The sequence below is a fragment of the Hyperoodon ampullatus genome (genome assembly GCF_949752795.1).
Source record: "Hyperoodon ampullatus genome assembly, chromosome: 15".
NCBI lineage: Eukaryota > Metazoa > Chordata > Mammalia > Artiodactyla > Ziphiidae > Hyperoodon > Hyperoodon ampullatus.
In genome coordinates this window covers 74112-143552 of record NC_136928.1, presented here as the reverse complement: position 1 = coordinate 143552, position 69441 = coordinate 74112, and positions in this window count along the sequence as shown.

The window sequence follows — 69441 nt, the reverse complement described above, 5'->3', positions numbered from 1 at the left end:
TACTTATCAGGACTAGGGCACGGCGGTGGGTAAGGTGTAGTGCTGCTGGTTGGTTTCCGTTCCGGGCTAGGGTTCGGGTTAGGGAACGGCAAGCTGTAGGGCACAGGTGAGGGTACGGACACGGGCTGGGGTCAGGGCACGTGCGGACGCACGGGTCAGTGTCAGCGTACGCATCAAGGTTAGGTCACCGCGGAGGGTAAGGTGTAGGGTTGCTGGTGGGTTTCCGTTCCGGGCTAGGGTTCGGGTTATGGAACGGCAAGGTTTAGGGCACAGGTGAGGTTACGGACACGGGCTGGTGTCAGGGCACGTGCGGACGCACGGGTCAGTGTCAGCGTACGCATCAGGATTAGGGCACGCCGGAGGGTAAGGTGTAGAGCTGCTGGTGGGTTTCCGTTCTGGGCTAGGGTTCGGGTTAGGGAACGGCAAGCTGTAGGGCACAGGTGAGGGTACGGAAACGGGCTGGGGTCAGGGTACGTGCGGAAGCACTGGTCAGTGTCAGTGTACGCATCAGGATTGGGGTACGGCGGAGGGTAAGGTGTAGGGCTGCTGGTGGGTTTCCGTTCCGGGCTAGGGTTCGGGTTAGGGAACGGCAAGGATTAGGGCACACGTGAGGGTACGGACACGGGCTGGGGTCAGGGCACGTGCGGACGCACGGGTCAGTGTCAGCATTCGCATCAGGATTAGGGCACGGCGGAGGGTAAGTTGTAGGGCTGCTGGTTGGTTTCCGTTCTTGGCTAGGGTTCGGGTTAGGGAACGGCAAGGTTTAGGGCACAGGTGAGGGCACGGACACGGGCTGGGGTCAGGGTACGTGCGGACGCACGGTTCAGTGTCAGTGTACGCATCAGGACTAGGGCACGGCGGAGGGTAAGGTGTAGGGCTGCTGCTGGGTTTCCGTTCCGGGCTAGGGTTCGGGTTAGGGAACGGCAAGCTGTAGGGCACAGGTGAGGGTACGGAAACGGGCTGGGGTCAGGGTACGTGCGGACACACGGTTCAGTGTCAGTGTACGCATCAGGATTAGGGCACGGCGGAGGGTAAGGTGTAGGGCTGCTGGTGGGTTTCCGTTCCGGGCTAGGGTTCGGGTTAGGGAACGGCAAGGCTTAGGGCACAGGTGAGGGTACGGATACGGGCTGGGGTCAGGGCACGTGCAGACGCACGTGTCAGTGTCAGCGTACGCATCAGGATTAGGTCACGGCGGAGGGTAAGTTTTAGGGCTGCTGGTGGGTTTCCTTTCCAGGCTAGGGTTCGGGTTAGGTAACGGCAAGCTGTAGGGCACAGGTGAGGGTACGGAAACGGGCTGGGGTCAGGGTACGTGCGGACGCAAGGGTCAGTGTCAGCGTACGCATCAGGATTAGGACACGGCGGAGGGTAAGGTGTAGGGCTGCTGGTGGGTTTCCGTTCCGGGCTAGGCTTCGGGTTAGGGAACAGCAAGGTTTAGGGCACACGTGAGGGTACGGATACGGGCTGGGGTCAGGGCACGTGCGGACGCACGTGTCATTGTCAGCGTACGCATCAGGATTAGGGCACGGCGGAGGGTAAGGTGTAGGTCTGCTGGTGGTTTTCCGTTCCGGGCTAGGGTTCGGGTTAGGGAACGGCAAGCTGTAGGGCACAGGTGAGGGTACGGAAACGGGCTGGGGTCAGGGTACGTGCGGACGCATGGTTGACTGTCAGTGTACGCATCAGGATTAGGGCACGGCGGAGGGTAAGGTGTAGGGCTGCTGGTGGGTTTCCGTTCCGGGCTAGGGTTCGGGTTAGGGAACAGCAAGCTGTAGGGCACAGGTGAGGGTACGGAAACGGGCTGGGTTCAGGGTACGTGCGGACGCACGGTTCAGTGTCAGTGTACGCATCAGGATTAGGGCACGGCGGAGAGTAAGGTGTAGGGCTGCTGATGGGTTTCCGTTCCGGGCTAGGGTTTGGGTTAGGGAACGGCAAGGTTTAGGGCACACGCGAGGGTACGGACACGGGCTGGGGTAAGGGCACGTGCGGACGCACGGGTCAGTGTCAGCGTACGCATCAGGATTAGGGCACGGCGGAGGGTAAGGTGTAGGGCTGCTGGTGGGTTTCCGTTCCGGGCTAGGGTTCGGGTTAGGGAACGGCAAGGTTTAGGGCACACGTGAGGGTACGGACACGGGCTGGGGTCAGGGCACGTGCGGACGCACTGATCAGTGTCAGCGTACGCATCAGGATTAGGTCACAGCGGAGGGTAAGGTTTAGGGCTGCTGGTGGGTTTTTGTTCCGGGCTAGGGTTCGGGCTAGGGAACGGCAAGCTGTAGGGCACAGGTGAGGGTACGGAAACGGGCTGGGGTCAGGGTACGTGCGGACGCATGGGTCAGTGTCAGCGTACGCATCAGGATAAGGGCATGGCGGAGGGTAAGGTGTGGGGCTGCTTGTGGGTTTCTGTTCCGGGTTAGGGTTCGGGTTAGGGAACGGCAAGGTCTAGGGCACACGTGAGGGTACAGACACGGGATGGGGTCAGGGCACGTGCGGACGCACGGGTCAGTGTCAGCGTACGCATCAGGATTAGGGCACGGCGGAGGGTAAGGTGTAGGGCTGCTGGTGGGTTTCCGTTCCGGGCTAGGGTTCGGGTTAGGGAACGGCAAGCTGTAGGGCACAGGTGAGGGTACGGACACGGGCTGGGGTCAGGGTATGTGCGGACGCACGGTTCATTGTCCGTGTACGCATCAGGATTAGGGCATGACGGAGGGTAAGGTGTAGGGCTGCTGGTGGGTTTCCGTTCCGAACTAGGGTTCGGGTTAAGGGACGGCAAGGTTTAGGGCACAGGTGAGGGCACGGGCACGGGCTGGGGTCAGGGCACGTGCGGACCCACGGGTCAGTTTCAGCGTATGCATCAGGATTAGGTAACGGCGGAGGGTAAGGTGTAGAGCTGTTGGTGGGTTTCCGTTCCGGGCTAGGGTTCGGATTAGGGAATGGCAAGCTGTAGGGCACAGGTGAGGGTACGGAAACGGGCTGGGGTCAGGGTACGTGCGGACGCATGGTTCAGTGTCAGTGTACGCATCATGATTAGGGCACGGCGGAGGGTAAGGTGTAGGGCTGCTGGTGGGTTTCCGTTCCGGGCTTGGGTTCGGGTTAGGGAACGGCAAGCTGTAGGGCACAGGTGAGGGTACGGAAACGGGCTGGGGTCAGGGTACGTGCGGACGCACGGTTCAGTGTCAGTGTACGCATCAGGATTAGGGCACGCCGGAGAGTAAGGTGTAGGGCTGCTGGTGGGTTTCCGTTCCGGGCTAGGGTTTGGGTTAGGGAACGGCAAGGTTTAGGGCACACGCGAGGGTACGGACACGGGCTGGGGTAAGGGCACGTGCGGACGCACGGGTCAGTGTCAACGTACGCATCAGGATTAGGGCACGGCGGAGGGTAAGGTGTAGGGCTGCTGGTGGGTTTCCGTTCCGGGCTAGGGTTCGGGTTAGGGAACGGCAAGGTTTAGGGCACACGTGAGTGTACGGACACGGGCTGGGGTCAGGGCACGTGCGGACGCACTGATCAGTGTCAGCGTACGCATCAGGATTAGGTCACGGCGGAGGGTAAGGTTTAGGGCTGCTGGTGGGTTTTTGTTCCGGGCTAGGGTTCGGGCTAGGGAACGGCAAGCTGTAGGGCACAGGTGAGGGTACGGAAACGGGCTGGGGTCAGGGTACGTGCGGACGCATGGTTCAGTGTCAGTGTACGCATCAGGACTAGGGCACGGCGGAGAGTAAGGTGTACGGCTGCTGCTGGGTTTCCGTTCCGGGCTAGGGTTCGGGTTAGGGAACGGCAAGCTGTAGGGCACAGGAGAGGGTATGGAAACGGGCTGGGGTCAGTGTAAGTGCGGATGCACGGTTCAGTGTCAGTGTACTCATCAGGATTAGGGCACGGCGGAGGGTAAGGTGTAGGGCTGCTGGTGGGTTTCCGTTCCGGGCTAGGGTTCGGGTTAGGGAACGGCAAGCTGTAGGGCACAGGTGAGGGTACGGAAACGGGCTGGCGTCAGGGTATGTGCGGACGCATGGTTCAGTGTCAGTGTACGCATCAGGATTAGGGCACGGCGGAGCGTAAGGTGTAGGGCTGCTGGTGGGTTTCCGTTCCGGGCTAGGGTTCTTGTTAGGGAATGGCAAGCTGTAGGGCACAGGTGAGGGTACGGAAATGGGCAGGTGTCAGGGTACGTGCGGACGCACGGTTCAGTGTCCGTGTAGGCATCAGGATTAGGGCACGGCGGAGGGTAAGGTGTAGGGCTGCTGGTGGGTTTCCGTTCCGGGCTAGGGATCGGGTTAGGGAATGGCAAGGTTTAGGGCACACGTGAGGTTACGGACACGGGCTGGGGTCAGGGCACGTGCGGACGCACAGGTCAGTGTCAGCGTACGCATCAGGATTAGGGCACGGCGGAGGGTAAGGTGTAGGGCTGCTGGTGGGTTTCCGTTCCGGGCTAGGGTTCGGGTTAGGGAACGGCAAGGTTTAGGGCACAGGTGAGGGCACGGATACGGGCTGGGGTCAGGGCACGTGCGGACGCACGGGTCAGTGTCAGCGTACGCATCAGGATTAGGTCACGGCGGAGGGTAAGGTGTAGGGCTGTTGGTGGGTTTCCGTTCCGGGCTAGGTTTCGGGTTAGGGAACGGCAAGCTGTAGGGCACAGGTGAGGGTACGGAAACGGGCTGGGGTCAGGGTACGTGCGGACGCACGGGTCAGTTACAGCGTACGCATCAGGATAAGGGCACGGCGGAGTGTAAGGTGTAGGGCTATTGGTGGGTTTCCATTCCGGGCTAGGGTTCGGGTTAGGGAACGGCAAGGTTTAGGGCACACGTGAGGGTACAGACACGCGCTGGTGTCAGGGCACGTGCGGACGCACGGGTCAGTGTCAGCGTACGCATCAGGATTAGGGCACGGCGGAGGGTAAGGTGTAGGGCTTCTGGTGGGTTTCCATTCCGAACTAGGGTTCGGGTTAGGGAACGGCAAGGTTTAGGGCACAGATGAGGGCACGGGCACGGGCTGGGGTCAGGGCACGTGCGGACGCACGGGTCAGTTTCAGCGTATGCATCAGGATTAGGTAACGGCGGAGGGTAAGGTGTAGGGCTGCTGGTGGGTTTCCGTTCCGCGCTAGGGTTCGGGTTAGGGAACGGCAAGCTGTAGGGCACAGGTGAGGGTACGGAAACGGGCTGGGGTCAGGGTACGTGCGGACGCATGGGTCCGTTTCATCGTACGCATCAGGATTAGGGCACGGCGGAGGGTAAGGTGTAGGGCTGCTGGTGGGTTTCCGTTCTGGGCTAGGGTTCTGGTTAGGGAACGGCAAGCTGTAGGGCACAGGTGAGGGTACGGAAACGGGCTGGTGTCAGGGTACGTGTGGACACACGGTTCAGTGTCAGTGTACGCATCAGGACTAGGGCACGGCGTAGGGTAAGGTGTAGGGCTGCTGGTGGGTTTCCGTTCTGGGCTAGGGTTCGGGTTAGGGAACGGCAAGCTGTAGGGCTCAGGTGAGGGTACGGAAACGGGCTGGGGTCAGGGTACGTGCGGACGCACGGTTCAGTGTCCGTGTACGCATCAGGATTAGGGCACGGCGGAGGGTAAGGTGTAGGGCTGCTGCTGGGTTTCCGTTCCGGGCTAGGGTTCGGGTTAGGGAACGGCAAGCTGTAGGGCTCAGGTGAGGGTACGGAAACGGGCTGGGGTCAGGGTACGTGCGGACGCACGGTTCAGTGTCCGTGTACGCATCAGGATTAGGGCACGGCGGAGGGTAAGGTGTAGGGCTTCTGGTGGGTTTCCATTCCGAACTAGGGTTCGGGTTAGGGAACGGCAAGGTTTAGGGCACAGATGAGGGCACGGGCACGGGCTGGGGTCAGGGCACGTGCGGACGCACGGGTCAGTTTCAGCGTATGCATCAGGATTAGGTAACGGCGGAGGGTAAGGTGTAGGGCTGTTGGTGGGTTTCCGTTCCGCGCTAGGGTTCGGGTTAGGGAACGGCAAGCTGTAGGGCACAGGTGAGGGTACGGAAACGGGCTGGGGTCAGGGTACGTGCGGACGCATGGGTCCGTTTCATCGTACGCATCAGGATTAGGGCACGGCGGAGGGTAAGGTGTAGGGCTGCTGGTGGGTTTCCGTTCTGGGCTAGGGTTCTGGTTAGGGAACGGCAAGCTGTAGGGCACAGGTGAGGGTACGGAAACGGGCTGGTGTCAGGGTACGTGTGGACACACGGTTCAGTGTCAGTGTACGCATCAGGACTAGGGCACGGCGTAGGGTAAGGTGTAGGGCTGCTGGTGGGTTTCCGTTCTGGGCTAGGGTTCGGGTTAGGGAACGGCAAGCTGTAGGGCACAGGTGAGGGTACGGAAACGGGCTGGGGTCAGGGTACGTGCGGACGCACGGTTCACTGTCAGTGTACGCATCAGGACTAGGGCACGGCGGAGGGTAAGGTGTAGGGCTGCTGCTGGGTTTCCGTTCTGGGCTAGGGTTCGGGTTAGGGAACGGAAAGCTGTAGGGCACAGGTGAGGTTACGGAAACGGGCTGGGGTCAGGGTACGTGCGGACACACGGTTCAGTGTCAGTGTACGCATCAGGATTAGGGCACGGTGGAGGGTAAGGTGTAGGGCTGCTGGTGGGTTTCCGTTCCGGGCTAGCGTTCGGGTTAGGGAATGGCAAGGTTTAGGGCACAGGTGAGGGTACGGATACGGCCTGGGGTCAGGGCACGTGCGGACGCACGGGTCAGTGTCAGCGTACGCATCAGGATTAGGTCACGGCGGAGCGTAAGATTTAGGGCTGCTGGTGGGTTTCCGTTCCGGGCTAGGGTTCGGGTTAGGGAACGGCAAGCTGTAGGGCACAGGTGAGGGTACGGAAACGGGCTGGGGTCAGGGTACGTGCGGACGCACGGTTCAGTGTCAGTGTACACATCAGGGTTAGGGCACGGCGGAGGGTAAGGTGTAGGGCTGCTGGTGGGTTTCCGTTCCGGGCTAGGGTTCAGGTTAGGGAACGGCAAGCTGTAGGGCACAGGTGAGGGTACGGAAACGGGCTGGGGTCAGGGTACGTGCGGACGCACTGTTCAGTGTCAGTGTACGCATCAGGATTAGGGCACGGCGGAGGGTAAGGTGTAGGGCTGCTGGTGGGTTTCCGTTCCGGGCTAGGGTTCGGGTTAGGGAACGGCAAGCTGTAGGGCACATGTGAGGGTACGGAAACGGGCTGGGGTCAGGGTACGTGCGGACGCACGGTTCAGTGTCAGTGTACGCATCAGGACTAGGGCACGGCGGAGGGTAAGGTGTAGGGCTGCTGCTGTGTTTCCGTTCCGGGCCAGGGTTCGGGTTGGGAACGGCAAGCTGTAGGGCACAGGTGAGGGTACGGAAACGGGCTGGGGTCAGGGTACGTGCGGACGCACGGTTCAGTGTCAGTGTACGCATCAGGATTACGGCACGGCGGAGAGTAAGGTGTAGGGCTGCTGGTGGGTTTCTGTTCCGGGCTAGGGTTTCGGTTAGGGAATGGCAAGGTTTAGGGCACACGCGAGGGTACGGACACGGGCTGGGGTAAGGGCACGTGCGGACGCACGGGTCAGTGTCAACGTACGCATCAGGATTAGGGCACGGCGGAGGGTAAGGTGTAGGGCTGCTGGTGGGTTTCCGTTCCGGGCTAGGGTTCGGGTTAGGGAACGGCAAGGTTTAGGGCACACGTGAGTGTACGGACACGGGCTGGGGTCAGGGCACGTGCGGACGCACTGATCAGTGTCAGCGTACGCATCAGGATTAGGTCACGGCGGAGGGTAAGGTTTAGGGCTGCTGGTGGGTTTTTGTTCCGGGCTAGGGTTCGGGCTAGGGAACGGCAAGCTGTAGGGCACAGGTGAGGGTACGGAAACGGGCTGGGGTCAGGGTACGTGCGGACGCATGGTTCAGTGTCAGTGTACGCATCAGGACTAGGGCACGGCGGAGAGTAAGGTGTACGGCTGCTGCTGGGTTTCCGTTCCGGGCTAGGGTTCGGGTTAGGGAACGGCAAGCTGTAGGGCACAGGAGAGGGTATGGAAACGGGCTGGGGTCAGTGTAAGTGCGGATGCACGGTTCAGTGTCAGTGTACTCATCAGGATTAGGGCACGGCGGAGGGTAAGGTGTAGGGCTGCTGGTGGGTTTCCGTTCCGGGCTAGGGTTCGGGTTAGGGAACGGCAAGCTGTAGGGCACAGGTGAGGGTACGGAAACGGGCTGGCGTCAGGGTATGTGCGGACGCATGGTTCAGTGTCAGTGTACGCATCAGGATTAGGGCACGGCGGAGCGTAAGGTGTAGGGCTGCTGGTGGGTTTCCGTTCCGGGCTAGGGTTCTTGTTAGGGAATGGCAAGCTGTAGGGCACAGGTGAGGGTACGGAAATGGGCAGGTGTCAGGGTACGTGCGGACGCACGGTTCAGTGTCCGTGTAGGCATCAGGATTAGGGCACGGCGGAGGGTAAGGTGTAGGGCTGCTGGTGGGTTTCCGTTCCGGGCTAGGGATCGGGTTAGGGAATGGCAAGGTTTAGGGCACACGTGAGGTTACGGACACGGGCTGGGGTCAGGGCACGTGCGGACGCACAGGTCAGTGTCAGCGTACGCATCAGGATTAGGGCACGGCGGAGGGTAAGGTGTAGGGCTGCTGGTGGGTTTCCGTTCCGGGCTAGGGTTCGGGTTAGGGAACGGCAAGGTTTAGGGCACAGGTGAGGGCACGGATACGGGCTGGGGTCAGGGCACGTGCGGACGCACGGGTCAGTGTCAGCGTACGCATCAGGATTAGGTCACGGCGGAGGGTAAGGTGTAGGGCTGTTGGTGGGTTTCCGTTCCGGGCTAGGTTTCGGGTTAGGGAACGGCAAGCTGTAGGGCACAGGTGAGGGTACGGAAACGGGCTGGGGTCAGGGTACGTGCGGACGCACGGGTCAGTTACAGCGTACGCATCAGGATAAGGGCACGGCGGAGTGTAAGGTGTAGGGCTATTGGTGGGTTTCCATTCCGGGCTAGGGTTCGGGTTAGGGAACGGCAAGGTTTAGGGCACACGTGAGGGTACAGACACGCGCTGGTGTCAGGGCACGTGCGGACGCACGGGTCAGTGTCAGCGTACGCATCAGGATTAGGGCACGGCGGAGGGTAAGGTGTAGGGCTTCTGGTGGGTTTCCATTCCGAACTAGGGTTCGGGTTAGGGAACGGCAAGGTTTAGGGCACAGATGAGGGCACGGGCACGGGCTGGGGTCAGGGCACGTGCGGACGCACGGGTCAGTTTCAGCGTATGCATCAGGATTAGGTAACGGCGGAGGGTAAGGTGTAGGGCTGCTGGTGGGTTTCCGTTCCGCGCTAGGGTTCGGGTTAGGGAACGGCAAGCTGTAGGGCACAGGTGAGGGTACGGAAACGGGCTGGGGTCAGGGTACGTGCGGACGCATGGGTCCGTTTCATCGTACGCATCAGGATTAGGGCACGGCGGAGGGTAAGGTGTAGGGCTGCTGGTGGGTTTCCGTTCTGGGCTAGGGTTCTGGTTAGGGAACGGCAAGCTGTAGGGCACAGGTGAGGGTACGGAAACGGGCTGGTGTCAGGGTACGTGTGGACACACGGTTCAGTGTCAGTGTACGCATCAGGACTAGGGCACGGCGTAGGGTAAGGTGTAGGGCTGCTGGTGGGTTTCCGTTCTGGGCTAGGGTTCGGGTTAGGGAACGGCAAGCTGTAGGGCTCAGGTGAGGGTACGGAAACGGGCTGGGGTCAGGGTACGTGCGGACGCACGGTTCAGTGTCCGTGTACGCATCAGGATTAGGGCACGGCGGAGGGTAAGGTGTAGGGCTGCTGCTGGGTTTCCGTTCCGGGCTAGGGTTCGGGTTAGGGAACGGCAAGCTGTAGGGCTCAGGTGAGGGTACGGAAACGGGCTGGGGTCAGGGTACGTGCGGACGCACGGTTCAGTGTCCGTGTACGCATCAGGATTAGGGCACGGCGGAGGGTAAGGTGTAGGGCTTCTGGTGGGTTTCCATTCCGAACTAGGGTTCGGGTTAGGGAACGGCAAGGTTTAGGGCACAGATGAGGGCACGGGCACGGGCTGGGGTCAGGGCACGTGCGGACGCACGGGTCAGTTTCAGCGTATGCATCAGGATTAGGTAACGGCGGAGGGTAAGGTGTAGGGCTGTTGGTGGGTTTCCGTTCCGCGCTAGGGTTCGGGTTAGGGAACGGCAAGCTGTAGGGCACAGGTGAGGGTACGGAAACGGGCTGGGGTCAGGGTACGTGCGGACGCATGGGTCCGTTTCATCGTACGCATCAGGATTAGGGCACGGCGGAGGGTAAGGTGTAGGGCTGCTGGTGGGTTTCCGTTCTGGGCTAGGGTTCTGGTTAGGGAACGGCAAGCTGTAGGGCACAGGTGAGGGTACGGAAACGGGCTGGTGTCAGGGTACGTGTGGACACACGGTTCAGTGTCAGTGTACGCATCAGGACTAGGGCACGGCGTAGGGTAAGGTGTAGGGCTGCTGGTGGGTTTCCGTTCTGGGCTAGGGTTCGGGTTAGGGAACGGCAAGCTGTAGGGCACAGGTGAGGGTACGGAAACGGGCTGGGGTCAGGGTACGTGCGGACGCACGGTTCACTGTCAGTGTACGCATCAGGACTAGGGCACGGCGGAGGGTAAGGTGTAGGGCTGCTGCTGGGTTTCCGTTCTGGGCTAGGGTTCGGGTTAGGGAACGGAAAGCTGTAGGGCACAGGTGAGGTTACGGAAACGGGCTGGGGTCAGGGTACGTGCGGACACACGGTTCAGTGTCAGTGTACGCATCAGGATTAGGGCACGGTGGAGGGTAAGGTGTAGGGCTGCTGGTGGGTTTCCGTTCCGGGCTAGCGTTCGGGTTAGGGAATGGCAAGGTTTAGGGCACAGGTGAGGGTACGGATACGGCCTGGGGTCAGGGCACGTGCGGACGCACGGGTCAGTGTCAGCGTACGCATCAGGATTAGGTCACGGCGGAGCGTAAGATTTAGGGCTGCTGGTGGGTTTCCGTTCCGGGCTAGGGTTCGGGTTAGGGAACGGCAAGCTGTAGGGCACAGGTGAGGGTACGGAAACGGGCTGGGGTCAGGGTACGTGCGGACGCACGGTTCAGTGTCAGTGTACACATCAGGGTTAGGGCACGGCGGAGGGTAAGGTGTAGGGCTGCTGGTGGGTTTCCGTTCCGGGCTAGGGTTCAGGTTAGGGAACGGCAAGCTGTAGGGCACAGGTGAGGGTACGGAAACGGGCTGGGGTCAGGGTACGTGCGGACGCACTGTTCAGTGTCAGTGTACGCATCAGGATTAGGGCACGGCGGAGGGTAAGGTGTAGGGCTGCTGGTGGGTTTCCGTTCCGGGCTAGGGTTCGGGTTAGGGAACGGCAAGCTGTAGGGCACATGTGAGGGTACGGAAACGGGCTGGGGTCAGGGTACGTGCGGACGCACGGTTCAGTGTCAGTGTACGCATCAGGACTAGGGCACGGCGGAGGGTAAGGTGTAGGGCTGCTGCTGTGTTTCCGTTCCGGGCCAGGGTTCGGGTTGGGAACGGCAAGCTGTAGGGCACAGGTGAGGGTACGGAAACGGGCTGGGGTCAGGGTACGTGCGGACGCACGGTTCAGTGTCAGTGTACGCATCAGGATTACGGCACGGCGGAGAGTAAGGTGTAGGGCTGCTGGTGGGTTTCTGTTCCGGGCTAGGGTTTCGGTTAGGGAATGGCAAGGTTTAGGGCACACGCGAGGGTACGGACACGGGCTGGGGTAAGGGCACGTGCGGACGCACGGGTCAGTGTCAGCATACGCATCAGGATTAGGGCACGGCGGAGAGTAAGGTGTAGGGCTGCTGGTGGGTTTCCGTTCCGGGCTAGGGTTCGGGTTAGGGAACGGCAAGGTTTAGGGTACACGTGAGGGTACGGACACGGGCTGGGGTCAGGGCACGTGCGGACGCACTGATCAGTGTCAGCGTACGCATCAGGATTAGGTCACAGCGAAGGGTAAGGTTTAGGGCTGCTGGTGGGTTTTTGTTCCGGGCTAGGGTTCGGGCTAGGGAACGGCAAGCTGTAGGGCACAGGTGAGGGTACGGAATCGGGCTGGGGTCAGGGTACGTGCGGACGCACGGGTCAGTGTCAGCGTACGCATCAGGATTAGGTCACGGTGGAAGGTAAGGTGTAGGGCTGCTGGTGGGTTTCCGTTCCGGGCTAGGGTTCGGGTTAGGGAACGGCAAGGTTTAGGGCACACGTGAGGGTATGGACACGGGCTGGTTTCAGGGCACGTGCGGACGCACGGGTCAGTGTCAGTGTACGCATCAGGATTAGGGCACGGCGGACGGTAAGGTGTAGGGCTGCTGGTGGGTTTCCGTTCCGGGCTAGGGTTCGGGTTAGGGATCGGCAAGCTGTAGGGCACAGGTGAGTGTTCGGAAACGGGCTGGGGTCAGGGTACGTGCGGACGCACGGTTCAGTGTCAGTGTACGCATCAGGATTAGGGCACGGCGGAGGGTAAGGTGTAGGGCTGCTGGTGGGTTTCCGTTCCGGGCTAGGGTTCGGGTTAGGGAACGGCAAGCTGTAGGGCACAGGTGAGGGTGCGGAAACGGGCTGGGGTCAGGGTACGTGGGGACGCACGGTTCAGTGTCAGTGTACGCATCAGGATTTGGGCACTGCTGAGGGTAAGGTGTAGGGCTGCTGGTGGGTTTCCGTTCTAGGCTAGGGTTCGGGTTAGGGAACGGCAAGCTGTAGGGCACAGGTGAGGGTACGGAAACAGGCTGGGGTCAGGGTACGTGCGGACGCACAGTTCAGTGTCAGTGTACGCATCAGGATTAGGGCACAGCGGAGGGTAAGGTGTAGGGCTGCTGGTGGGTTTCCGTTCCGGGCTAGGGTTCGGGTTAGGGAACGGCAAGGTTTAGGGCACACGCGAGGGTACGGACACGGGCTGGGGTCAGGGCACGTGCGGACGCACGGTTCAGTGTCAGCGTACTTATCAGGATTAGGGCACGGCGGAGGGTAAGGTGTAGTGCTGCTGGTGGTTTTCCGTTCCGGGCTAGGGTTCGGGTTAGGGAACGGCAAGGTTTAGGGCACAGGTGAGGGTACGGACACGGGCTGGGGTCAGGGCACGTGCGGACGCACGGGTCAGTGTCAGCGTACGCATCAGGATTAGGTCACGGCGGAGGGTAAGGTGTAGGGCTTCTGGTGGGTTTCCATTCCGGGCTAGGGTTCGGATTAGGGAACGGCAAGGTTTAGGGCACAGGTGAGGGTACGGACACGGGCTGGTGTCAGGGCACGTGCGGATGCACGGGTCAGTGTCAGCGTACGCATCAGGACTAGGGCACGCCGGAGGGTAAGGTGTAGGGCTGCTGGTGGGTTTCCGTTCCGGGCTAGGGTTCGGGTTATGGAACGGCAAGGTTTAGGGCACAGGTGAGGGTACGGACACGGGCTTGTGTCAGGGCACGTGCGGACGCACGGGTCAGTGTCAGCGTACGCATCAGGATTAGGGCACGGCGGAGGGTAAGGTTTAGGGCGGCTGGTGGGTTTCCGTTCCGGGCTAGGGTTCGGGTTAGGGAACGGCAAGCTGTAGGGCACAGGTGAGGGTATGGAAACGGGCTGGGGTTAGGGTACGTGCGGACGCACGGTTCAGTGTCAGTGTACGCATCAGGATTAGGGCACGGCGGAGGGTAAGGTGTAGGGCTGCTGGTGGGTTTCCGTTCCGGGCTAGGGTTCGGGTTAGGGAACGGCAAGCTGTAGGGCACAGGTGAGGGTACGGAAACGGGCTGGGGTCAGGGTATGTGCTGACGCACGGTTCAGTGTCAGTGTACGCATCCGGATTAGGGTACGGCGGAGGGTAAGGTGTAGGGCTGCTGGTGGGTTTCCGTTCCGGGCTAGGGTTCGGGTTAGGGAACGGCAAGCTGTAGGGCACAGGTGAGGGTACGGAAATGGGCTGGGGTCAGGGTACGTGCGGACGCACGGTTCAGTGTCAGGGTACGCATCAGGATTAGGGCACGGCGGAGGGTAAGGTGTTGGGCTGCTGTTTGGTTTCCGTTCCGGGCTAGGGTTCGGGTTAGGGAACGGCAAGGTTTAGGGCACACATGAGGTTACGGACACGGGCTGGGGTCAGGGCACGTGCGGACGCACGGGTCAGTGTCAGCGTACGCATCAGAATTAGGGCACGGTGGAGGGTAAGGTTTAGGGCTGCTGGTGGGTTTCCGTTCCGGGCTAGTGTTCGGGTTAGGGAACGGCAAGGTTTAGGGCACAGGTGAGGGCACGGATACGGGCTGGGGTCAGGGCACGTGCGGACGCACGGGTCAGTGTCAGCGTACGCATCAGGATTAGGTCACCGCAGAGGGTAAGGTGTAGGGCTGTTGGTGGGTTTCCGTTCCGGGCTAGGTTTCGGGTTAGGGAACGGCAAGCTGTAGGGCACAGGTGAGGGTACGGAAACGGGCTGGGGTCAGGGTACGTGCGGATGCATGGGTCAGTTTCAGCGTACGCATCAAGATAAGGGCACGGCGGAGTGTAAGGTGTAGGGCTGCTGGTGGGTTTCCATTCCGGGCTAGGGTTCGGGTTAGGGAACTGCAAGGTTTAGAGCACACGTGAGGGTACGGACACGGGCTGGTGTCAGGGCTCGTGCGGACGCACGGGTCAGTGTCAGCGTACGCATCAGGATAAGGGCACGGCGGAGGGTAAGCTGTAGGGCTGCTGGTGGGTTTCCGTTCCGGGCTAGGGTTCGGGTTAGGGAACGGCAAGGTTTAGGGCACACGTGAGGGTACGGACACGGGTTGGTGTCAGGGCACGTGCGGACGCACGGTTCAGTGTCAGCGTACACAGGAGGATTAGGACACGGCCGAGGGTAAGGTGTAGGGCTGCTGGTGGGTTTCCGTTCCGGGCTAGGGTTCGGGTTAGGGAACGGCAAGCTGTAGGGCAGAGGTGAGGGTACGGAAACGGGCTGTGGTCAGGGTACGTGCGGACGCACGGTTCAGTGTCACTGTACGCATCAGGGTTAGGGCACGGCGGAGGGTAAGGTGTAGGGCTGCTGGTGGGTTTCCGTTCCGGGCTAGGGTTTGGGTTAGGGAACGGCAAGCTGTAGGGCACAGGTGAGGGTACGGAAACGGGCTGGGGTCAGGGTACGTGCGGACGGACGGTTCAGCGTCAGTGTACGCATCAGGATTAGGGCACGGCGTAGGGTAAGGTGTAGGGCTGCTGGTGGGTTTCCGTTCTGGGCTAGGGTTCGGGTTAGGGAACGGCAACCTGTAGGGCACAGGTGAGGGTACGGAAACGGGCTGGGGTCAGGGTACGTGCGGACGCACGGTTCAGTGTCAGTGTACGCATCAGGACTAGGGCACGGCGGAGGGTAAGGTGTAGGGCTGCTGCTGGGTTTCCGTTCTGGGCTAGGGTTCGGGTTAGGGAACGGCAAGCTGTAGGGCACAGGTGAGGGTACGGAAACGGGCTGGGGTCAGGGTACGTGCGGACACACTGTTCAGTGTCAGTGTACGCATCAGGATTAGGGCACGGCGGAGGGTAAGGTGTAGGGCTGCTGGTGGGTTTCCGTTCCGGGCTAGGGTTCGGGTTAGGGAACGGCAAGGCTTAGGGCACAGGTGAGGGTACGGATACGGGCTGGGGTCAGTGCACGTGCGGACGCACGGGTCAGTGTCAGCATACGCATCAGGATTAGGTCACGGCGGAGCGTAAGATTTAGGGCTGCTGGTGGGTTTCCGTTCCGGGCTAGGGTTCGGGTTACGGAACGGCAAGCTGTAGGGCACAGGTGAGGGTACGGAAACGGGCTGGGGTCAGGGTACGTGCAGACGCACGGTTCAGTGTCAGTGTACACATCAGGGTTAGGGCACGGCGGAGGGTAAGGTGTAGGGCTGCTGGTGGGTTTCCGTTCCGGGCTAGGGTTCGGGTTAGGGAACGGCAAGCTGTAGGGCACAGGTGAGGGTACGGAAACGGGCTGTTTTCAGGGTACGTGCGGACGCACGGTTCAGTGTCACTGTACGCATCAGGATTAGGGCACGGCGGAGGGTAAGGTGTAGGGCTGCTGGTGGGTTTCCGTTCCGGGCTAGGGTTCGGGTTAGAGAACGGCAAGCTGTAGGGCACAGGTGAGGGTACGGAAACGGGCTGGGGTCCGGGTACGTGCGGACGCACGGTTCAGTGTCAGTGTACGCATCAGGACTAGGGCACGGCGGAGGGTAAGGTGTAGGGCTGCTGGTGGGTTTCCGTTCCGGGCTAGGGTTCGGGTTAGGGAACGGCAAGGTTTAGGGCACAGGTGAGGGCACGGACACGGGCTGGGGTCAGGGCACGTGCGGACGCACGGGTCAGTGTCAGCGTACGCATCAGGATTAGGGCACGGCGGAGGGTAAGGTGTAGGGCTGCTGGTGGGTTTCCGTTCCGGGCTAGGGTTCGGGTTAGGGAACGGCAAGGTTTAGGGCACAGGTGAGGGTACGGACACGGGCTGGTGTCAGGGCACGTGAGGACGCACGGGTCAGTGTCAGCGTACGCATCAGGATTAGGGCACGCCGGAGGGTAAGGTGTAGGGCTGCTGGTGGGTTTCCGTTCCGGGCTAGGGTTCGGGTTAGGGAACGGCAAGCTCTAGGGCACGGGTGAGGGTACGGAAATGGGCTGGGGTAAGGGTACGTGCGGACGCACGGTTCAGTGTCAGTGTACGCATCAGGATTAGGGGACGGCGGAGGGTAAGGTGTAGGGCTGCTGGTGGGTTTTCGTTCCGGTCTAGGGTTCGGGTTAGGGAATGGCAAGCTGTAGGGCACAAGTGAGTGTACGGAAACGGGCTGGGGTCAGGTTACGTGCGGACGCACGGTTCAGTGTCAGTGTACGCATCAGGATTAGGGCACGGCGGAGGGTAAGGTGTAGGGCTGCTGGTGGGTTTCCATTCCGGGCTAGGGTTCGCTTTAGGGAACGGCAATGTTTAGGGCACAGGTGAGGGTACGGACACGGGCTGGGGTCAGGGCGCGTGCGGACGCACGGGTCAGTGTCAGCGTACGCATCAGGATTAGGGCACAGCAGAGGATCACGTGTAGGGCTGTTGGTGTGTTTCCGTTCCGGGCTAGGGTTCGGGTTAGGGAACGGCAAGGATTAGGGTACAGGTGAGGGTACGGACACGGGCTGTGGTCAGGGCACGTGCAGACGCACGGGTCAGTGCCATCGTACGCATCAGGATTAGGGGACGGCGGAGGGTGTGGTGTACGGCTGTTCGTGGGTTTCCGTTCCGGGCTAGGGTTCGGCTTAGGGAACGGCAAGCTTTAGGGCACAGGTGAGGGTACGGACACGGGCTGAGATCAGGGCACATGCGGACGCACGGGTCAGTGCCAGCGTACGCATCACGATTAGGGCACGGCGGAGGGTGAGATGTAGGGCTGCTGATGGGTTTCCGTTCCGGGCTAGGGTTCGGGTTAGGGAACGGCAAGCTTTAGGGCACAGGTGAAGGTACGGACACGGGCTGTGGTCAGGGCACGTGCCGATGCACGGGTCAGTGCCAGCGTACGCATCAGGATTAGGGCATGGCGGACGGTGAGGTGTAGGGCTGCTGGTGGCTTTCCGTTCCGCGCTAGGGTTCGGGTTAGGGAACGGCAAGCTTTAGGGCACAGGTGAGGGTACGGACACGGGCTGGGGTCAGGGCACGTGCGGACGCACGGGTCAGTGCCAGCGTACAGATCACCATTAGGGGACGGCGGAGGGTGAGGTGTAGGGCTACTGGTGGGTTTCCGTTCCGGGCTAGGGTTCGGGTAAGGGAACGGCAAGCTTTAGGGCACAGGTGAGGTTACGGACACGGGCTGGGGTCAGGGCACATGCGGACGCACGGGTCAGTGCAAGCGTACGCATCAGGATTAGGGCACGGCGGAGGGTAAGGTGTAGGGCTGCTGGTAGGTTTCCGTTCCGGGCTAGGGTTCGGGTTAGGGCACGGCAAGGTTTAGGGCACAGGTGAGGGTACGGACACGCGCTGGGGTCAGGGCATGTGTGGACGAAGTGGTCAGCGTCAGCGTACGCATCAGGATTCGGGCAAGGCGGAGGGTAAGGTGTAGGGCTGCTGGCGGGTTTCCGTTCAGGGCTAGGGCTCGGGTTAGGGCACGGCAAGGTTTAGGGCACAGGTGAGGGTACAGACACGCGCTGGGGTCAGGGCACGTGCGGACGCACGGGTCAGCGTCAGCGTACGCATCAGGATTAGGGCACGGCGGAGGGTAAGTTGTAGGGTTTCTGGTGGGTTTCCGTTCCGGGCTAGGGTTCGGGTTAGGTCACGGCAAGGTTTAGGGCACAGGTGAGGGTACGGACACGGGCTGGGGTCAGGGCACGTGTGGAAAGACGGGTCAGTGTCAGCGTACGCATCAGGATTCGGTCACGGCGGAGGGTAAGGTGTAGGGCTGCTGGTGGGTTTCCGTTCCGGGCTAGGGTTCGGGTTAGGGAACGGCAAGCTGTAGGGCACAGGTGACGGTACGGAAACGGACTGGGGTCAGGGTACGTGCGGACACACGGTTCAGTGTCAGTGTACGCATCAGGAGTAGGGCACGGCGGAGGGTAGGGTTTAGTGCTGCTGGTGGGTTTCCGTTCCGGGCTAGGGTTCGGGTTAGTTAACGGCAAGCTGTAGGGCACAGGTGAGGTTACGGAAACGGGCTGGGGTCAGGGTACGTGCGGACGCACGGTTCAGTGTCAGTGTACGCATCAGGATTAGGGCACGGCGGAGGGTAAGGTGTAGGGCTGCTGGTGGGTTTCCGATCCGGGCTAGGGTTCGGGTTAGGGAACGGCAAGCTGTAGGGCACAGGTGAGGGTACAGAAACGGGCTGGGGTCAGGGTACGTGCGGACGCACGGTTCAGTGTCATTGTACGCATCAGGATTAGGGCACGGCGGAGGGTAAGGTGTAGGGCTGCTGGTGGGTTTCCGTTCCGGGCTAGGGTTCGGGTTAGGGAACGGCAAGGTTTAGGGCACACGTGAGGTTACGGACACGGGCTGGGGTCAGGGCACGTGCTGACGCACGGGTCAGTGTCAGCGTACGCATCAGGATTAGGTCACGGCAGAGGGTAAGGTGTAGGGCTGTTGGTGGGTTTCCGTTCCGGGCTGGGGTTCGGGTTAGGGAACGGCAAGGTGTAGGGCACAGGTGAGGGTACGGAAACGGGCTGGGGTCAGGGCACGTGCGGACGCACGGTTCAGTGTCAGAGTACGCATCAGTGTTAGGGCACGGCGGAGGGTAAGGTGTAGGGCTGCTGGTGGGTTTCCGTTCCGGGCTAGGGTTCGGGTTAGGGAACGGCAAGCTGTAGGGCACGGCTGAGGGTACGGAAACGGGCTGGGGTCAGGGTACGTGCGGACGCACGGTTCAGTGTCAGTGTACGCATCAGGATTAGGGCACGGCAGAGGGTAAGGTGTAGGGCTGCTGGTGGGTTTCCGTTCCGGGCTAGGGTTCGGGTTAGGGAACGGCAAGCTGTAGGGCACAGGTGAGGGTACGGAAACGGGCTGGGGTCAGGGTACGTGCGGACGCACGGTTCAGTGTCAGTGTACGCATCAGGATTAGGGCACGGCGGAGGGTAAGGTGTTGCTGGTGGGTTTCCGTTCCGGGCTAGGGTTCGTGTTAGGGAACCGCAAGGTTTAGGGCACACGCGAGGGTACGGACACGGGCCGGGTCAGGGCACGTGCGGACGCACGGGTCAGTGTCAGTGTACGCATCAGGATTAGGGCACGGCGGAGGGTAAGGTGTAGGGCTGCTGGTGGGTTTCCGTTCCGGGCTAGGGTTCGGGTTAGGGAACGGCAAGGTTTAGGGCACACGTGAGGGTACGGACACGGGCTGGGGTCAGGGCACGTGCGGACGCACTGATCAGTGTCAGCGTACGCATCAGGATTAGGTCACGGCGGAGGGTAAGGTGTAGGGCTGCTGGTGGGTTTTTGTTCCGGGTTAGGGTTCGGGTTAGGGAACCTCAAGCTGTAGGGCACAGGTGAGGGTACGGAAACGGGCTGGGGTCAGGGTACGTGCGGACGCACGGGTCAGTGTCATCGTACGCAGCAGGATTAGGGCACGGCGGAGGGTAAGGTGTGGGGTTCCTTGTGGGTTTCCGTTCCGGGCTAGGGTTCGAGTTAGGGAACGGCAAGGTTTAGGGCACACGTGAGGGTACTGACACGGGCTGGGGTCAGGGCACGTGCGGACGCACGGGTCAGTGTCAGCGTACGCATCAGGATTAGGGCACGGTGGAGGGTAAGGTGTAGGGCTGCTGGTGGGTTTCCGTTCCGGGCTAGGGTTCGGGTTAGGGAACGGCAAGCTGTAGGGCACAGGTGAGGGTACAGAAACGGGCTGGGGTCAGGGTACGTGCGGACGCACGGTTCAGTGTCAGTGTACGCATCAGGATTAGGGCACGGCGGAGGGTAAGGTGTAGGGTTGCTGGTGGGTTCCCGTTCAGGGCTAGGTTTCGTGTTAGGGAACGGCAAGCTGTAGGGCACAGGTGAGGGTACGGAAACGGGCTGGGGTCAGGGTACGTGCGGATGCACGGTTCAGTGTCAGTGTACGCATCAGGATTAGGGCACGGCAGAGGGTAAGGTGTAGGGCTGCTGGTGGGTTTCCGTTCCGGGCTAGGGATCGGGTTAGGGAACGGCAAGCTATAGGGCACACGTGAGGGTACGGACACGGGCTGGGGTCAGGGCACGTGCGGACGCACGGGTCAGTGTCAGCGTACGCATCAGGATTAGGGCCTGCTGGAGGGTAAGGTGTAGGGCTGCTGGTGGGTCTCCGTTCCGGGCTAGGGTTCGGGTTAGGTAACGGCAAGCTGTAGGGCACAGGTGAGGGTACGGAAACGGGCTGGGGTCAGGGTACGTGCGGACGCACGGTTCAGTGTCAGTGTACGCATCAGGATTAGGGCACGGCGGAGGGTAAGGTGTAGGGCTGCTGGTGGGTTTCCGTTCCGGGCTAGGGTTCGGGATAGGGAACGGCAAGCTGTAGGGCACAGGTGAGGGTACGGAAACGGGCTGGGGTCAGGGTACGTGCGGACGCACGGTTCAGTGTCAGTGTACGCATCAGGATTAGGGCACGGCGGAGGGTAAGGTGTAGGGCTGCTGGTGGGTTTTCGTTCCGGGCTAGGGTTCGGGTTAGGGAACGGCAAGTTTTAGGGCACACGCGAGGGTACGGACACGGGCGGGGTCAGGGCACGTGCGGACGCACGGGTCAGTGTCAGCGTACGCATCAGGATTAGGGCACGGCGGAGGGTAAGGTGTAGGGCTGCTGGTGGGTTTCCGTTCCGGGCTAGGGTTCGGGTTAGGGAACGGCAAGGTTTAGGGCACACGTGAGGGTACGGACACGGGCTGGGGTCAGGGCCCGTGCGGACGCACTGATCAGTGTCAGCGTACGCATCAGGATTAGGTCACGGCGGAGGGTAAGGTGTAGGGCTGCTGGTGGGTTTCCGTTCCGGGCTAGGGTTCGAGTTAGGGAACGGCAAGCTGTAGGGCACAGGTGAGGGTACGGAAACGGGCTGGGGTCAGGGTACGTGCGGACGCACGGGTCAGTGTCAGCGTACGCAGCAGGATTAGGGCACGGCGGAGGGTAAGGTGTTGGGCTGCTTGTGGGTTTCCGTTCCGGGCTAGGGTTCGGGTTAGGGAACGGCAAGGTTTAGGGCACACGTGAGGGTACGGACACGGGCTGGGATCAGGGCACGTGCGGACGCACGGGTCAGTGTCAGCGTACGCATCAGGATTAGGGCACGGTGGAGGGTAAGGTGTAGGGCTGCTGGTGGCTTTCCGTTCCGGGCTAGGGTTCGGGTTAGGGAACGGCAAGCTGTATGGCACAGGTGAGTGTACGGAAACGGGTTGGGGTCAGGGTACGTGCGGACGCACAGTTCAGTGTCAGTGTACGCATCAGGATTAGGGCACGGCGGAGTGTAAGGTGTAGGGCTGCTGGTGGGTTCCCGTTCCAGGCTATGGTTCGGGTTAGGGAACGGCAAGGTGTAGGGCACAGGTGAGGGTACGGAAACGGGCTGGGGTCAGGGTACGTGCGGATGCACGGTTCAGTGTCAGTGTACGCATCAGGATTAGGGCACGGCGGAGGGTAAGGTGTAGGCCTGCTGGTGGGTTTCCGTTCCGGGCTAGGGATCGGGTTAGGGAACGGCAAGCTATAGCGCAAACGTGAGGGTACGGACACGGGCTGGGGTCAGGGCACGTGCGGACGCACGGGTCAGTGTCAGCGTACGCATCAGGATTAGGGCACGGCGGAGGGTAAGGTGTAGGGCTCCTGGTGGGTTTCCGTTCCGGGCTAGGGTTCGGGTTAGGGAACGGCAAGGTATAGGGCACAGGTGAGGGTACGGAAACTGGCTGGGGTCAGGGTACGTGCGGACGCACAGTTCAGTGTCAGTGTACGCATCAGGATTCGGGCACGGCGGAGGGTAAGGTGTAGTGCTGCTGGTGGGTTTCCGTTCCGGGCTAGGGTTCGGGTTAGGGAACGGCAAGCTGTAGGGCACAGGTGAGGGTACGGAAACGGGCTGGGGTCAGGGCACGTGCGGACGCACGGTTCAGTGTCAGAGTACGCATCAGGGTTAGGGCACGGCGGAGGGTAATGTGTAGGGCTGCTGGTGGGTTTCCTTTCCGGGCTAGGGTTCGGGTCAGGGAACGGCAAGCTGTAGGGCTCAGGTGAGGTTACAGAAACGGGCTGGGGTCAGGGTACGTGCGGACGCACGGTTCAGTGTCAGTGTACGCATCAGGATTAGGGCACGGCGGAGGGTAAGGTGTAGGGCTGCTGGTGGGTTTCCGTTCCGGGCTAGGGTTCGGGTTAGGGAACGGCAAGGTTTAGGGCACACGTGAGTGTACGGACACGGGCTGGGGTCAGGGCACGTGCGGACGCACTGATCAGTGTCAGCGTACGCATCAGGATTAGGTCACGGCGGAGGGTAAGGTTTAGGGCTGCTGGTGGGTTTTTGTTCCGGGCTAGGGTTCGGGCTAGGGAACGGCAAGCTGTAGGGCACAGGTGAGGGTACGGAAACGGGCTGGGGTCAGGGTACGTGCGGACGCATGGTTCAGTGTCAGTGTACGCATCAGGACTAGGGCACGGCGGAGAGTAAGGTGTACGGCTGCTGCTGGGTTTCCGTTCCGGGCTAGGGTTCGGGTTAGGGAACGGCAAGCTGTAGGGCACAGGAGAGGGTATGGAAACGGGCTGGGGTCAGTGTAAGTGCGGATGCACGGTTCAGTGTCAGTGTACTCATCAGGATTAGGGCACGGCGGAGGGTAAGGTGTAGGGCTGCTGGTGGGTTTCCGTTCCGGGCTAGGGTTCGGGTTAGGGAACGGCAAGCTGTAGGGCACAGGTGAGGGTACGGAAACGGGCTGGCGTCAGGGTATGTGCGGACGCATGGTTCAGTGTCAGTGTACGCATCAGGATTAGGGCACGGCGGAGCGTAAGGTGTAGGGCTGCTGGTGGGTTTCCGTTCCGGGCTAGGGTTCTTGTTAGGGAATGGCAAGCTGTAGGGCACAGGTGAGGGTACGGAAATGGGCAGGTGTCAGGGTACGTGCGGACGCACGGTTCAGTGTCCGTGTAGGCATCAGGATTAGGGCACGGCGGAGGGTAAGGTGTAGGGCTGCTGGTGGGTTTCCGTTCCGGGCTAGGGATCGGGTTAGGGAATGGCAAGGTTTAGGGCACACGTGAGGTTACGGACACGGGCTGGGGTCAGGGCACGTGCGGACGCACAGGTCAGTGTCAGCGTACGCATCAGGATTAGGGCACGGCGGAGGGTAAGGTGTAGGGCTGCTGGTGGGTTTCCGTTCCGGGCTAGGGTTCGGGTTAGGGAACGGCAAGGTTTAGGGCACAGGTGAGGGCACGGATACGGGCTGGGGTCAGGGCACGTGCGGACGCACGGGTCAGTGTCAGCGTACGCATCAGGATTAGGTCACGGCGGAGGGTAAGGTGTAGGGCTGTTGGTGGGTTTCCGTTCCGGGCTAGGTTTCGGGTTAGGGAACGGCAAGCTGTAGGGCACAGGTGAGGGTACGGAAACGGGCTGGGGTCAGGGTACGTGCGGACGCACGGGTCAGTTACAGCGTACGCATCAGGATAAGGGCACGGCGGAGTGTAAGGTGTAGGGCTATTGGTGGGTTTCCATTCCGGGCTAGGGTTCGGGTTAGGGAACGGCAAGGTTTAGGGCACACGTGAGGGTACAGACACGCGCTGGTGTCAGGGCACGTGCGGACGCACGGGTCAGTGTCAGCGTACGCATCAGGATTAGGGCACGGCGGAGGGTAAGGTGTAGGGCTTCTGGTGGGTTTCCATTCCGAACTAGGGTTCGGGTTAGGGAACGGCAAGGTTTAGGGCACAGATGAGGGCACGGGCACGGGCTGGGGTCAGGGCACGTGCGGACGCACGGGTCAGTTTCAGCGTATGCATCAGGATTAGGTAACGGCGGAGGGTAAGGTGTAGGGCTGCTGGTGGGTTTCCGTTCCGCGCTAGGGTTCGGGTTAGGGAACGGCAAGCTGTAGGGCACAGGTGAGGGTACGGAAACGGGCTGGGGTCAGGGTACGTGCGGACGCATGGGTCCGTTTCATCGTACGCATCAGGATTAGGGCACGGCGGAGGGTAAGGTGTAGGGCTGCTGGTGGGTTTCCGTTCTGGGCTAGGGTTCTGGTTAGGGAACGGCAAGCTGTAGGGCACAGGTGAGGGTACGGAAACGGGCTGGTGTCAGGGTACGTGTGGACACACGGTTCAGTGTCAGTGTACGCATCAGGACTAGGGCACGGCGTAGGGTAAGGTGTAGGGCTGCTGGTGGGTTTCCGTTCTGGGCTAGGGTTCGGGTTAGGGAACGGCAAGCTGTAGGGCTCAGGTGAGGGTACGGAAACGGGCTGGGGTCAGGGTACGTGCGGACGCACGGTTCAGTGTCCGTGTACGCATCAGGATTAGGGCACGGCGGAGGGTAAGGTGTAGGGCTGCTGCTGGGTTTCCGTTCCGGGCTAGGGTTCGGGTTAGGGAACGGCAAGCTGTAGGGCTCAGGTGAGGGTACGGAAACGGGCTGGGGTCAGGGTACGTGCGGACGCACGGTTCAGTGTCCGTGTACGCATCAGGATTAGGGCACGGCGGAGGGTAAGGTGTAGGGCTTCTGGTGGGTTTCCATTCCGAACTAGGGTTCGGGTTAGGGAACGGCAAGGTTTAGGGCACAGATGAGGGCACGGGCACGGGCTGGGGTCAGGGCACGTGCGGACGCACGGGTCAGTTTCAGCGTATGCATCAGGATTAGGTAACGGCGGAGGGTAAGGTGTAGGGCTGTTGGTGGGTTTCCGTTCCGCGCTAGGGTTCGGGTTAGGGAACGGCAAGCTGTAGGGCACAGGTGAGGGTACGGAAACGGGCTGGGGTCAGGGTACGTGCGGACGCATGGGTCCGTTTCATCGTACGCATCAGGATTAGGGCACGGCGGAGGGTAAGGTGTAGGGCTGCTGGTGGGTTTCCGTTCTGGGCTAGGGTTCTGGTTAGGGAACGGCAAGCTGTAGGGCACAGGTGAGGGTACGGAAACGGGCTGGTGTCAGGGTACGTGTGGACACACGGTTCAGTGTCAGTGTACGCATCAGGACTAGGGCACGGCGTAGGGTAAGGTGTAGGGCTGCTGGTGGGTTTCCGTTCTGGGCTAGGGTTCGGGTTAGGGAACGGCAAGCTGTAGGGCACAGGTGAGGGTACGGAAACGGGCTGGGGTCAGGGTACGTGCGGACGCACGGTTCACTGTCAGTGTACGCATCAGGACTAGGGCACGGCGGAGGGTAAGGTGTAGGGCTGCTGCTGGGTTTCCGTTCTGGGCTAGGGTTCGGGTTAGGGAACGGCAAGCTGTAGGGCACAGGTGAGGTTACGGAAACGGGCTGGGGTCAGGGTACGTGCGGACACACGGTTCAGTGTCAGTGTACGCATCAGGATTAGGGCACGGTGGAGGGTAAGGTGTAGGGCTGCTGGTGGGTTTCCGTTCCGGGCTAGCGTTCGGGTTAGGGAATGGCAAGGTTTAGGGCACAGGTGAGGGTACGGATACGGCCTGGGGTCAGGGCACGTGCGGACGCACGGGTCAGTGTCAGCGTACGCATCAGGATTAGGTCACGGCGGAGCGTAAGATTTAGGGCTGCTGGTGGGTTTCCGTTCCGGGCTAGGGTTCGGGTTAGGGAACGGCAAGCTGTAGGGCACAGGTGAGGGTACGGAAACGGGCTGGGGTCAGGGTACGTGCGGACGCACGGTTCAGTGTCAGTGTACACATCAGGGTTAGGGCACGGCGGAGGGTAAGGTGTAGGGCTGCTGGTGGGTTTCCGTTCCGGGCTAGGGTTCAGGTTAGGGAACGGCAAGCTGTAGGGCACAGGTGAGGGTACGGAAACGGGCTGGGGTCAGGGTACGTGCGGACGCACTGTTCAGTGTCAGTGTACGCATCAGGATTAGGGCACGGCGGAGGGTAAGGTGTAGGGCTGCTGGTGGGTTTCCGTTCCGGGCTAGGGTTCGGGTTAGGGAACGGCAAGCTGTAGGGCACATGTGAGGGTACGGAAACGGGCTGGGGTCAGGGTACGTGCGGACGCACGGTTCAGTGTCAGTGTACGCATCAGGACTAGGGCACGGCGGAGGGTAAGGTGTAGGGCTGCTGCTGTGTTTCCGTTCCGGGCCAGGGTTCGGGTTGGGAACGGCAAGCTGTAGGGCACAGGTGAGGGTACGGAAACGGGCTGGGGTCAGGGTACGTGCGGACGCACGGTTCAGTGTCAGTGTACGCATCAGGATTACGGCACGGCGGAGAGTAAGGTGTAGGGCTGCTGGTGGGTTTCTGTTCCGGGCTAGGGTTTCGGTTAGGGAATGGCAAGGTTTAGGGCACACGCGAGGGTACGGACACGGGCTGGGGTAAGGGCACGTGCGGACGCACGGGTCAGTGTCAGCATACGCATCAGGATTAGGGCACGGCGGAGAGTAAGGTGTAGGGCTGCTGGTGGGTTTCCGTTCCGGGCTAGGGTTCGGGTTAGGGAACGGCAAGGTTTAGGGTACACGTGAGGGTACGGACACGGGCTGGGGTCAGGGCACGTGCGGACGCACTGATCAGTGTCAGCGTACGCATCAGGATTAGGTCACAGCGAAGGGTAAGGTTTAGGGCTGCTGGTGGGTTTTTGTTCCGGGCTAGGGTTCGGGCTAGGGAACGGCAAGCTGTAGGGCACAGGTGAGGGTACGGAAGCGGGCTGGGGTCAGGGTACGTGCGGACGCACGGGTCAGTGTCAGCGTACGCATCAGGATTAGGTCACGGTGGAAGGTAAGGTGTAGGGCTGCTGGTGGGTTTCCGTTCCGGGCTAGGGTTCGGGTTAGGGAACGGCAAGGTTTAGGGCACACGTGAGGGTATGGACACGGGCTGGTTTCAGGGCACGTGCGGACGCACGGGTCAGTGTCAGTGTACGCATCAGGATTAGGGCACGGCGGACGGTAAGGTGTAGGGCTGCTGGTGGGTTTCCGTTCCGGGCTAGGGTTCGGGTTAGGGATCGGCAAGCTGTAGGGCACAGGTGAGTGTTCGGAAACGGGCTGGGGTCAGGGTACGTGCGGACGCACGGTTCAGTGTCAGTGTACGCATCAGGATTAGGGCACGGCGGAGGGTAAGGTGTAGGGCTGCTGGTGGGTTTCCGTTCCGGGCTAGGGTTCGGGTTAGGGAACGGCAAGCTGTAGGGCACAGGTGAGGGTGCGGAAACGGGCTGGGGTCAGGGTACGTGGGGACGCACGGTTCAGTGTCAGTGTACGCATCAGGATTTGGGCACTGCTGAGGGTAAGGTGTAGGGCTGCTGGTGGGTTTCCGTTCTAGGCTAGGGTTCGGGTTAGGGAACGGCAAGCTGTAGGGCACAGGTGAGGGTACGGAAACAGGCTGGGGTCAGGGTACGTGCGGACGCACAGTTCAGTGTCAGTGTACGCATCAGGATTAGGGCACAGCGGAGGGTAAGGTGTAGGGCTGCTGGTGGGTTTCCGTTCCGGGCTAGGGTTCGGGTTAGGGAACGGCAAGGTTTAGGGCACACGCGAGGGTACGGACACGGGCTGGGGTCAGGGCACGTGCGGACGCACGGTTCAGTGTCAGCGTACTTATCAGGATTAGGGCACGGCGGAGGGTAAGGTGTAGTGCTGCTGGTGGTTTTCCGTTCCGGGCTAGGGTTCGGGTTAGGGAACGGCAAGGTTTAGGGCACAGGTGAGGGTACGGACACGGGCTGGGGTCAGGGCACGTGCGGACGCACGGGTCAGTGTCAGCGTACGCATCAGGATTAGGTCACGGCGGAGGGTAAGGTGTAGGGCTTCTGGTGGGTTTCCATTCCGGGCTAGGGTTCGGATTAGGGAACGGCAAGGTTTAGGGCACAGGTGAGGGTACGGACACGGGCTGGTGTCAGGGCACGTGCGGATGCACGGGTCAGTGTCAGCGTACGCATCAGGACTAGGGCACGCCGGAGGGTAAGGTGTAGGGCTGCTGGTGGGTTTCCGTTCCGGGCTAGGGTTCGGGTTATGGAACGGCAAGGTTTAGGGCACAGGTGAGGGTACGGACACGGGCTTGTGTCAGGGCACGTGCGGACGCACGGGTCAGTGTCAGCGTACGCATCAGGATTAGGGCACGGCGGAGGGTAAGGTTTAGGGCGGCTGGTGGGTTTCCGTTCCGGGCTAGGGTTCGGGTTAGGGAACGGCAAGCTGTAGGGCACAGGTGAGGGTATGGAAACGGGCTGGGGTTAGGGTACGTGCGGACGCACGGTTCAGTGTCAGTGTACGCATCAGGATTAGGGCACGGCGGAGGGTAAGGTGTAGGGCTGCTGGTGGGTTTCCGTTCCGGGCTAGGGTTCGGGTTAGGGAACGGCAAGCTGTAGGGCACAGGTGAGGGTACGGAAACGGGCTGGGGTCAGGGTATGTGCTGACGCACGGTTCAGTGTCAGTGTACGCATCCGGATTAGGGTACGGCGGAGGGTAAGGTGTAGGGCTGCTGGTGGGTTTCCGTTCCGGGCTAGGGTTCGGGTTAGGGAACGGCAAGCTGTAGGGCACAGGTGAGGGTACGGAAATGGGCTGGGGTCAGGGTACGTGCGGACGCACGGTTCAGTGTCAGGGTACGCATCAGGATTAGGGCACGGCGGAGGGTAAGGTGTTGGGCTGCTGTTTGGTTTCCGTTCCGGGCTAGGGTTCGGGTTAGGGAACGGCAAGGTTTAGGGCACACATGAGGTTACGGACACGGGCTGGGGTCAGGGCACGTGCGGACGCACGGGTCAGTGTCAGCGTACGCATCAGAATTAGGGCACGGCGGAGGGTAAGGTTTAGGGCTGCTGGTGGGTTTCCGTTCCGGGCTAGTGTTCGGGTTAGGGAACGGCAAGGTTTAGGGCACAGGTGAGGGCACGGATACGGGCTGGGGTCAGGGCACGTGCGGACGCACGGGTCAGTGTCAGCGTACGCATCAGGATTAGGTCACCGCAGAGGGTAAGGTGTAGGGCTGTTGGTGGGTTTCCGTTCCGGGCTAGGTTTCGGGTTAGGGAACGGCAAGCTGTAGGGCACAGGTGAGGGTACGGAAACGGGCTGGGGTCAGGGTACGTGCGGATGCATGGGTCAGTTTCAGCGTACGCATCAAGATAAGGGCACGGCGGAGTGTAAGGTGTAGGGCTGCTGGTGGGTTTCCATTCCGGGCTAGGGTTCGGGTTAGGGAACTGCAAGGTTTAGAGCACACGTGAGGGTACGGACACGGGCTGGTGTCAGGGCTCGTGCGGACGCACGGGTCAGTGTCAGCGTACGCATCAGGATAAGGGCACGGCGGAGGGTAAGCTGTAGGGCTGCTGGTGGGTTTCCGTTCCGGGCTAGGGTTCGGGTTAGGGAACGGCAAGGTTTAGGGCACACGTGAGGGTACGGACACGGGTTGGTGTCAGGGCACGTGCGGACGCACGGTTCAGTGTCAGCGTACACAGGAGGATTAGGACACGGCCGAGGGTAAGGTGTAGGGCTGCTGGTGGGTTTCCGTTCCGGGCTAGGGTTCGGGTTAGGGAACGGCAAGCTGTAGGGCAGAGGTGAGGGTACGGAAACGGGCTGTGGTCAGGGTACGTGCGGACGCACGGTTCAGTGTCACTGTACGCATCAGGGTTAGGGCACGGCGGAGGGTAAGGTGTAGGGCTGCTGGTGGGTTTCCGTTCCGGGCTAGGGTTTGGGTTAGGGAACGGCAAGCTGTAGGGCACAGGTGAGGGTACGGAAACGGGCTGGGGTCAGGGTACGTGCGGACGGACGGTTCAGCGTCAGTGTACGCATCAGGATTAGGGCACGGCGTAGGGTAAGGTGTAGGGCTGCTGGTGGGTTTCCGTTCTGGGCTAGGGTTCGGGTTAGGGAACGGCAACCTGTAGGGCACAGGTGAGGGTACGGAAACGGGCTGGGGTCAGGGTACGTGCGGACGCACGGTTCAGTGTCAGTGTACGCATCAGGACTAGGGCACGGCGGAGGGTAAGGTGTAGGGCTGCTGCTGGGTTTCCGTTCTGGGCTAGGGTTCGGGTTAGGGAACGGCAAGCTGTAGGGCACAGGTGAGGGTACGGAAACGGGCTGGGGTCAGGGTACGTGCGGACACACTGTTCAGTGTCAGTGTACGCATCAGGATTAGGGCACGGCGGAGGGTAAGGTGTAGGGCTGCTGGTGGGTTTCCGTTCCGGGCTAGGGTTCGGGTTAGGGAACGGCAAGGCTTAGGGCACAGGTGAGGGTACGGATACGGGCTGGGGTCAGTGCACGTGCGGACGCACGGGTCAGTGTCAGCATACGCATCAGGATTAGGTCACGGCGGAGCGTAAGATTTAGGGCTGCTGGTGGGTTTCCGTTCCGGGCTAGGGTTCGGGTTACGGAACGGCAAGCTGTAGGGCACAGGTGAGGGTACGGAAACGGGCTGGGGTCAGGGTACGTGCAGACGCACGGTTCAGTGTCAGTGTACACATCAGGGTTAGGGCACGGCGGAGGGTAAGGTGTAGGGCTGCTGGTGGGTTTCCGTTCCGGGCTAGGGTTCGGGTTAGGGAACGGCAAGCTGTAGGGCACAGGTGAGGGTACGGAAACGGGCTGTTTTCAGGGTACGTGCGGACGCACGGTTCAGTGTCACTGTACGCATCAGGATTAGGGCACGGCGGAGGGTAAGGTGTAGGGCTGCTGGTGGGTTTCCGTTCCGGGCTAGGGTTCGGGTTAGAGAACGGCAAGCTGTAGGGCACAGGTGAGGGTACGGAAACGGGCTGGGGTCCGGGTACGTGCGGACGCACGGTTCAGTGTCAGTGTACGCATCAGGACTAGGGCACGGCGGAGGGTAAGGTGTAGGGCTGCTGGTGGGTTTCCGTTCCGGGCTAGGGTTCGGGTTAGGGAACGGCAAGGTTTAGGGCACAGGTGAGGGCACGGACACGGGCTGGGGTCAGGGCACGTGCGGACGCACGGGTCAGTGTCAGCGTACGCATCAGGATTAGGGCACGGCGGAGGGTAAGGTGTAGGGCTGCTGGTGGGTTTCCGTTCCGGGCTAGGGTTCGGGTTAGGGAACGGCAAGGTTTAGGGCACAGGTGAGGGTACGGACACGGGCTGGTGTCAGGGCACGTGAGGACGCACGGGTCAGTGTCAGCGTACGCATCAGGATTAGGGCACGCCGGAGGGTAAGGTGTAGGGCTGCTGGTGGGTTTCCGTTCCGGGCTAGGGTTCGGGTTAGGGAACGGCAAGCTCTAGGGCACGGGTGAGGGTACGGAAATGGGCTGGGGTAAGGGTACGTGCGGACGCACGGTTCAGTGTCAGTGTACGCATCAGGATTAGGGGACGGCGGAGGGTAAGGTGTAGGGCTGCTGGTGGGTTTTCGTTCCGGTCTAGGGTTCGGGTTAGGGAATGGCAAGCTGTAGGGCACAAGTGAGTGTACGGAAACGGGCTGGGGTCAGGTTACGTGCGGACGCACGGTTCAGTGTCAGTGTACGCATCAGGATTAGGGCACGGCGGAGGGTAAGGTGTAGGGCTGCTGGTGGGTTTCCATTCCGGGCTAGGGTTCGCTTTAGGGAACGGCAATGTTTAGGGCACAGGTGAGGGTACGGACACGGGCTGGGGTCAGGGCGCGTGCGGACGCACGGGTCAGTGTCAGCGTACGCATCAGGATTAGGGCACAGCAGAGGATCACGTGTAGGGCTGTTGGTGTGTTTCCGTTCCGGGCTAGGGTTCGGGTTAGGGAACGGCAAGGATTAGGGTACAGGTGAGGGTACGGACACGGGCTGTGGTCAGGGCACGTGCAGACGCACGGGTCAGTGCCATCGTACGCATCAGGATTAGGGGACGGCGGAGGGTGTGGTGTACGGCTGTTCGTGGGTTTCCGTTCCGGGCTAGGGTTCGGCTTAGGGAACGGCAAGCTTTAGGGCACAGGTGAGGGTACGGACACGGGCTGAGATCAGGGCACATGCGGACGCACGGGTCAGTGCCAGCGTACGCATCACGATTAGGGCACGGCGGAGGGTGAGATGTAGGGCTGCTGATGGGTTTCCGTTCCGGGCTAGGGTTCGGGTTAGGGAACGGCAAGCTTTAGGGCACAGGTGAAGGTACGGACACGGGCTGTGGTCAGGGCACGTGCCGATGCACGGGTCAGTGCCAGCGTACGCATCAGGATTAGGGCATGGCGGACGGTGAGGTGTAGGGCTGCTGGTGGCTTTCCGTTCCGCGCTAGGGTTCGGGTTAGGGAACGGCAAGCTTTAGGGCACAGGTGAGGGTACGGACACGGGCTGGGGTCAGGGCACGTGCGGACGCACGGGTCAGTGCCAGCGTACAGATCACCATTAGGGGACGGCGGAGGGTGAGGTGTAGGGCTACTGGTGGGTTTCCGTTCCGGGCTAGGGTTCGGGTAAGGGAACGGCAAGCTTTAGGGCACAGGTGAGGTTACGGACACGGGCTGGGGTCAGGGCACATGCGGACGCACGGGTCAGTGCAAGCGTACGCATCAGGATTAGGGCACGGCGGAGGGTAAGGTGTAGGGCTGCTGGTAGGTTTCCGTTCCGGGCTAGGGTTCGGGTTAGGGCACGGCAAGGTTTAGGGCACAGGTGAGGGTACGGACACGCGCTGGGGTCAGGGCATGTGTGGACGAAGTGGTCAGCGTCAGCGTACGCATCAGGATTCGGGCAAGGCGGAGGGTAAGGTGTAGGGCTGCTGGCGGGTTTCCGTTCAGGGCTAGGGCTCGGGTTAGGGCACGGCAAGGTTTAGGGCACAGGTGAGGGTACAGACACGCGCTGGGGTCAGGGCACGTGCGGACGCACGGGTCAGCGTCAGCGTACGCATCAGGATTAGGGCACGGCGGAGGGTAAGTTGTAGGGTTTCTGGTGGGTTTCCGTTCCGGGCTAGGGTTCGGGTTAGGTCACGGCAAGGTTTAGGGCACAGGTGAGGGTACGGACACGGGCTGGGGTCAGGGCACGTGTGGAAAGACGGGTCAGTGTCAGCGTACGCATCAGGATTCGGTCACGGCGGAGGGTAAGGTGTAGGGCTGCTGGTGGGTTTCCGTTCCGGGCTAGGGTTCGGGTTAGGGAACGGCAAGCTGTAGGGCACAGGTGACGGTACGGAAACGGACTGGGGTCAGGGTACGTGCGGACACACGGTTCAGTGTCAGTGTACGCATCAGGAGTAGGGCACGGCGGAGGGTAGGGTTTAGTGCTGCTGGTGGGTTTCCGTTCCGGGCTAGGGTTCGGGTTAGTTAACGGCAAGCTGTAGGGCACAGGTGAGGTTACGGAAACGGGCTGGGGTCAGGGTACGTGCGGACGCACGGTTCAGTGTCAGTGTACGCATCAGGATTAGGGCACGGCGGAGGGTAAGGTGTAGGGCTGCTGGTGGGTTTCCGATCCGGGCTAGGGTTCGGGTTAGGGAACGGCAAGCTGTAGGGCACAGGTGAGGGTACAGAAACGGGCTGGGGTCAGGGTACGTGCGGACGCACGGTTCAGTGTCATTGTACGCATCAGGATTAGGGCACGGCGGAGGGTAAGGTGTAGGGCTGCTGGTGGGTTTCCGTTCCGGGCTAGGGTTCGGGTTAGGGAACGGCAAGGTTTAGGGCACACGTGAGGTTACGGACACGGGCTGGGGTCAGGGCACGTGCTGACGCACGGGTCAGTGTCAGCGTACGCATCAGGATTAGGTCACGGCAGAGGGTAAGGTGTAGGGCTGTTGGTGGGTTTCCGTTCCGGGCTGGGGTTCGGGTTAGGGAACGGCAAGGTGTAGGGCACAGGTGAGGGTACGGAAACGGGCTGGGGTCAGGGCACGTGCGGACGCACGGTTCAGTGTCAGAGTACGCATCAGTGTTAGGGCACGGCGGAGGGTAAGGTGTAGGGCTGCTGGTGGGTTTCCGTTCCGGGCTAGGGTTCGGGTTAGGGAACGGCAAGCTGTAGGGCACGGCTGAGGGTACGGAAACGGGCTGGGGTCAGGGTACGTGCGGACGCACGGTTCAGTGTCAGTGTACGCATCAGGATTAGGGCACGGCAGAGGGTAAGGTGTAGGGCTGCTGGTGGGTTTCCGTTCCGGGCTAGGGTTCGGGTTAGGGAACGGCAAGCTGTAGGGCACAGGTGAGGGTACGGAAACGGGCTGGGGTCAGGGTACGTGCGGACGCACGGTTCAGTGTCAGTGTACGCATCAGGATTAGGGCACGGCGGAGGGTAAGGTGTTGCTGGTGGGTTTCCGTTCCGGGCTAGGGTTCGTGTTAGGGAACCGCAAGGTTTAGGGCACACGCGAGGGTACGGACACGGGCCGGGTCAGGGCACGTGCGGACGCACGGGTCAGTGTCAGTGTACGCATCAGGATTAGGGCACGGCGGAGGGTAAGGTGTAGGGCTGCTGGTGGGTTTCCGTTCCGGGCTAGGGTTCGGGTTAGGGAACGGCAAGGTTTAGGGCACACGTGAGGGTACGGACACGGGCTGGGGTCAGGGCACGTGCGGACGCACTGATCAGTGTCAGCGTACGCATCAGGATTAGGTCACGGCGGAGGGTAAGGTGTAGGGCTGCTGGTGGGTTTTTGTTCCGGGTTAGGGTTCGGGTTAGGGAACCTCAAGCTGTAGGGCACAGGTGAGGGTACGGAAACGGGCTGGGGTCAGGGTACGTGCGGACGCACGGGTCAGTGTCATCGTACGCAGCAGGATTAGGGCACGGCGGAGGGTAAGGTGTGGGGTTCCTTGTGGGTTTCCGTTCCGGGCTAGGGTTCGAGTTAGGGAACGGCAAGGTTTAGGGCACACGTGAGGGTACTGACACGGGCTGGGGTCAGGGCACGTGCGGACGCACGGGTCAGTGTCAGCGTACGCATCAGGATTAGGGCACGGTGGAGGGTAAGGTGTAGGGCTGCTGGTGGGTTTCCGTTCCGGGCTAGGGTTCGGGTTAGGGAACGGCAAGCTGTAGGGCACAGGTGAGGGTACAGAAACGGGCTGGGGTCAGGGTACGTGCGGACGCACGGTTCAGTGTCAGTGTACGCATCAGGATTAGGGCACGGCGGAGGGTAAGGTGTAGGGTTGCTGGTGGGTTCCCGTTCAGGGCTAGGTTTCGTGTTAGGGAACGGCAAGCTGTAGGGCACAGGTGAGGGTACGGAAACGGGCTGGGGTCAGGGTACGTGCGGATGCACGGTTCAGTGTCAGTGTACGCATCAGGATTAGGGCACGGCAGAGGGTAAGGTGTAGGGCTGCTGGTGGGTTTCCGTTCCGGGCTAGGGATCGGGTTAGGGAACGGCAAGCTATAGGGCACACGTGAGGGTACGGACACGGGCTGGGGTCAGGGCACGTGCGGACGCACGGGTCAGTGTCAGCGTACGCATCAGGATTAGGGCCTGCTGGAGGGTAAGGTGTAGGGCTGCTGGTGGGTCTCCGTTCCGGGCTAGGGTTCGGGTTAGGTAACGGCAAGCTGTAGGGCACAGGTGAGGGTACGGAAACGGGCTGGGGTCAGGGTACGTGCGGACGCACGGTTCAGTGTCAGTGTACGCATCAGGATTAGGGCACGGCGGAGGGTAAGGTGTAGGGCTGCTGGTGGGTTTCCGTTCCGGGCTAGGGTTCGGGATAGGGAACGGCAAGCTGTAGGGCACAGGTGAGGGTACGGAAACGGGCTGGGGTCAGGGTACGTGCGGACGCACGGTTCAGTGTCAGTGTACGCATCAGGATTAGGGCACGGCGGAGGGTAAGGTGTAGGGCTGCTGGTGGGTTTTCGTTCCGGGCTAGGGTTCGGGTTAGGGAACGGCAAGTTTTAGGGCACACGCGAGGGTACGGACACGGGCGGGGTCAGGGCACGTGCGGACGCACGGGTCAGTGTCAGCGTACGCATCAGGATTAGGGCACGGCGGAGGGTAAGGTGTAGGGCTGCTGGTGGGTTTCCGTTCCGGGCTAGGGTTCGGGTTAGGGAACGGCAAGGTTTAGGGCACACGTGAGGGTACGGACACGGGCTGGGGTCAGGGCCCGTGCGGACGCACTGATCAGTGTCAGCGTACGCATCAGGATTAGGTCACGGCGGAGGGTAAGGTGTAGGGCTGCTGGTGGGTTTCCGTTCCGGGCTAGGGTTCGAGTTAGGGAACGGCAAGCTGTAGGGCACAGGTGAGGGTACGGAAACGGGCTGGGGTCAGGGTACGTGCGGACGCACGGGTCAGTGTCAGCGTACGCAGCAGGATTAGGGCACGGCGGAGGGTAAGGTGTTGGGCTGCTTGTGGGTTTCCGTTCCGGGCTAGGGTTCGGGTTAGGGAACGGCAAGGTTTAGGGCACACGTGAGGGTACGGACACGGGCTGGGATCAGGGCACGTGCGGACGCACGGGTCAGTGTCAGCGTACGCATCAGGATTAGGGCACGGTGGAGGGTAAGGTGTAGGGCTGCTGGTGGCTTTCCGTTCCGGGCTAGGGTTCGGGTTAGGGAACGGCAAGCTGTATGGCACAGGTGAGTGTACGGAAACGGGTTGGGGTCAGGGTACGTGCGGACGCACAGTTCAGTGTCAGTGTACGCATCAGGATTAGGGCACGGCGGAGTGTAAGGTGTAGGGCTGCTGGTGGGTTCCCGTTCCAGGCTATGGTTCGGGTTAGGGAATGGCAAGGTGTAGGGCACAGGTGAGGGTACGGAAACGGGCTGGGGTCAGGGTACGTGCGGATGCACGGTTCAGTGTCAGTGTACGCATCAGGATTAGGGCACGGCGGAGGGTAAGGTGTAGGCCTGCTGGTGGGTTTCCGTTCCGGGCTAGGGATCGGGTTAGGGAACGGCAAGCTATAGCGCAAACGTGAGGGTACGGACACGGGCTGGGGTCAGGGCACGTGCGGACGCACGGGTCAGTGTCAGCGTACGCATCAGGATTAGGGCACGGCGGAGGGTAAGGTGTAGGGCTCCTGGTGGGTTTCCGTTCCGGGCTAGGGTTCGGGTTAGGGAACGGCAAGGTATAGGGCACAGGTGAGGGTACGGAAACTGGCTGGGGTCAGGGTACGTGCGGACGCACAGTTCAGTGTCAGTGTACGCATCAGGATTCGGGCACGGCGGAGGGTAAGGTGTAGTGCTGCTGGTGGGTTTCCGTTCCGGGCTAGGGTTCGGGTTAGGGAACGGCAAGCTGTAGGGCACAGGTGAGGGTACGGAAACGGGCTGGGGTCAGGGCACGTGCGGACGCACGGTTCAGTGTCAGAGTACGCATCAGGGTTAGGGCACGGCGGAGGGTAATGTGTAGGGCTGCTGGTGGGTTTCCTTTCCGGGCTAGGGTTCGGGTCAGGGAACGGCAAGCTGTAGGGCTCAGGTGAGGTTACGGAAACGGGCTGGGGTCAGGGTACGTGCGGACGCACGGTTCAGTGTCAGTGTACGCATCAGGATTAGGGCACGGCGGAGGGTAAGGTGTAGGGCTGCTGGTGGGTTTCCGTTCCGGGCTAGGGTTCGGGTTAGGGAACGGCAAGCTGTAGGGCACAGGTGAGGGTACGGAAACGGGCTGGGGTCAGGGTACGTGCGGACGCATGGTTCAGTGTCAGTGTAGGCATCAGGATTAGGGCACGGCGGAGGGTAAGCTGTAGGGCTGCTGGTGGGTTTCCGTTCCGGGCTAGGGTTCGGGTTAGGGAACGGCAAGGTTTAGGGCACAGGTGAGGGTACGGACACGGGCTGGGGTCAGGGCACGTGCGGACGCACGGGTCAGTGTCAGCGTACGCATCAGGATTAGGTCACGGCGGAGGGTAAGGTGTAGGGCTGTTAGTGGGTTTCCGTTCCGGGCTAGGGTTCGGGTTAGGGAACGGCAAGCTGTAGGGCACAGGTGAGGGTACGGAAACGGGCTGGGGTCAGGGCACGTTCGGACGCACGGTTCAGTGTCAGAGTACGCATCAGGGTTAGGGCACGGCGGAGGGTAAGGTGTAGGGCTGCTGGTGGGTTTCCGTTCCGGGCTAGGGTTCGGGTTAGGGAACGGCAAGCTGTAGGGCACAGGTGAGGGTACGGAAACGGGCTGGGGTCAGGGTACGTGCGGACGCACGTGTCAGTGTCAGCGTACGCAGCAGGATTAGGGCACGGTGGAGGGTAAGGTGTGGGGCTGCTTGTGGGTTTCCGTTCCGGGCTAGGGATTGGGTTAGGGAACGGCAAGTTATAGGGCACACGTGAGGGTACGGGCACGGGCTGGGCTCAGGGCACGTGCGGATGCACGGGTCAGTGTCAGCGTACGCATCAGGATTAGGGCACGGCGGAGGGTAAGGTGTAGGGCTGCTGGTGGGTTTCCGTTCCGGGCTAGGGTTCGGGTTAGGGAACGGCAAGCTGTAGGGCACAGGTGAGGGTACGGAAACGGGCTGGGGTCAGGGTACGTGCGGACGCACGGTTCAGTGTCAGTGTACGCATCAGGATTAGGGCACGGCGGAGGGTAAGGTGTAGGGCTGCTGGTGGGTTTCCGTTCCGGGCTAGGGTTCGGGTTAGGGAACAGCAAGCTGTAGGGCACAGGTGAGGGTACGGAAACGGGCTGGGGTCAGGGTACGTGCGGACGCACGGTTCAGTGTCAGTGTACGCATCAGGATTAGGGCACGGCGGAGGGTAAGGTGTAGGCCTGCTGGTGGGTTTCCGTTCCGGGCTAGGGTTTGTGTTAGGGAACGGCAAGTTTTAGGGCACACGTGAGGGTACGTACACGGGCTGGTGTCAGGGCCCGTGCGGACGCTCGGGTCAGTGTCAGCGTACGCATCAGGATTAGGGCACGGCGGAGAGTAAGGTGTAGGGCTGCTGGTGGGTTTCCGGTCCGGGCTAGGGTTCGGGTTAGGGAACGGCAAGGTTTAGGGCACACGTGAGGGTACGGACACGGGCTGGTGTCAGGGCACGTGCGGAAGCACGGGTGAGTGTCAGCGTACGCATCAGGATTAGGGCACGGCGGAGGGTAAGGTGTAGGGCTGCTGGTGGGTTTCCGTTCCAGGCTAGGGTTCGGGTTAGGGAACGGCAAGCTGTAGGGCACAGGTGAGGGTACGGAAACGGGCTGGGGTCAGGGTACGTGCGGACGCACGGTTCAGTGTCAGTGTACGCATCAGGATTAGGGCACGGCCGAGGGTAAGGTGTAGGGCTGATGGTGGGTTTCCGTTCCGGGCTAGGGTTTGGGTTAGGGAACAGCAAGGTTTAGGGCACAGGTGAGGGCACGGACACGGGCTGCGGTCAGGTTACGTGCGGACGCACGGTTCAGTGTCAGTGTATGCATCAGGATTAGGGCACGGCAGAGGGTAAGGTGTAGGGCTGCTGGTGGGTTTCCGTTCCGGGCTAGGGTTCGGGTTAGGGAACGGCAAGGTTTAGGGCACACGTGAGGGTACGGACACGGGCTGGGGTCAGGGCACGTGCGGACGCACGGGTCAGTGTCAGCGTACGCATCAGGATTAGGGAACGGTGGAGGGTAAGGTTTAGGGCTGCTGGTGGGTTTCCGTTCCGGGCTAGGGTTCGGGTTAGGGAACGGCAAGGTTTAGGGCACACATGAGGGTATGGACACGGGTTGGTTTCAGGGCACGTGCGGACGCACGGGTCAGTGTCAGCGTACGCATCAAGGTTAGGTCACCGCGGAGGGTAAGGTGTAGGGTTGCTGGTGGGTTTCCGTTCCGGGCTAGGGTTCGGGTTATGGAACGGCAAGGTTTAGGGCACAGGTGAGGGTACGGACACGGGCTGGTGTCAGGGCACGTGCGGACGCACGGGTCAGTGTCAGCGTACGCATCAGGATTAGGGCACGCCGGAGGGTAAGGTGTAGAGCTGCTGGTGGGTTTCCGTTCTGGGCTAGGGTTCGGGTTAGGGAACGGCAAGCTGTAGGGCACAGGTGAGGGTACGGAAACGGGCTGGGGTCAGGGTACGTGCGGAAGCACTGGTCAGTGTCAGTGTACGCATCAGGATTGGGGTACGGCGGAGGGTAAGGTGTAGGGCTGCTGGTGGGTTTCCGTTCCGGGCTAGGGTTCGGGTTAGGGAACGGCAAGGATTAGGGCACACGTGAGGGTACGGACACGGGCTGGGGTCAGGGCACGTGCGGACGCACAGGTCAGTGTCAGCATACGCATCAGGATTAGGGCACGGCGGAGGGTAAGTTGTAGGGCTGCTGGTGGGTTTCCGTTCTTGGCTAGGGTTCGGGTTAGGGAACGGCAAGGTTTAGGGCACAGGTGAGGGCACGGACACGGGCTGGGGTCAGGGCACGTGCGGACACAGGGGTCAGTGTCAGCGTACGCATCAGGATTAGGGCACGGCGGAGGGTAAGGTGTAGGGCTGCTGGTGGGTTTCTGTTCCGGGCTAGGTTTCAGGTTAGGGAACGGCAAGCTGTAGGGCACAGGTGAGGGTACGGAAACGGGCTGGGGTCAGGGTACGTGCGGACGCACGGTTCAGTGTCAGTGTACGCATCAGGATTAGGGCACGGCGGAGGGTAAGGTGTAGGGCTGCTGGTGGGTTTCCGTTACGGGCTAGGGGTTCGGGTTAGGGAATGGCAAGCTGTAGGGCACAGGTGAGGGTACGGAAACGGGCTGGGGTCAGGGTATATGCGGACACACGGTTCAGTGTCAGTGTACGCATCAGGATTAGGGCACGGCGGAGGGTAAGGTGTAGGGCTGCTGGTGGGTTTCCGTTCCGGGCTAGGGTTGGGGTTAGGGAACGGCAAGGTTTAGGGCACAGGTGAGGGTACGGATACGGGCTGGGGTCAGGGCACGTGCGGACGCACGGGTCAGTGTCAGCGTACGCATCAGGATTAGGGCACGGCGGAGCGTAAGGTGTAGGGCTGCTGGTGGGTTTCCGTTCCGGGCTAGGGTTCGGGTTAGGGAACGGCAAGCAGTAGGGCACAGGTGAGGGTACGGAAACGGGCTGGGGTCAGGGTACGTGCGGACGCATGGGTCAGTGTCAGCGTACGCATCAGGATTAGGGCACGGCGGAGGGTAAGGTGTAGGGCTGCTGGTGGGTTTCCGTTCCGGGCTAGGGTTCGGGTTAGGGAACGGCAAGCTGTAGGGCACAGGTGAGGGTACGGAAACGTGCTGGGGTCAGGGTACGTGCGGACGCACGGTTCAGTGTCAGTGTACGCATCAGGATTAGGGCACGGCAGAGGGTAAGGTGTAGGGCTGCTGGTGGGTTTCCGTTCCGGGCTAGGGTTTGGGTTAGGGAACGGCAAGCTGTAGGGCACACGTGAGAGTACGGACACGGGCTGGTGTCAGGGCACGTGCGGACGCACTGGTCAGTGTCAGGGTACGCATCAGGATTAGGGCACGGCGGAGGGTAAGGTGTAGGGCTGCTGGTGGGTTTCCGTTCCGGGCTAGGGTTCCGGTTAGGGAACGGCAAGCTGTAGGGCACAGGTGAGGGTATGGAAACGGGCTGGGGTCAGGGTACGTGCGGACGCACGGTTCAGTGTCAGTATACGCATCAGGATTAGGGCACGGCGGAGGGTACGGTGTAGGGCTGCTGGTGGGTTTTTGTTCCGGGCTAGGGTTCGGGTTAGGGAACGGCAAGGTTTAGGGCACAGGTGAGGTACGGACACGGGCTGGTGTCAGGGCATGTGCGGACGCACGGGTCAGTGTCAGCGAACGCATCAGGATTAGGGCACGGTGGCAGGTAAGGTGTAGGGCTGCTGGTGGGTTTCCGTTCCGGGCTAGGGTTCGGGTTAGGGAACGGCAAGGTTTAGGGCACACGTGAGGGTATGGACACGGCCTGGTTTCAGGGCACGTGCGGATGCACGGGTCGGTGTCAGTGTACGCATCAGGATTAGGGCACGGCGGAGGGTAAGGTGTAGGGCTGCTGGTGGGTTTCCGTTCCGGGCTAGGGTTCGGGTTAGGGATCGGCAACTGTAGGGCACAGGTGAGTGTTCGGAAACGGGCTGGGGTCAGGGTACGTGCGGACGCACAGTTCAGTGTCAGTGTACGCATCAGGATTAGGGCACGGCGGAGGGTAAGGTGTAGGGCTGCTGGTGGGTTTCCGTTCCGGGCTAGGGTTCGGGTTAGGGAACGGCAAGCTGTAGGGCACAGGTGAGGGTGCGGAAACGGGCTGGGGTCAGGGTACGTGCGGACGCACGGTTCAGTGTCAGTGTATGCATCAGGATTAGGGCACTGCTGAGGGTAAGGTGTAGGGCTGCTGGTGGGTTTCCGTTCCGGGCTAGGGTTCGGGTTAGGGAACGGCAAGCTGTAGGGCACAGGTGAGGGTACGGAAACGGGCTGGGGTCAGGGTACCTGAGGACGCACAGTTCAGTGTCAGTGTACGCATCAGGATTAGGGCACGGCGGAGGGTAAGGTGTAGGGCTGCTGGTGGGTTTCCGTTCCGGGCTAGGGTTCGGGTTAGGGAATGGCAAGGTTTAGGGCACACGTGAGTGTACGGACACGGGCTGGGGTCAGGGCACGTGCGGACGCACGGTTCAGTGTCAGCGTACTTATCAGGATTAGGGCACGGCGGAGGGTAAGGTGTAGTGCTGCTGGTGGTTTTCCGTTCCGTGCTAGGGTTCGGGTTAGGGAACGGCAAGGTTTAGGGCACAGGTGAGGGTACGGACACGGGCTGGGGTCAGGGCACTTGCGGACGCACGGGTCAGTGTCAGCGTACGCATCAGGATTAGGGCACGGCGGAGGGTAAGGTGTAGGGCTGCTGGTGGGTTTCCGTTCCAGGCTAGGGTTCGGGTTAGGGAACGGCAAGCTGTATGGCACAGGTGAGGGTACGGAAACGGGCTGGGGTCAGGGTACGTGCGGACGCACGGTTCAGTGTCAGTGTAAGCATCAGGATTAGGGCACGGCGGAGGGTAAGGTGTAGGGCTGCTGGTGGGTTTCCGTTCCGGGCTAGGGTTCGGGTTAGGGAACGGCAAGCAGTAGGGCACAGGTGAGGGTACGGAAACGGGCTGGAGTCAGGGTACGTGCGGACGCGCGGGTCAGTGTCAGCGTACGCATCAGGATTAGGGCACGGCGGAGGGTAAGGTGTAGTGCTGCTGGTGGGTTTCCGTTCCGGGCTAGGGTTTGGGTTAGGGAACGGCAAGGTTTAGGGCACAGGTGAGGGTACGGACACGGGCTGGGGTCAGGGCACTTGCGGACGCACGGGTCAGTGTCAGCGTACGCATCAGGATTAGGGCACGGCGGAGGGTAAGGTGTAGGGCTGCTGGTGGGTTTCCGTTCCAGGCTAGGGTTCGGGTTAGGGAACGGCAAGCTGTATGGCACAGGTGAGGGTACGGAAACGGGCTGGGGTCAGGGTACGTGCGGACGCACGGTTCAGTGTCAGTGTAAGCATCAGGATTAGGGCACGGCGGAGGGTAAGGTGTAGGGCTGCTGGTGGGTTTCCGTTCCGGGCTAGGGTTCGGGTTAGGGAACGGCAAGCAGTAGGGCACAGGTGAGGGTACGGAAACGGGCTGGAGTCAGGGTACGTGCGGACGCACGGGTCAGTGTCAGCGTACGCATCAGGATTAGGGCACGGCGGAGGGTAAGGTGTAGTGCTGCTGGTGGGTTTCCGTTCCGGGCTAGGGTTTGGGTTAGGGAACGGCAAGGTTTAGGGCACAGGTGAGGGTACGGACACGGGCTGGGGTCAGGGCACGTGCGGACACACGTGTCAGCGTCAGCGTACGCATCAGGATTAGGGCACGGCGGAGGGTAAGGTGTAGGGCTGCTGGTGGGTTTCCGTTCCGGGCTAGGGTTCGGGTTAGGGAACGGCAAGCTGTAGGGCACAGGTGAGGGTACGGAAACGGGCTGGGTTCAGGGTACGTGCGGACGCACGGTTCAGTGTCAGTGTACGCATCAGGATTAGGGCACGGCGGAGGGTAAGATGTAGGGCTGCTGGTGGGTTTCCGTTCCGGGCTAGGGTTCGGGTTAGGGAACGGCAAGGTTTAGGGCACACGTGAGGGTACGGACACGGGCTGGGGTCAGGGTACGTGCGGACGCATGGTTCAGTGTCAGCGTACTTATCAGGATTAGGGCACGGCGGAGGGTAAGGTGTAGTGCTGCTGGTGGTTTTCCGTTCCGGGCTAGGGTTCGGGTTAGGGAACGGCAAGGTTTAGGGCACAGGTGAGGGTACGGACACGGGCGGTGGTCAGGGCACGTGCGGACGCACGGGTCAGTGTCAGCGTACGCATCAAGATTAGGTCACGGCGGAGGGTAAGGTGTAGGGCTGCTGGTGGGTTTCCGTTCCGGGCTAGGGTTCGGGTTAGGGAACGGCAAGGTTTAGGGCACAGGTGAGGGTACGGACACGGGCTGGTGTCAGGGCACGTGCGGACGCACGGGTCAGTGTCAGCGTACGCATCAGGATTAGGGCACGCCTGAGGGTAAGGTGTAGGGCTGCTGGTGGGTTTCCGTTCCGGGCTAGGGTTCGGGTTAAGGAACGGCAAGGTTTAGGACACAGGTGAGGGTACGGAAACGGGCTGGTGTCAGGGCACGTGCGGACGCACGGGTCAGTGTCAGCGTACGCATCAGGATTAGGGCACGGCCGAGGGTAAGGTTTAGGGCTGCTGGTGGGTTTCCGTTCCAGGCTAGGGTTCGGGTTAGGGAACGGCAAGCTGTAGGGCACAGGTGAGTGTACGGAAACGGGCTGGGGTCAGGGTACGTGCGGACGCACGGTTCAGTGTCAGTGTACGCATCAGGATTAGGGCACGGCGGAGGGTAAGGTGTAGGGCTGCTGGTGGGTTTCCGTTCCGGGCTAGGGTTCGGGTTAGGGAACGGCAAGCTGTAGGGCACAGGTGAGGGTACAGAAACGGGCTGGGGTCAGGGTATGTGCGGACGCACGGTTCAGTGTCAGTGTACGCATCAGGATTAGGGCACGGCGGAGGGTAAGGTGTAGGGCTGCTGGTGGGTTTCCGTTCCGGGCTAGTGTTCGGGTTACGGAACGGCAAGGTTTAGGGCACAAGTGAGGGTACGGACACGGCCTGGGGTCAGGGCACTTGCGGACACGGGGGTCAGTGTCAGCGTACGCATCAGGATTAGGTCACGGCGGAGGGTAAGGTGTAGGGCTGCTGGTGGGTTTCCGTTCCGGGCTAGTGTTCGGGTTAGGGAACGGCAAGATGTAGGGCACAGGTGAGGGTACGGAAACGGGCTTGGGTCAGGTTACGTGCGGACGCACGGTTCAGTGTCAGTGTACGCATCAGGATTAGGGCACGGCGGAGGGTAAGGTGTAGGGCTGCTGGTGGGTTTCCGTTCTGGGCTAGGGTTCGGGTTAGGGAACGGCAAGCTGTAGGGCACAGGTGAGGGTACGGAAACGGGCTGGGGTCAGGGTACATGCGGACACACGGTTCAGTGTCAGTGTACGCATCAGGATTAGGGCACGGCGGAGGGTAATGTGTAGGGCTGCTGGTGGGTTTCCGTTCCAGGCTAGGGTTCGGGTTAGGGAACGGCAAGGTTTAGGGCACAGGTGAGGGTACGGAAACGGGCTGGGGTCAGGGTACGTGCGGACGCACGGGTCAGTGTCAGCGTACGCATCAGGATTAGGGCACGGCGGAGGGTAAGGTGTAGGGCTGCTGGTGGGTTTCCGTTCCGGGCGAGGGTTTGGGGTAGGGAACGGCAAGGTTTAGGGCACAGGTGAGGGTACGGACACGGGCTGGGGTCAGGGCACGTGCGGACGCACGTGTCAGTGTCAGCGTACGCATCAGGATTGGGGACGGCGGAGGGTAATGTGTAGGGCTGCTGGTGGGTTTCCGTTCCGGGCTAGGTCTCGGGTTAGGGAACGGCAAGCTGTAGGGCACAGGTGAGGGTACGGAAACGGGCTGGGGTCAGGGTACGTGCGGACACACGGTTCAGTGTCAGTGTACGCATCAGGATTAGGGCACGGCGGAGGGTAAGGTGTAGGGCTGCTGGTGGGTTTCCGTTCCGGGCTAGGGTTGGGGTTAGGGAACGGCAAGGTTTAGGGCACAGGTGAGGGTACGGATACGGGCTGGGGTCAGGGCACGTGCGGACGCACGGGTCAGTGTCAGCGTACGCATCAGGATTAGGGCACGGCGGAGCGTAAGGTGTAGGGCTGCTGGTGGGTTTCCGTTCCGGGCTAGGGTTCTGGTTAGGGAACGGCAAGCAGTAGGGCACAGGTGAGGGTACGGAAACGGGCTGGGGTCAGGGTACGTGCGGACGCATGGGTCAGTGTCAGCGTACGCATCAGGATTAGGGCACGGCGGAGGGTAAGGTGTAGGGCTGCTGGTGGGTTTCCGTTCCGGGCTAGGGTTCGGGTTAGGGAACGGCAAGCTGTAGGGCACAGGTGAGGGTACGGAAACGTGCTGGGGTCAGGGTACGTGCGGACGCACGGTTCAGTGTCAGTGTACGCATCAGGATTAGGGCACGGCAGAGGGTAAGGTGTAGGGCTGCTGGTGGGTTTCCGTTCCGGGCTAGGGTTTGGGTTAGGGAACGGCAAGCTGTAGGGCACACGTGAGAGTACGGACACGGGCTGGTGTCAGGGCACGTGCGGACGCACGGGTCAGTGTCAGGGTACGCATCAGGATTAGGGCACGGCGGAGGGTAAGGTGTAGGGCTGCTGGTGGGTTTCCGTTCCGGGCTAGGGTTCGGGTTAGGGAACGGCAAGCTGTAGGGCACAGGTGAGGGTATGGAAACGGGCTGGGGTCAGGGTACGTGCGGACGCACGGTTCAGTGTCAGTATACGCATCAGGATTAGGGCACGGCGGAGGGTACGGTGTAGGGCTGCTGGTGGGTTTTTGTTCTGGGCTAGGGTTCGGGTTAGGGAACGGCAAGGTTTAGGGCACAGGTGAGGTACGGACACGGGCTGGTGTCAGGGCATGTGCGGACGCACGGGTCAGTGTCAGCGAACGCATCAGGATTAGGGCACGGTGGCAGGTAAGGTGTAGGGCTGCTGGTGGGTTTCCATTCCGGGCTAGGGTTCGGGTTAGGGAACGGCAAGGTTTAGGGCACACGTGAGGGTATGGACACGGCCTGGTTTCAGGGCACGTGCGGATGCACGGGTCGGTGTCAGTGTACGCATCAGGATTAGGGCACGGCGGAGGGTAAGGTGTAGGGCTGCTGGTGGGTTTCCGTTCCGGGCTAGGGTTCGGGTTAGGGATCGGCAACTGTAGGGCACAGGTGAGTGTTCGGAAACGGGCTGGGGTCAGGGTACGTGCGGACGCACAGTTCAGTGTCAGTGTACGCATCAGGATTAGGGCACGGCGGAGGGTAAGGTGTAGGGCTGCTGGTGGGTTTCCGTTCCGGGCTAGGGTTCGGGTTAGGGAACGGCAAGCTGTAGGGCACAGGTGAGGGTGCGGAAACGGGCTGGGGTCAGGGTACGTGCGGACGCACGGTTCAGTGTCAGTGTATGCATCAGGATTAGGGCACTGCTGAGGGTAAGGTGTAGGGCTGCTGGTGGGTTTCCGTTCCGGGCTAGGGTTCGGGTTAGGGAACGGCAAGCTGTAGGGCACAGGTGAGGGTACGGAAACGGGCTGGGGTCAGGGTACCTGAGGACGCACAGTTCAGTGTCAGTGTACGCATCAGGATTAGGGCACGGCGGAGGGTAAGGTGTAGGGCTGCTGGTGGGTTTCCGTTCCGGGCTAGGGTTCGGGTTACGGAATGGCAAGGTTTAGGGCACACGTGAGTGTACGGACACGGGCTGGTGTCAGGGCACGTGCGGACGCACGGTTCAGTGTCAGCGTACTTATCAGGATTAGGGCACGGCGGAGGGTAAGGTGTAGTGCTGCTGGTGGTTTTCCGTTCCGTGCTAGGGTTCGGGTTAGGGAACGGCAAGGTTTAGGGCACAGGTGAGGGTACGGACACGGGCTGGGGTCAGGGCACTTGCGGACGCACGGGTCAGTGTCAGCGTACGCATCAGGATTAGGGCACGGCGGAGGGTAAGGTGTAGGGCTGCTGGTGGGTTTCCGTTCCAGGCTAGGGTTCGGGTTAGGGAACGGCAAGCTGTATGGCACAGGTGAGGGTACGGAAACGGGCTGGGGTCAGGGTACGTGCGGACGCACGGTTCAGTGTCAGTGTAAGCATCAGGATTAGGGCACGGCGGAGGGTAAGGTGTAGGGCTGCTGGTGGGTTTCCGTTCCGGGCTAGGGTTCGGGTTAGGGAACGGCAAGCAGTAGGGCACAGGTGAGGGTACGGAAACGGGCTGGAGTCAGGGTACGTGCGGACGCGCGGGTCAGTGTCAGCGTACGCATCAGGATTAGGGCACGGCGGAGGGTAAGGTGTAGTGCTGCTGGTGGGTTTCCGTTCCGGGCTAGGGTTTGGGTTAGGGAACGGCAAGGTTTAGGGCACAGGTGAGGGTACGGACACGGGCTGGGGTCAGGGCACTTGCGGACGCACGGGTCAGTGTCAGCGTACGCATCAGGATTAGGGCACGGCGGAGGGTAAGGTGTAGGGCTGCTGGTGGGTTTCCGTTCCAGGCTAGGGTTCGGGTTAGGGAACGGCAAGCTGTATGGCACAGGTGAGGGTACGGAAACGGGCTGGGGTCAGGGTACGTGCGGACGCACGGTTCAGTGTCAGTGTAAGCATCAGGATTAGGGCACGGCGGAGGGTAAGGTGTAGGGCTGCTGGTGGGTTTCCGTTCCGGGCTAGGGTTCGGGTTAGGGAACGGCAAGCAGTAGGGCACAGGTGAGGGTACGGAAACGGGCTGGAGTCAGGGTACGTGCGGACGCACGGGTCAGTGTCAGCGTACGCATCAGGATTAGGGCACGGCGGAGGGTAAGGTGTAGTGCTGCTGGTGGGTTTCCGTTCCGGGCTAGGGTTTGGGTTAGGGAACGGCAAGGTTTAGGGCACAGGTGAGGGTACGGACACGGGCTGGGGTCAGGGCACGTGCGGACACACGTGTCAGCGTCAGCGTACGCATCAGGATTAGGGCACGGCGGAGGGTAAGGTGTAGGGCTGCTGGTGGGTTTCCGTTCCGGGCTAGGGTTCGGGTTAGGGAACGGCAAGCTGTAGGGCACAGGTGAGGGTACGGAAACGGGCTGGGTTCAGGGTACGTGCGGACGCACGGTTCAGTGTCAGTGTACGCATCAGGATTAGGGCACGGCGGAGGGTAAGATGTAGGGCTGCTGGTGGGTTTCCGTTCCGGGCTAGGGTTCGGGTTAGGGAACGGCAAGGTTTAGGGCACACGTGAGGGTACGGACACGGGCTGGGGTCAGGGTACGTGCGGACGCATGGTTCAGTGTCAGCGTACTTATCAGGATTAGGGCACGGCGGAGGGTAAGGTGTAGTGCTGCTGGTGGTTTTCCGTTCCGGGCTAGGGTTCGGGTTAGGGAACGGCAAGGTTTAGGGCACAGGTGAGGGTACGGACACGGGCGGTGGTCAGGGCACGTGCGGACGCACGGGTCAGTGTCAGCGTACGCATCAAGATTAGGTCACGGCGGAGGGTAAGGTGTAGGGCTGCTGGTGGGTTTCCGTTCCGGGCTAGGGTTCGGGTTAGGGAACGGCAAGGTTTAGGGCACAGGTGAGGGTACGGACACGGGCTGGTGTCAGGGCACGTGCGGACGCACGGGTCAGTGTCAGCGTACGCATCAGGATTAGGGCACGCCTGAGGGTAAGGTGTAGGGCTGCTGGTGGGTTTCCGTTCCGGGCTAGGGTTCGGGTTAAGGAACGGCAAGGTTTAGGACACAGGTGAGGGTACGGAAACGGGCTGGTGTCAGGGCACGTGCGGACGCACGGGTCAGTGTCAGCGTACGCATCAGGATTAGGGCACGGCCGAGGGTAAGGTTTAGGGCTGCTGGTGGGTTTCCGTTCCAGGCTAGGGTTCGGGTTAGGGAACGGCAAGCTGTAGGGCACAGGTGAGTGTACGGAAACGGGCTGGGGTCAGGGTACGTGCGGACGCACGGTTCAGTGTCAGTGTACGCATCAGGATTAGGGCACGGCGGAGGGTAAGGTGTAGGGCTGCTGGTGGGTTTCCGTTCCGGGCTAGGGTTCGGGTTAGGGAACGGCAAGCTGTAGGGCACAGGTGAGGGTACAGAAACGGGCTGGGGTCAGGGTATGTGCGGACGCACGGTTCAGTGTCAGTGTACGCATCAGGATTAGGGCACGGCGGAGGGTAAGGTGTAGGGCTGCTGGTGGGTTTCCGTTCCGGGCTAGGGTTCGGGTTAGGGAACGGCAAGCTGTAGGGCACAGGTGAGGGTACGGAAACGGGCTGGGGTCTGGGTACGTGCGGACGCAAGGTTCTGTGTCAGTGTACGCATCAGGATTAGGGCACGGCGGAGGGTAAGGTGTAGGGCTGCTGGTGGGTTTCCGTTCCGGGCTAGGGTTCGGGTTAGGGAACGGCAAGGTTTAGGGCACACGTGAGGTTACGGACACGGGCTGGGGTCAGGGCACGTGCGGACGCACGGGTCAGTGTCAGCGTACGCATCAGGATTAGGGCACGGCGGAGGGTAAGGTGTAGGGCTGCTGGTGGGTTTCCGTTCCGGGCTAGGGTTCGGGTTAGGGAATGGCAAGGTTTAGGGCACAGGTGAGGGCACGGATACGGGTTGGGGTCAGGGCACGTGCGGACGCACGGGTCAGTGTCAGCGTACGCATCAGGATTAGGGCACGCCGGAGGGTAAGGTGTAGGGCTGCTGGTGGGTTTCCGTTCTGGGCTAGGGTTCGGGTTAGGGAACGGCAAGCTGTAGGGCACAGGTGAGGGTACGGAAACGGGCTGGGGTCAGGGTACGTGCGGAAGCACTGGTCAGTGTCAGTGTACGCATCAGGATTAGGGCAGGGCGGAGGGTAAGGTGTAGGGCTGCTGGTGGGTTTCCGTTCCGGGCTAGGGTTCGGGTTAGGGAACCGCAAGGTTTAGGGCACACGTGAGGGTACGGACACGGGCTGGGGTCAGGGCACGTGCGGACGCACGGGTCAGTGTCAGCGTACGCCTCAGGATTAGGGCACGGCGGAGGGTAAGGTGTAGGGCTGCTGGTGGGTTTCCGTTCCGGGCTAGGGTTCGGGTTACGGAACGGCAAGGTTTAGGGCACAAGTGAGGGTACGGACACGGCCTGGGGTCAGGGCACTTGCGGACACGGGGGTCAGTGTCAGCGTACGCATCAGGATTAGGTCACGGCGGAGGGTAAGGTGTAGGGCTGCTGGTGGGTTTCCGTTCCGGGCTAGTGTTCGGGTTAGGGAACGGCAAGATGTAGGGCACAGGTGAGGGTACGGAAACGGGCTTGGGTCAGGTTACGTGCGGACGCACGGTTCAGTGTCAGTGTACGCATCAGGATTAGGGCACGGCGGAGGGTAAGGTGTAGGGCTGCTGGTGGGTTTCCGTTCTGGGCTAGGGTTCGGGTTAGGGAACGGCAAGCTGTAGGGCACAGGTGAGGGTACGGAAACGGGCTGGGGTCAGGGTACATGCGGACACACGGTTCAGTGTCAGTGTACGCATCAGGATTAGGGCACGGCGGAGGGTAATGTGTAGGGCTGCTGGTGGGTTTCCGTTCCAGGCTAGGGTTCGGGTTAGGGAACGGCAAGGTTTAGGGCACAGGTGAGGGTACGGAAACGGGCTGGGGTCAGGGTACGTGCGGACGCACGGGTCAGTGTCAGCGTACGCATCAGGATTAGGGCACGGCGGAGGGTAAGGTGTAGGGCTGCTGGTGGGTTTCCGTTCCGGGCGAGGGTTTGGGGTAGGGAACGGCAAGGTTTAGGGCACAGGTGAGGGTACGGACACGGGCTGGGGTCAGGGCACGTGCGGACGCACGTGTCAGTGTCAGCGTACGCATCAGGATTAGGGGACGGCGGAGGGTAATGTGTAGGGCTGCTGGTGGGTTTCCGTTCCGGGCTAGGTCTCGGGTTAGGGAACGGCAAGCTGTAGGGCACAGGTGAGGGTACGGAAACGGGCTGGGGTCAGGGTACGTGCGGACACACGGTTCAGTGTCAGTGTACGCATCAGGATTAGGGCACGGCGGAGGGTAAGGTGTAGGGCTGCTGGTGGGTTTCCGTTCCGGGCTAGGGTTGGGGTTAGGGAACGGCAAGGTTTAGGGCACAGGTGAGGGTACGGATACGGGCTGGGGTCAGGGCACGTGCGGACGCACGGGTCAGTGTCAGCGTACGCATCAGGATTAGGGCACGGCGGAGCGTAAGGTGTAGGGCTGCTGGTGGGTTTCCGTTCCGGGCTAGGGTTCTGGTTAGGGAACGGCAAGCAGTAGGGCACAGGTGAGGGTACGGAAACGGGCTGGGGTCAGGGTACGTGCGGACGCATGGGTCAGTGTCAGCGTACGCATCAGGATTAGGGCACGGCGGAGGGTAAGGTGTAGGGCTGCTGGTGGGTTTCCGTTCCGGGCTAGGGTTCGGGTTAGGGAACGGCAAGCTGTAGGGCACAGGTGAGGGTACGGAAACGTGCTGGGGTCAGGGTACGTGCGGACGCACGGTTCAGTGTCAGTGTACGCATCAGGATTAGGGCACGGCAGAGGGTAAGGTGTAGGGCTGCTGGTGGGTTTCCGTTCCGGGCTAGGGTTTGGGTTAGGGAACGGCAAGCTGTAGGGCACACGTGAGAGTACGGACACGGGCTGGTGTCAGGGCACGTGCGGACGCACGGGTCAGTGTCAGGGTACGCATCAGGATTAGGGCACGGCGGAGGGTAAGGTGTAGGGCTGCTGGTGGGTTTCCGTTCCGGGCTAGGGTTCGGGTTAGGGAACGGCAAGCTGTAGGGCACAGGTGAGGGTATGGAAACGGGCTGGGGTCAGGGTACGTGCGGACGCACGGTTCAGTGTCAGTATACGCATCAGGATTAGGGCACGGCGGAGGGTACGGTGTAGGGCTGCTGGTGGGTTTTTGTTCTGGGCTAGGGTTCGGGTTAGGGAACGGCAAGGTTTAGGGCACAGGTGAGGTACGGACACGGGCTGGTGTCAGGGCATGTGCGGACGCACGGGTCAGTGTCAGCGAACGCATCAGGATTAGGGCACGGTGGCAGGTAAGGTGTAGGGCTGCTGGTGGGTTTCCATTCCGGGCTAGGGTTCGGGTTAGGGAACGGCAAGGTTTAGGGCACACGTGAGGGTATGGACACGGCCTGGTTTCAGGGCACGTGCGGATGCACGGGTCGGTGTCAGTGTACGCATCAGGATTAGGGCACGGCGGAGGGTAAGGTGTAGGGCTGCTGGTGGGTTTCCGTTCCGGGCTAGGGTTCGGGTTAGGGATCGGCAACTGTAGGGCACAGGTGAGTGTTCGGAAACGGGCTGGGGTCAGGGTACGTGCGGACGCACAGTTCAGTGTCAGTGTACGCATCAGGATTAGGGCACGGCGGAGGGTAAGGTGTAGGGCTGCTGGTGGGTTTCCGTTCCGGGCTAGGGTTCGGGTTAGGGAACGGCAAGCTGTAGGGCACAGGTGAGGGTGCGGAAACAGGCTGGGGTCAGGGTACGTGCGGACGCACGGTTCAGTGTCAGTGTATGCATCAGGATTAGGGCACTGCTGAGGGTAAGGTGTAGGGCTGCTGGTGGGTTTCCGTTCCGGGCTAGGGTTCGGGTTAGGGAACGGCAAGCTGTAGGGCACAGGTGAGGGTACGGAAACGGGCTGGGGTCAGGGTACCTGAGGACGCACAGTTCAGTGTCAGTGTACGCATCAGGATTAGGGCACGGCGGAGGGTAAGGTGTAGGGCTGCTGGTGGGTTTCCGTTCCGGGCTAGGGTTCGGGTTAGGGAATGGCAAGGTTTAGGGCACACGTGAGTGTACGGACACGGGCTGGGGTCAGGGCACGTGCGGACGCACGGTTCAGTGTCAGCGTACTTATCAGGATTAGGGCACGGCGGAGGGTAAGGTGTAGTGCTGCTGGTGGTTTTCCGTTCCGTGCTAGGGTTCGGGTTAGGGAACGGCAAGGTTTAGGGCACAGGTGAGGGTACGGACACGGGCTGGGGTCAGGGCACTTGCGGACGCACGGGTCAGTGTCAGCGTACGCATCAGGATTAGGGCACGGCGGAGGGTAAGGTGTAGGGCTGCTGGTGGGTTTCCGTTCCAGGCTAGGGTTCGGGTTAGGGAACGGCAAGCTGTATGGCACAGGTGAGGGTACGGAAACGGGCTGGGGTCAGGGTACGTGCGGACGCACGGTTCAGTGTCAGTGTAAGCATCAGGATTAGGGCACGGCGGAGGGTAAGGTGTAGGGCTGCTGGTGGGTTTCCGTTCCGGGCTAGGGTTCGGGTTAGGGAACGGCAAGCAGTAGGGCACAGGTGAGGGTACGGAAACGGGCTGGAGTCAGGGTACGTGCGGACGCACGGGTCAGTGTCAGCGTACGCATCAGGATTAGGGCACGGCGGAGGGTAAGGTGTAGTGCTGCTGGTGGGTTTCCGTTCCGGGCTAGGGTTTGGGTTAGGGAACGGCAAGGTTTAGGGCACAGGTGAGGGTACGGACACGGGCTGGGGTCAGGGCACTTGCGGACGCACGGGTCAGTGTCAGCGTACGCATCAGGATTAGGGCACGGCGGAGGGTAAGGTGTAGGGCTGCTGGTGGGTTTCCGTTCCAGGCTAGGGTTCGGGTTAGGGAACGGCAAGCTGTATGGCACAGGTGAGGGTACGGAAACGGGCTGGGGTCAGGGTACGTGCGGACGCACGGTTCAGTGTCAGTGTAAGCATCAGGATTAGGGCACGGCGGAGGGTAAGGTGTAGGGCTGCTGGTGGGTTTCCGTTCCGGGCTAGGGTTCGGGTTAGGGAACGGCAAGCAGTAGGGCACAGGTGAGGGTACGGAAACGGGCTGGAGTCAGGGTACGTGCGGACGCACGGGTCAGTGTCAGCGTACGCATCAGGATTAGGGCACGGCGGAGGGTAAGGTGTAGTGCTGCTGGTGGGTTTCCGTTCCGGGCTAGGGTTTGGGTTAGGGAACGGCAAGGTTTAGGGCACAGGTGAGGGTACGGACACGGGCTGGGGTCAGGGCACGTGCGGACGCACGTGTCAGCGTCAGCGTACGCATCAGGATTAGGGCACGGCGGAGGGTAAGGTGTAGGGCTGCTGGTGGGTTTCCGTTCCGGGCTAGGGTTCGGGTTAGGGAACGGCAAGCTGTAGGGCACAGGTGAGGGTACGGAAACGGGCTGGGTTCAGGGTACGTGCGGACGCACGGTTCAGTGTCAGTGTACGCATCAGGATTAGGGCACGGCGGAGGGTAAGATGTAGGGCTGCTGGTGGGTTTCCGTTCCGGGCTAGGGTTCGGGTTAGGGAACGGCAAGGTTTAGGGCACACGTGAGGGTACGGACACGGGCTGGGGTCAGGGTACGTGCGGACGCATGGTTCAGTGTCAGCGTACTTATCAGGATTAGGGCACGGCGGAGGGTAAGGTGTAGTGCTGCTGGTGGTTTTCCGTTCCGGGCTAGGGTTCGGGTTAGGGAACGGCAAGGTTTAGGGCACAGGTGAGGGTACGGACACGGGCGGTGGTCAGGGCACGTGCGGACGCACGGGTCAGTGTCAGCGTACGCATCAAGATTAGGTCACGGCGGAGGGTAAGGTGTAGGGCTGCTGGTGGGTTTCCGTTCCGGGCTAGGGTTCGGGTTAGGGAACGGCAAGGTTTAGGGCACAGGTGAGGGTACGGACACGGGCTGGTGTCAGGGCACGTGCGGACGCACGGGTCAGTGTCAGCGTACGCATCAGGATTAGGGCACGCCTGAGGGTAAGGTGTAGGGCTGCTGGTGGGTTTCCGTTCCGGGCTAGGGTTCGGGTTAAGGAACGGCAAGGTTTAGGGCACAGGTGAGGGTACGGAAACGGGCTGGTGTCAGGGCACGTGCGGACGCACGGGTCAGTGTCAGCGTACGCATCAGGATTAGGGCACGGCCGAGGGTAAGGTTTAGGGCTGCTGGTGGGTTTCCGTTCCAGGCTAGGGTTCGGGTTAGGGAACGGCAAGCTGTAGGGCACAGGTGAGTGTACGGAAACGGGCTGGGGTCAGGGTACGTGCGGACGCACGGTTCAGTGTCAGTGTACGCATCAGGATTAGGGCACGGCGGAGGGTAAGGTGTAGGGCTGCTGGTGGGTTTCCGTTCCGGGCTAGGGTTCGGGTTAGGGAACGGCAAGCTGTAGGGCACAGGTGAGGGTACAGAAACGGGCTGGGGTCAGGGTATGTGCGGACGCACGGTTCAGTGTCAGTGTACGCATCAGGATTAGGGCACGGCGGAGGGTAAGGTGTAGGGCTGCTGGTGGGTTTCCGTTCCGGGCTAGGGTTCGGTTTAGGGAACGGCAAGCTGTAGGGCACAGGTGAGGGTACGGAAACGGGCTGGGGTCTGGGTACGTGCGGACGCAAGGTTCTGTGTCAGTGTACGCATCAGGATTAGGGCACGGCGGAGGGTAAGGTGTAGGGCTGCTGGTGGGTTTCCGTTCCGGGCTAGGGTTCGGGTTAGGGAACGGCAAGGTTTAGGGCACACGTGAGGTTACGGACACGGGCTGGGGTCAGGGCACGTGCGGACGCACGGGTCAGTGTCAGCGTACGCATCAGGATTAGGGCACGGCGGAGGGTAAGGTGTAGGGCTGCTGGTGGGTTTCCGTTCCGGGCTAGGGTTCGGGTTAGGGAATGGCAAGGTTTAGGGCACAGGTGAGGGCACGGATACGGGTTGGGGTCAGGACACGTGCGGACGCACGGGTCAGTGTCAGCGTACGCATCAGGATTAGGGCACGCCGGAGGGTAAGGTGTAGGGCTGCTGGTGGGTTTCCGTTCTGGGCTAGGGTTCGGGTTAGGGAACGGCAAGCTGTAGGGCACAGGTGAGGGTACGGAAACGGGCTGGGGTCAGGGTACGTGCGGAAGCACTGGTCAGTGTCAGTGTACGCATCAGGAGTAGGCCAGGGCGGAGGGTAAGGTGTAGGGCTGCTGGTGGGTTTCCGTTCCGGGCTAGGGTTCGGGTTAGGGAACCGCAAGGTTTAGGGCACACGTGAGGGTACGGACACGGGCTGGGGTCAGGGCACGTGCGGACGCACGGGTCAGTGTCAGCGTACGCCTCAGGATTAGGGCACGGCGGAGGGTAAGGTGTAGGGCTGCTGGTGGGTTTCCGTTCCGGGCTAGGGTTCGGGTTACGGAACGGCAAGGTTTAGGGCACAAGTGAGGGTACGGACACGGCCTGGGGTCAGGGCACTTGCGGACACGGGGGTCAGTGTCAGCGTACGCATCAGGATTAGGTCACGGCGGAGGGTAAGGTGTAGGGCTGCTGGTGGGTTTCCGTTCCGGGCTAGTGTTCGGGTTAGGGAACGGCAAGATGTAGGGCACAGGTGAGGGTACGGAAACGGGCTTGGGTCAGGTTACGTGCGGACGCACGGTTCAGTGTCAGTGTACGCATCAGGATTAGGGCACGGCGGAGGGTAAGGTGTAGGGCTGCTGGTGGGTTTCCGTTCTGGGCTAGGGTTCGGGTTAGGGAACGGCAAGCTGTAGGGCACAGGTGAGGGTACGGAAACGGGCTGGGGTCAGGGTACATGCGGACACACGGTTCAGTGTCAGTGTACGCATCAGGATTAGGGCACGGCGGAGGGTAATGTGTAGGGCTGCTGGTGGGTTTCCGTTCCAGGCTAGGGTTCGGGTTAGGGAACGGCAAGGTTTAGGGCACAGGTGAGGGTACGGAAACGGGCTGGGGTCAGGGTACGTGCGGACGCACGGGTCAGTGTCAGCGTACGCATCAGGATTAGGGCACGGCGGAGGGTAAGGTGTAGGGCTGCTGGTGGGTTTCCGTTCCGGGCGAGGGTTTGGGGTAGGGAACGGCAAGGTTTAGGGCACAGGTGAGGGTACGGACACGGGCTGGGGTCAGGGCACGTGCGGACGCACGTGTCAGTGTCAGCGTACGCATCAGGATTAGGGGACGGCGGAGGGTAATGTGTAGGGCTGCTGGTGGGTTTCCGTTCCGGGCTAGGTCTCGGGTTAGGGACCGGCAAGCTGTAGGGCACAGGTGAGGGTACGGAAACGGGCTGGGGTCAGGGTACGTGCGGACACACGGTTCAGTGTCAGTGTACGCATCAGGATTAGGGCACGGCGGACGGTAAGGTGTAGGGCTGCTGGTGGGTTTCCGTTCCGGGCTAGGGTTCGGGTTAGGGAACGGCAAGCTGTAGGGCACAGGTGAGGGTACGGAAATGGGCTGGGGTCAGGGTACGTGCAGACGCACGGTTCAGTGTCAGCGTACGCATCAGGATTAGGGCACGGCGGAGGGTAAGGTGTAGGGCTGCCGGTGGGTTTCCGTTCCGGGCTAGGGTTCGGGTTAGGGAACGGCAAGCTGTAGGGCACACGTGAGAGTACGGACACGGGCTGGTGTCAGGGCACGTGCGGACGCACGGGTCAGTGTCAGCGTACGCATCAGGATTAGGGCACGGCGGAGGGTAAGGTGTAGGGCTGCTGGTGGGTTTCCGTTCCGGGCTAGGGTTCGGGTTAGGGAACGGCAAGCTGTAGGGCACAGGTGAGGGTACGGAAACGGGCTGGGGTCAGGGTACGTGCGGACGCACGGTTCAGTGTCAGTGTACGCATCAGGATTAGGGCACGGCGGAGGGTAAGGTGTAGGGCTGCTGGTGGGTTTCCTTTCCGAACTAGGGTTCGGGTTAGGGAACGGCAAGGTTTAGGGCACAGGTGAGGGCACGGGCACGGGCTGGGGTCAGGGCACGTGCGGACGCACGGGTCAGTTTCAGCGTATGCATCAGTATTAGGTAACGGCGGAGGGTAAGGTGTAGGGCTGTTGGTGGGTTTCCGTTCCGGGCTAGGGTTCGGGTTAGGGAACGGCAAGCTGTAGGGCACAGGTGAGGGTACGGAAACGGGCTGGGGTCAGGGTACGTGCGGACGCACGGGTCCGTTTCAGCGTACGCATCAGTATTAGGGCACGGCGGAGGGTAAGGTGTAGGGCTGCTGGTGGGTTTCCGTTCTGGGCTAGGGTTCGGGTTAGGGAACGGCAAGCTGTAGGGCACAGGTGAGGGTACGGAAACGGGCTGGGGTCAGGGTACGTGCGTAAGCACGGTTCAGTGTCAGTGTACGCATCAGGACTAGGGCACGGCGGAGGGTAAGGTGTAGGGCTGCTGGTGGGTTTCCGTTCCGGGCTAGGGTTCGGGTTAGGGAACGGCAAGCTGTAGGGCACAGGTGAGGGTACGGAAACGGGCTGGGGTCAGGGTACGTGCGGACACACGATTCAGTGTCAGTGTACGCATCAGGGTTAGGGCACAGCGGAGGGTAAGGTGTAGGGCTGCTGGTGGGTTTCCGTTCCGGGCTAAGGTTCGGGTTAGGGAACGGCAAGGCTTAGGGCACAGGTGAGGGTACGGATACGGGCTGGGTTCAGGGCACGTGCGGACGCACGGGTCAGTGTCAGCGTACGCATCAGGGTTAGGTCACGGCGGAGGGTAAGTTTTAGGGCTGCTGGTGGGTTTCCGTTCCAGGCTAGGGTTCGGGTTAGGTAATGGCAAGCTGTAGGGCACAGGTGAGGGTACGGAAACGGGCTGGGGTCCGGGTACGTGGGGACGCAAGGGTCAGTGTCAGCGTACGCATCAGGATTAGGGCACGGCGGAGGGTAAGGTGTAGGGCTGCTGGTGGGTTTCCGTTCCGGGCTAGGCTTCGGGTTAGGGAACAGCAAGGTTTAGGGCACACGTGAGGGTACGGACACGGGCTGGGGTCAGGGCACGTGCGGACACACGGGTCTGTGTCAGCGTATGCATCAGGATTAGGGCACGGCGGAGGGTAAGGTGTAGGGCTGCACGTGGGTTTCCGTTCCGGGCTAGGGTTCGGGTTAGGGAACGGCAAGCTGTAGGGCACAGGTGAGCGTACGGAAACGGGCTGGGGTCAGGGTACGTGTGGACGCACGGTTCAGTGTCAGTGTACGCATCAGGATTAGGGCACGGCGGAGGGTAAGGTGTAGGGCTGCTGGTGGGTTTCCGTTCCAGGCTAGGGTTCGGGTTAGGGAACGGCAAGCTGTAGGGCACAGGTGAGGGTACGGAAACGGGCTGGGGTCAGGGTACGTGCGGACGCACGGTTCAGTGTCAGTGTACGCATCAGGATAAGGGCACGGCGGAGAGTAAGGTGTAGGGCTGCAGGTGGGTTTCCGTTACGGGCTAGGGTTTGGGCTAGGGAACGGCAAGGTTTAGGGCACACGCGAGGGTACGGACACGGGCTGGGGTAAGGGCACGTGCGGACGTACGGGTCAGTGTCAGCGTACGCATTAGGATTAGGGCACGGCGGAGGGTAAGGTGTAGGGCTGCTGGTGGGTTTCCGTTCCGGGCTAGGGTTCGGGTTAGGGAACGGCCAGGTTTAGGGCACACGTGAGGGTACGGACACGGGCTGGGGTCAGGGCACGTGCGGACGCACTGATCAGTGTCAGCGTACGCATCAGGATTAGGTCACGGCGGAGGGTAAGGTTTAGGGTTGCTGGTGGGTTTTTGTTCAGGGCTAGGGTTCGGGCTAGGGAACGGCAAGCTGTAGGGCACAGGTGACGGTACGGAAACGGGCTGGGGTCAGGGTACGTGCGGACGCACAGGTCAGTGTCAGCGTACGCATCAGGATAAGGGCATGGCGGAGGGTAAGGTGTGGGGCTGCTTGTGGGTTTCTGTTCCGGGCTAGGGTTCGGGTTAGGGAACGGCAAGGTCTAGGGCACACGTGAGGGTACGGACACGGGATGGGGTCAGGGTACGTGCGGACGCACGGGTCAGTGTCAGCGTACGCATCAGGATTAGGGCACGGCGGAGGGTAAGGTGTAGGGCTGCTGGTGGGTTTCCGTTCGGGGCTAGGGTTCGGGTTAGGGAACGGCAAGCTGTAGGGCACAGGTGAGGGTACGGAAACGGGCTGGGGTCAGGGTACGTGCGGACGCACGGTTCAGTGTCAGTGTACGCATCAGGACTAGGGCACGGCGGAGGATAAGGTGTAGGGCTGCTAGTGGGTTTCCGTTCCGGGCTAGGGTTCGGGTTAGGGAACGGCAAGCTGTAGGGCACAGCTGAGGGTGCGGAAACGGGCTGGGGTCAGGGTACGTGCGGACGCACGGGTCAGTGTCAGCGTACGCATCAGGATTAGGGCACGGCGGAGGGTAAGGTGTAGGGCTGCTGGTGGGTTTCCGTTCCGGGCTAGGGTTCGTGTTAGGGATCGGCAAGCTGTAGGGCACAGGTGAGTGTTCGGAAACGGGCTGGGGTCAGGGTACGTGCGGACGCACGGTTCAGTGCCAGTGTACGCATCAGGATTAGGGCACGGCGGAGGGTAAGGTGTAGGGATGCTGGTGGGTTTCCGTTCCGGGCTAGGGTTCGGGTTAGGGAACGGCAAGGTTTAGGCACAAGTGAGGGTACAGACACGGGCTGGGGTCAGGGCACGTGCGGACGCACGGTTCAGTGTCAGCGTACTTATCAGGATTAGGGCATGACGGAGGGTAAGGTGTCGTGCTGCTGGTGGTTTTCCGTTCCGGGCTAGGGTTCGGGTTAGTGAACGGCAAGGTTTAGGGCACAGGTGAGGGTACGGACACGGGCTGGGGTCAGGGCACGTGCGGACCCACGGGTCAGTGTCAGCGTACGCATCAGGATTAGGTCACGGCGGAGGTTAAGGTGTAGGGCTGCTGGTGGGTTTCCGTTCCGGGCTAGGGTTCGGGTTAGGGAACCCAAGCAGTAGGGCACAGGTGAGTGTACGGAAACGGGCTGGGGTCAGGGTACGTGCGGACGCACGGGTCAGTGTGAGCGTACGCATCAGGATTAGGGCACGGCGGAGGGTAAGGTGTAGGGCTGCTGGTGGGTTTCCGTTCCGGGCTAGGGTTTGGGTTAGGGAACGGCAAGGTTTAGGCACAGGTGAGGGTACAGACACGGGCTGGGTTCAGGGCACGTGCGGACGCATGTGTCAGTGTGAGCGTACGCATCAGGATTAGGGCACGGCGGAGGGTAAGGTGTAGGGCTGCTGGTGGGTTTCCGTTCCGGGCTAGGGTTCGGGTTAGGGAACGGCAAGCTGTAGGGCACAGGTGAGGGTACGGAAACGGGCTGGGGTCAGGGTACGAGCGGACGCACGGTTCAGTGTCAGTGTACGCATCAGGATTAGGGCACGGCAGAGGGTAAGGTGTAGGGCTGCTGGTGGGTTTCCGTTCCGGGCTAGGGTTCGGGTTAGGGAACGGCAAGGTTTAGGGCACACGTGAGGGTAGGGACACGGGCTGGGGTCAGGGCACGTGTGGACGCACGGTTCAGTGTCAGCGTACTTATCAGGATTAGGGCACGGCGGAGGGTAAGGTGTAGGGCTGCTGGTGGTTTTCCGTTCCGGGCTAGGGTTCGGGTTAGGGAACGGCAAGCTGTAGGGCACAGGTGAGGGTACGGAAACGGGCTGGGGTCAGGGTACGTGCGGACGCATGGTTCAGTGTCAGTGTACGCATCAGGATTAGGGCACGGCGGAGGGTAAGTTGTAGGGCTGCTGGTGGGTTTCCGTTCCGGGCTAGGGTTCGGGTTAGGGAACAGCAAGCTGTAGGGCACAGGTGAGGGTACGGAAACGGGCTGGGGTCAGGGTACGTGCGGACGCACGGTTCAGTGTCAGTGTACGCATCAGGATTAGGGCACGGCGGAGAGTAAGGTGTAGGGCTGCTGGTGGGTTTCAGTTCCGGGCTAGGGTTTGGGTTAGGGAACGGCAAGGTTTAGGGCACACGCGAGGGTACGGACACGGGCTGGGGTAAGGGCACGTGCGGACGCACGGGTCAGTGTCAGCGTACGCATCAGGATTAGGGCACGGCGGAGGGTAAGGTGTAGGGCTGCTGGTGGGTTTCCGTTCCGGGCTAGGGTTCGGGTTAGGGAACGGCAAGGTTTAGGGCACACGTGAGGGTACGGACACGGGCTGGGGTCAGGGCACGTGCGGACACACTGATCAGTGTCAGCGTACGCATCAGGATTAGGTCACAGCGGAGGGTAAGGTTTAGGGCTGCTGGTGGGTTTTTGTTCCGGGCTAGGGTTCGGGCTAGGGAACGGCAAGCTGTAGGGCACAGGTGAGGGTACGGAAACGGGCTGGGGTCAGGGTACGTGCGGACGCATGGGTCAGTGTCAGCGTACGCATCAGGATAAGGGCATGGCGGAGGGTAAGGTGTGCGGCTGCTTGTGGTTTTCTGTTCCGGGCTAGGGTTCGGGTTAGGGAACGGCAAGGTCTAGGGCACACGTGAGGGTACGGACACCGGATGGGGTCAGGGCACGTGCGGACGCACGGGTCAGTGTCAGCGTACGCATCAGGATTAGGGCACGGTGGAGGGTAAGGTGTATGGCTGCTGGTGGGTTTCCGTTCCGGGCTAGGGTTCAGGTTAGGGAACGGCAAGCTGTAGGGCACAGGTGAGGGTACGGAAACGGGCTGGGGTCAGGGTACGTGCGGACGCACGGTTCAGTGTCAGTGTACGCATCAGGACTAGGGTACGGCGGAGGGTAAGGTGTACGGCTGCTGCTGGGTTTCCGTTCCGGGCTAGGGTTCGTGTTAGGGAACGGCAAGGTTTAGGGCACAGGTGAGGGTACGGACACGGGCTGGTTTCAGGGCACGTGCGGACGCAGTGGTCAGTGTCAGCGTACGCATCAGGATTAGGGCACGCCGGAGGGCAAGGTGTAGGGCTGCTGGTGGGTTTCCGTTCCAGGCTAGGGTTCGGGTTAGGGAACGGCAAGGTTTAGGGCACAGGTGAGGGTACGGACACGGGCTGGTGTCAGGGCACGTGCGGACGCACGGGTCAGTGTCAGCGTACGCATCAGGATTAGGGCACGGCGGAGGGTAAGGTTTAGGGCTGCTGGTGGGTTTCCGTTCCGGGCTAGGTTTCGGGTTAGGGAACGGCAAGCTGTAGGGCACAGGTGAGGGTACGGAAAAGGGCTGGGGTCAGGGTACGTGCGGACGCACGGGTCAGTTTCAGCGTACGCATCAGGATAAGGGCACGGCGGAGTGTAAGGTGTAGGGCTGCTGGTGGGTTTCCATTCCGGGCTAGGGTTCGGGTTAGGGAACGGCAAGGTTTAGGGCACACGTGAGGGTACAGACACGGGCTGGTGTCAGGGCACGTGCGGACGCACGGGTCAGTGTCAGCGTACGCATCAGGATTAGGGCACGGCGGAGGGTAAGGTGTAGGGCTGCTGGTGGATTTCCGTTCCGGGCTAGGGTTCGGGTTAGGGAACCGCAAGCTGTAGGGCACAGGTGACGGTACGGAAACGGGCTGGGGTCAGGGTATGTGCGGACGCACGGTTCAGTGTCAGTGTACGCATCAGGATTAGGGCACGCCGGAGAGTAAGGTGTAGGGCTGCTGGTGGGTTTCCGTTCCGACCTAGGGTTCGGGTTAAGGGACGGCAAGGTTTAGGGCACAGGTGAGGGTACGGACACGGGCTGGGGTCAGGGCACGTGCGGACGCACTGATCAGTGTCAGCGTACGCATCAGGATTAGGTCACGGCGGAGGGTAAGGTTTAGGGCTGCTGGTGGGTTTTTGTTCCGGGCTAGGGTTCGGGCTAGGGAACGGCAAGCTGTAGGGCACAGGTGAGGGTACGGAAACGGGCTGGGGTCAGGGTACGTGCGGACGCATGGTTCAGTGTCAGTGTACGCATCAGGACTAGGGCACGGCGGAGAGTAAGGTGTACGGCTGCTGCTGGGTTTCCGTTCCGGGCTAGGGTTCGGGTTAGGGAACGGCAAGCTGTAGGGCACAGGTGAGGGTATGGAAACGGGCTGGGGTCAGGGTAAGTGCGGATGCACGGTTCAGTGTCAGTGTACGCATCAGGATTAGGGCACGGTGGAGGGTAAGGTGTAGGGCTGCTGGTGGGTTTCCGTTCCGGGCTAGGGTTCGGGTTAGGGAACGGCAAGCTATAGGGCACAGGTGAGGGTACGGAAACGGGCTGGCGTCAGGGTATGTGCGGACGCATGGTTCAGTGTCAGTGTACGCATCAGGATTAGGGCACGGCGGAGCGTAAGGTGTAGGGCTGCTGGTGGGTTTCCGTTCCGGGCTAGGGTTCTTGTTAGGGAACGGCAAGCTGTAGGGCACAGGTGAGGGTACGGAAACGGGCTGGTGTCAGGGTACGTGCGGACGCACGGTTCAGTGTCCGTGTAGGCATCAGGATTAGGGCACGGCGGAGGGTAAGGTGTAGGGCTGCTGGTGGGTTTCCGTTCCGGGCTAGGGTTCGGGTTAGGGAATGGCAAGGTTTAGGGCACACGTGAGGTTACGGACACGGGCTGGGGTCAGGGCACGTGCGGACGCACGGGTCAGTGTCAGCGTACGCATCAGGATTAGGGCACGGCGGAGGGTAAGGTGTAGGGCTGCTGGTGGGTTTCCGTTCCGGGCTAGGGTTCGGGTTAGGGAACGGCAAGGTTTAGGGCACAGGTGAGGGCACGGATACGGGCTGGGGTCAGGGCATGTGCGGACGCACGGGTCAGTGTCAGCGTACGCATCAGGATTAGGTCACGGCGGAGGGTAAGGTGTAAGGCTGTTGGTGGGTTTCCGTTCCGGGCTAGGTTTCGGGTTAGGGAACAGCAAGCTGTAGGGCACAGGTGAGGGTACGGAAACGGGCTGGGGTCAGGGTACGTGCGGACGCACGGGTCAGTTTCAGCGTACGCATCAGGATAAGGGCACGGCGGAGTGTAAGGTGTAGGGCTGCTGGTGGGTTTCCATTCCGGGCTAGGGTTCGGGTTAGGGAACGGCAAGGTTTAGGGCACACGTGAGGGTACAGACACGGGCTGGGGTCAGGGCACGTGCGGACGCACGGGTCAGTTTCAGCGTATGCATCAGGATTAGGTAACGGCGGAGGGTAAGGTGTAGGGCTGTTGGTGGGTTTCCGTTCCGCGCTAGGGTTCGGGTTAGGGAACGGCAAGCTGTAGGGCACAGGTGAGGGTACGGAAACGGGCTGGGGTCAGGGTACGTGCGGACGCATGGGTCCGTTTCATCGTACGCATCAGGATTAGGGCACGGCGGAGGGTAAGGTGTAGGGCTGCTGGTGGGTTTCCGTTCTGGGCTAGGGTTCTGGTTAGGGAACGGCAAGCTGTAGGGCACAGGTGAGGGTACGGAAACGGGCTGGTGTCAGGGTACGTGTGGACGCACGGTTCAGTGTCAGTGTACGCATCAGGACTAGGGCACGGCGTAGGGTAAGGTGTAGGGCTGCTGGTGGGTTTCCGTTCTGGGCTAGGGTTCGGGTTAGGGAACGGCAATCTGTAGGGCACAGGTGAGGGTACGGAAACGGGCTGGGGTCAGGGTAGGTGCGGACGCACGGTTCAGTGTCAGTGTACGCATCAGGACTAGGGCACGGCGGAGGGTAAGGTGTAGGGCTGCTGCTGGGTTTCCGTTCTGGGCTAGGGTTCGGGTTAGGGAACGGAAAGCTGTAGGGCACAGGTGAGGGTACGGAAACGGGCTGGAGTCAGGGTACGTGCGGACACACGGTTCAGTGTCAGTGTACGCATCAGGATTAGGGCACGGCGGAGTGTAAAGTGTAGGGCTGCTGGTGGGTTTCCGTTCCGGGCTAGCGTTCGGGTTAGGGAACGGCAAGGCTTAGGGCACAGGTGAGGGTACGGATACGGGCTGGGGTCAGGGCACGTGCGGACGCATGGGTCAGTGTCAGCGTACGCATCAGGATTAGGTCACGGCGGAGCGTAAGATTTAGGGCTGCTGGTGGGTTTCCGTTCCGGGCTAGGGTTCGGGTTAGGGAACGGCAAGCTGTAGGGCACAGGTGAGGGTACGGAAACGGGCTGGGGTCAGGGTACGTGCGGACGCACGGTTCAGTGTCAGTGTACACATCAGGGTTAGGGCACGGCGGAGGGTAAGGTGTAGGGCTGCTGGTGGGTTTCCGTTCCGGGCTAGGGTTCGGGTTAGGGAACGGCAAGCTGTAGGGCACAGGTGAGGGTACGGAAACGGGCTGGGGTCAGGGTACGTGCGGACGCACGGTTCAGTGTCAGTGTACGCATCAGGATTAGGGCACGGCGGAGGGTAAGGTGTAGGGCTGCTGGTGGGTTTCCGTTCCGGGCTAGGGTTCGGGTTAGGGAACGGCAAGCTGTAGGGCACATGTGAGGGTACGGAAACGGGCTGGGGTCAGGGTACGTGCGGACGCACGGTTCAGTGTCAGTGTACGCATCAGGACTAGGGCACGGCGGAGGGTAAGGTGTAGGGCTGCTGGTGGGTTTCCGTTCCGGGCTAGGGTTCGGGTTAGGGAATGGCAAGGTTTAGGGCACACGTGAGGTTACGGACACGGGCTGGGGTCAGGGCACGTGCGGACGCACGGGTCAGTGTCAGCGTACGCATCAGGATTAGGGCACGGCGGAGGGTAAGGTGTAGGGCTGCTGGTGGGTTTCCGTTCCGGGCTAGGGTTCGGGTTAGGGAACGGCAAGGTTTAGGGCACAGGTGAGGGCACGGATACGGGCTGGGGTCAGGGCACGTGCGGACGCACGGGTCAGTGTCAGCGTACGCATCAGGATTAGGTCACGGCGGAGGGTAAGGTTTAGGGCTGTTGGTGGGTTTCCGTTCCAGGCTAGGTTTCGGGTTAGGGAACAGCTAGCTGTAGGGCACAGGTGAGGGTACGGAAACGGGCTGGGGTCAGGGTACGTGCGGACACACGGTTCAGTGTCAGTGTACGCATCAGGATTAGGGCACGGCGGAGGGTAAGGTGTAGGGCTGCTGGTGGGTTTCCGTTCCGGGCTAGGGTTCGGGTTAGGGAACGGCAAGGTTTAGGGCACACGTGAGGGTACGGACACGGGCTGGGGTCAGGGCACGTGCGGACGCACTGATCAGTGTCAGCGTACGCATCAGGATTAGGTCACAGCGGAGGGTAAGGTTTAGGGCTGCTGGTGGGTTTTTGTTCCGGGCTAGGGTTCGGGCTAGGGAACGGCAAGCTGTAGGGCACAGGTGAGGGTACGGAAACGGGCTGGGGTCAGGGTACGTGCGGACGCACGGGTCAGTGTCACTGTACGCATCAGGATAAGGGCATGGCGGAGGGTAAGGTGTGGGGCTGCTTGTGGGTTTCTGTTCCGGGTTAGGGTTCGGGTTAGGGAACGGCAAGGTCTAGGGCACACGTGAGGGTACAGACACGGGATGGGGTCAGGGCACGTGCGGACGCACGGGTCAGTGTCAGCGTACGCATCAGGATTAGGGCACGGCGGAGGGTAAGGTGTAGGGCTGCTGGTGGGTTTCCGTTCCGAACTAGGGTTCGGGTTAAGGGACGGCAAGGTTTAGGGCACAGGTGAGGGCACGGGCACGGGCTGGGGTCAGGGCACGTGCGGACCCACGGGTCAGTTTCAGCGTATGCATCAGGATTAGGTAACGGCGGAGGGTAAGGTGTAGGGCTGTTGGTGGGTTTCCGTTCCGGGCTAGGGTTCGGATTAGGGAATGGCAAGCTGTAGGGCACAGGTGAGGGTACGGAAACGGGCTGGGGTCAGGGTACGTGCGGACGCATGGTTCAGTGTCAGTGTACGCATCATGATTAGGGCACGGCGGAGGGTAAGGTGTAGGGCTGCTGGTGGGTTTCCGTTCCGGGCTTGGGTTCGGGTTAGGGAACGGCAAGCTGTAGGGCACAGGTGAGGGTACGGAAACGGGCTGGGGTCAGGGTACGTGCGGACGCACGGTTCAGTGTCAGTGTACGCATCAGGATTAGGGCACGCCGGAGAGTAAGGTGTAGGGCTGCTGGTGGGTTTCCGTTCCGGGCTAGGGTTTGGGTTAGGGAACGGCAAGGTTTAGGGCACACGCGAGGGTACGGACACGGGCTGGGGTAAGGGCACGTGCGGACGCACGGGTCAGTGTCAACGTACGCATCACGATTAGGGCACGGCGGAGGGTAAGGTGTAGGGCTGCTGGTGGGTTTCCGTTCCGGGCTAGGGTTCGGGTTAGGGAACGGCAAGGTTTAGGGCACACGTGAGTGTACGGACACGGGCTGGGGTCAGGGCACGTGCGGACGCACTGATCAGTGTCAGCGTACGCATCAGGATTAGGTCACAGCGGAGGGTAAGGTTTAGGGCTGCTGGTGGGTTTTTGTTCCGGGCTAGGGTTCGGGCTAGGGAACGGCAAGCTGTAGGGCACAGGTGAGGGTACGGAAACGGGCTGGGGTCAGGGTACGTGCGGACGCATGGTTCAGTGTCAGTGTACGCATCAGGACTAGGGCACGGCGGAGAGTAAGGTGTACGGCTGCTGCTGGGTTTCCGTTCCGGGCTAGGGTTCGGGTTAGGGAACGGCAAGCTGTAGGGCACAGGAGAGGGTATGGAAACGGGCTGGGGTCAGTGTAAGTGCGGATGCACGGTTCAGTGTCAGTGTACTCATCAGGATTAGGGCACGGCGGAGGGTAAGGTGTAGGGCTGCTGGTGGGTTTCCGTTCCGGGCTAGGGTTCGGGTTAGGGAACGGCAAGCTGTAGGGCACAGGTGAGGGTACGGAAACGGGCTGGCGTCAGGGTATGTGCGGACGCATGGTTCAGTGTCAGTGTACGCATCAGGATTAGGGCACGGCGGAGCGTAAGGTGTAGGGCTGCTGGTGGGTTTCCGTTCCGGGCTAGGGTTCTTGTTAGGGAATGGCAAGCTGTAGGGCACAGGTGAGGGTACGGAAATGGGCAGGTGTCAGGGTACGTGCGGACGCACGGTTCAGTGT